We start from the raw sequence: 60,236 nt of genomic DNA, 5'->3' as shown, positions 1-60,236 counted from the left end.
TGAAATGAAGTTCAATGTATATGCTAAACGCTCAAATGATTCTTGTATCTAATTTACAGGCACGAGTGAAGGATGAAGGACATGATGACTTCACGGTATATACAGCCGCTGGTTGTGATGCGTGGTGTTTAATAATACCTGATGCATACAGGTTGATCCTATTTTCTATTTCAGTCAAGCAGTTGCACCTTTAATACTATCTTAAGTTTTCTTTGTACAAACGAACACCATGAGCTTTTTGGCAGTTACAATGTGACTAATAAACTGTCACAGTGTTGAGGTTTTTATTGGGCCCCTCTTTATCGGACCAGTATTTTCTCATTTATTGTCCCAGTATCATTTGGATCCAAGGTTGCTTTGTTAAGTATCCTACCAGCGAGTGGCTGCTCTTTCTTATGATCCCAGACCCATAGACTTTCTACATAAGCTCTGTATGTGCGATGTATACACTGTAGCACGCCATTTCTGCTGATACAGCACTAGGAGAGTGTGAATACATGGAATACAAAGCTGAATTCCTAGTCCCCAGTCCAGGAGTTTCTAGTAACCCTTAATCTTATGTTGCTGTGCATGCTCCACACATGCTGTTGCATTGAAAGATAATAACAATCATTTTGAAGAAAAAATCATGTGTGCATATTTTATTATTCTACAAGTATAAAGTTTATGTGTGTGTGTAAAAAGTAATTTATTTAGTACTACCAATTAGTTATAACAAGTAGTAATCAATACAAACAGAATACAAACCAATGGCATGCTTCGTGACTGTCACATTGTACACTGGTTATTATTATTTTTTATTTCTTAGCAGACGCCCTTATCCAGGGCAGCTTACAATTGTTACAAGATATCGTATTATTTTTACATACAATTACATTCTTTTTTACACATTATTTTTACATACAATTACCCATTTATACAGTTGGGTTTTTACTGGAGCAATCTAGGTAAAGTACCTTGCTCAAGGGTACAGCAGCAGTATCACCCACCAGGGATTGAACCCACAACCCTCCGGTCAAGAGTCCAGAGCCCTAACCACTACTCCACACTGCTGGTTACAGTGTTTTACAGTATGTCGGAACCTCTTTTGTGTAACCTTCAAGTTTAATCTTAAAGTTGTAACCATTCACTATTTCAGAAAACACCATTTTGTATACCAAGCTAATTTTGTAATAACAATACTTTTTATTATGAAAATACATTCATTGGGTCATACTATCTATTACAAATTATAAACAACACAGATCGTCACAGCATATCAGGCTCCAAGTAGAGCAGTCATTATCCCACAGATACAGTATGCCCTCTAATGCCCTCTTTTAAGCAATAAATTCAATTTCCAACATATATAACACACAATTAAAAAATGCTGTTGTACACAAAAACAAAACAAAAAAACATTTGTTTGATTTTTAAAAGCATTAACATCCTCAGCAGCGGTCGTTACTTGGAGATAATTACCACGATTTATTATCTAGCAGTTAAATGATATTAAGAAATTGAATCAGTCAGTTTTCTCATTGAGGGGGCTCTGTTGGAAATCCCCTGTGTTTTCTCAGACTGATGCAGATCGTGATGGGATTTCAAGGTAGAAATGTCCTGATGGTAGAGATCAATTCTGGAACAGATCTAGGAAAGGTCACTGTCCTTAGCAAAAGCTAAAACAGAACGGGGAAAAAGTTAATTGGGTCACCATGTTGAATCTCCTAAACATGGTGAAAACAGATGCATATACTTAGCTTACAAGACTGTATTTGGGCCATTTAATTTTAGCATCGGGGCCCCGGAGAAGTCTGTATATTCAACATATACAGATGTCCAAAAGGGCCTTATTGCATTTATAATCCAGATAAAACAGTGGATTTGAAGAAAAAAAAAAGCATAAATCATGTTTACAGCAACATTTATTTTTATTTTTTATTAAATATTCGTATGCCAAATAAAGTAGTCCTATGTATAATTTTGAATGAGTAAATTAATTCAATTAAACATGTAAAAGAAAGCGCTTTTTTATATAGTGTGCACATTGCCATTGGAGTTGAGACAGCACTGAGTTATTTTTCTTTCTTCCTGTCAGTGCAGACACACTGAGCAGAACAGACGTGAGGAATAAAAATAAATTCAACGGCATCTCAGATTTCAGTAATTTGTTCAAAATCTGTGTCAGAGAGATGTGGATAATGTGCACAAGTGTCTTTTTGTGTTTTTCTGTAGCGTTTACAAACCGCTAAAGATACATTATTTGAAGTGACAAAGTCAGGGTGAGTGAGCATATTTTTATTTATTTATTTTTGGTATTTTTTTCTGTTTTGCTATCTTCCAGTTCATTTAATTGTTCTTCATCCAAATCGGCATGTCTACTTACTACTTTGCAGGTATTTGGTCACTCAGTTTCATAGTTACAGCTGTACATCTGTAAGTGAGTGTAAGCAAGATGGCTACCGATACTTAGTTTAAATTCTGTGAGGCAGCGCAGTGATTTAGAATATGTGACAAGGCTCCAGCTGTCCGTATCCATCCAATATACGGACAGCTGGAACCTTGGTCGACCAATCACATTGCTTGTTTCACGTTCCATTACAAGCCCTGGATTACATGATATATATATATATATATATATATATATATATATATATATATATATATATATATATATATATATATGTTCTGTTAGCATGGCAACAGACCCCTAAACTGAAAAAAATCAATCCTGGTATCAGTTACGTTCATTTGTATGTACGTGGCTAATACCGTTTTTATCAGACTCCTACCTACTTCATCACAGCCTGCACGGCTTACTGTCAACAGACGCCTTATTTGCTACTGAGATATGTTTATGTTGACATCTTGTACTGTTAACATCCCGAACGGAGAAGAAACAGATTGCCATTTTTATAAGTAGATTCTAAACATTCAGTCAGATAGCTTTTCTAACTTTGTGAAGTTGCACAAAAAAATATCCCACTCTGGCTATACACATTTAATGCCTTTTTGTGGTAAACTCAATACAAGGCCTCAAAACAATATACTGCCCTCTACTGTTCAACTTGCTATTAACAAATCTACATGTAGCAAGTTTCAGTGGTACAGTCAGCACTCACATATCTGACCCTTTAAAATTTTGACCCGGTACATTTAAATCTGGTACGTATTGTAGCATTATGTAAAATTCCCCATTAACGACACAACAGCAAAACGAAATTAAAATGTTACCCATGCACAGAACTGCTTAAAACGTAAAAGGCAATGCAATTTAGCAAAAGATTTTAAAATAACAACACCAGTTTCCAGAATTAAAACAGTATCCAAAGTCAGTCTTCAAAATTGCAGAATATAGTGCTCGATAAGGCCCTAATGTCACAGTTCACTTACAAATGAAAATGCACAAAAGCAACTAAAGATCACAGATTTTTTTTTTAAATGCATCATAGTATCTAAAACTGTTTAGTGATTAACATTTACATTAGCGTGCCTTGTCTTGTTCGCTTTGTTTTTGGTAGAAGCGCTGTGTAATTGCAGTGCGCAATAAAGACAGACTGATTTGCCATGCCAGAAAAAAAAAAACGGCTAAACAAGTCAATGGTAACATTGAAGAGATGGGCTTTGTTGTTACAAGATATCACATTATACAGATATCACATTATTTTTTACATACAATTACCCATTTATACAATTGGGTTTTTACTGGAGCAATCTAGGTAAAGTACCTTGCTCAAGGGTACAGCATCAGTGTCCCCCACCTGGGATTGAACCCACGACCCTCCGGTCAAGAGTCCAGAGCCCTAACCACTACTCCACACTGCTGCGATTGACGTGTGTCTGAGTGACTGTACTTTATTCCATTAAATAAACTGGCAACCCCCAAAGTACTATTCTAGAAAACATGTTACGATCATAATACAGTTCTAACTAGGTCTGGGTATTCTTGGTGCTCAGAAAACCATTAAGCTATTGTTTTGTCCTGTATTTGTAACCTGTATTTAAAAAGCTAGTCAATTACTGCTTAGCTCAGCTGTGGTTAACATATGAATATGTGTAGTAGGTCCTGTGGAGGAAATCAAGTAGCAGGATTTTTATGATTTTCATTAAAGCTCTGCACAGAGAATATATTCAAATCAAACTATCTGACACAACAGCAGAACTTTTACAACAGGAACACTTTAAACAGCAAAACTTTTACAACAGCAGTCAAGTGATGTTAAAAAAAATGATCTGCATAACACTGATGAAAAAAATGTACTATTACTGTACTGTACTAAGAAACTTTCATGTTAATGTTTAGTTTTTAATAATTACGTTATTTTGAGAATAATTATTGCACCTACAATACAAAAAAATGAAAAGTTACTGTACTTTTTTTTTAAGATCAGAAATATCCACCAAGAAGACTTAGGCTGGGACCAAATAAAAATTTTGACAACCCGCTAATCGCACTTAACAAAACTGTATTTAATAGCGTTTTCTTTTTATGAGTAGAAGAAATAAGTTACTTACAAAAAAAGAAAACGTTATTAAATACAGTTTTGTTAAGTGCGACTAGCGGGTTGTCAAAGTTTTGATTTGGTCCCAGCCTTGGTCTCTGTACATTCTTCTGTTCTTCCTTAGTCAGCATGGCCTTCTCCTCGGCCAGACGACTGCGTAATGAGGCCCCATGCATCTCAACTGATGTCTTTGCATGTTCAAGCGTGGAAATCTGCTCAAACAAGATCAGCACAGGCAATAACTCTTGATTATCAAAATCCTAGGTCATACAAGCCAAAATGAAAATGTAACTGCCTTATCATTTTCATTTTCAAATAAAAATATACATTTTTATTCTTATACAAATTTTAAGTTTACAAAAATATTGCAGTAGATTACTCATGTTTACCTCTGTTCTTTTAAAAAACAAGAACCTAGAGTGAGTATAATATAAGTTAATTATAAACTAAATTGATAAGCAACACGTTTTTGTTGTTGTTCCTGTTTTTTTTAACACTGTTGTTACCCTGTCCATAGATTCTTTGAATGTAGTCTTCTCTTGCCCCAGGATTTCCTTCTGCATTTTGACATCATGCTGTAGTTGCTTCATTGCAAAAAGCTGAACAATGCTGCTGGAATTCTGGGAGCTGCTCTCCTCCTTTAGAACTCATCCCTAAAACAGAAATGTGACGTAACAAAGCAGGTAATCCAATTATCCTGTAGAGTGTAAAACAACATTGTTGACTGGTAATGAAACGACAATGTACCGTCAGTTTATAACAAGAGTTATGTTATAGTTTTCATGATAATTGGCCCTAATCCAGAGGACATATGAGGGGAGGGAAGCTTCTGAACAACAGGTTCAAATTAAAGTGTTATTGCCACATTAGAAGAGGTGTAGATCATACAGCCTTACTTAGCAGAAATATATTTCACATTTATAAATTCCTTTTAACTAATAATATCCCTATTACGACAAAAAAAAAACGTTAGTCTGCCGATTTGATATCTCACAGTAACCCTCACTTTAACAAACCTGTTGGGGTCCAAGCCTTTTGCTCGTTATATCGAGGGGTTCATTACAGCGAAAGGACAATCAAAATGAGCGATAAACTGTTGTAAATTAATTAGATGAGATTGTGAATAAAAGTAGCATTACACGTACAGTATACGTTCGTCTCATGTATGCAGTATTCTGCCTTTGCTCATATCCTATTCGTTAACGAATTAAAACGCAGTACAGAAAGCACAACTCCCGAATTGAAGCTGAACTTTTATTTAAAATTGTAATGCAATACACTAATAGTTAACATAAAGAGCACAAAGAGCATAAATAGCACAAAAGACACAACAAAAATCAATCTGTCTTGAATCAAAGTGCACCAAATCTCAATCCAACATGCAAGAATCCCAAACTGAGTTTTTATTCCAAATCAACCCAACATGAAAAGTTCGTCTGATCCTCAAGTTTTGTTGTTGTTACGCTTTTTATTAAACAAAAGCGCTGACTTCACTGTGGAGGTGGCATCCCGTGCGTACAGACCGGGATGTTGACAGTGTGTGTTTATATTATTTCTAATTATGTCTAATGTTTATCAACTATGTAATTTATGGAGGACACTGACGTGGATTTTTGCCTTCAAATTCATCTGCAGCAATGGTCGTTTGAATATTCCGATATTTTTTGCCGCACTAAACAAAATAATATTACACCATGCATCTGTTTCACGTCCCACTGCTAAAGTATTCTCTAGCTGATAAACCAATGAGCATGGACACTAAAATGAGAGGAAATTTGTGACTCATGCTAAAATGAAATCTGATCAGAATGAAAGCTCAGCCAATCAACATGCAGTTATTATACTGACAGTAATGCTGTCCAATAGCAGCTAACAGAAACAGAAGCAGTATGAGGAATATGAATGTGAGCAGCATGGGCTGGGCTGAATTAAATCTGGATAGCGGGCAGCGCCGATTAAGATAAAGGTTAAAGAGGGTAGTTGATGGGGGAGGGGGGCTGCTTTGGCTACACAAAATCCTGCTGGTGCCACATTTGAGAAACGTGGATGAAATGCATGTGCATTGAATGAAAAGCAGATCAAATAAGCTCTGGTACCCAGTACCGGCGCCAGTAAAATAAGTCCCGGTACTGCATACCGGTGAGTGCCGGCAGAATTTCACCCCTGACTGGAACAGATGCAAATTGTTAATAGACTATGCTGATTCAGTATACATGGGTGCACCCCATACAGTTCTGACAAAAGTTGGTTCCCATCTATAATATTGTGGAAAGATTTAAACTGAGTGCAGATTACAACCAGCACCACTATACTCTCTTTGAAACTTCAGGATGGCTCAGTCTGGAGAATAGAAGCCTTTGTCATTGTGTGTGTTTAGTTTATAAGGTGCACACTGGAAATGCTCCAAGTTACCTTACATCTCTGTTAGAGACATGTAACTCTACCTAATACACTAACATCAAATGATGTGCCTACTTTTAAAATCCCCAAATCATAATCTACCATCTGAAAAAGAATGAAAAAAGTTACACCTCCAGAAGACAATTACAAAAAAGCCACGAAGAAAAGTATTTGGAAGCCGTGCAACATACTTTATATTTGGAAAAGCTATCTGTTCTTTAGCCCTAGGGCAATCCCTGTTAGAAGTACTTGACTCTGTTGCTTTAGTTCATATGACCAGATTTGCACCTGACCCTTTTCTGGCAACACTAATTTATCCAGTACATCTTTGCCAGTTAAGAGCATGTGCTGAAGTTGGAAGTTGCACCATTGACCCCCTGCATTATATTTCCGTATCTCATACAGCAAACATGAAACAGCATATAAAACGAGACGCGTCTCTTCTCACCCTTTCTGACTGTTTGTTCAGCTCCATGTGCTGGGAGCAGGGCTGCACAGTCATCTGACATTTTGCTTCTCAGAAGTTTGTACTGCTCTGCCTTTAGATCTCTCTGTCACAGCTGCTGGTGGAGCAGACAAATCTCATCTCTGTTTATTAAAGAAAAAGAAAGAAATCCATACTTAGAGCTCTATTTTGAAGTGAAAAAGGGATATACTGTAGTTATATAACAAAGGACAATACGGCCCTAATCACAAAACTGAAACCATAAATTAGAACATTATTTCAAAATCGTTTTTTTTTTTATATATTTGATATTCTTGAAACTGTTTTTCAAAGTTTTTCTTCAAAGTTTTAAAATTATAAACATCAGTTAATCCCATTGAATATGTAATTATTCATACGGTCAGAATAACAACAAAAGAAAAAAGTGCAAATTGTGTTTTGGTGTAAATACCTTTATTAATAAAGCACAATCTGTTTTGCCAATACCGTAGATCCTTCGTGATGTAGTCTTGCATAGCAGCTGTGTTTGAGTAATATTTCTCCTCTGTTTCACGCAGGGCTGAGTGCACCCTCAGCCAGCCCATTCACTTTCCTGTGAGATGCATCTCCACTATTTTGTGTTGCTCTTATCTCTGCTGGAGCAGGGAATATAACAACACTTCAAATTATTGATGCACTGTGGTGGTGTTAATGGACACATTGAAATGTATTCAGAAAATCTGAGAAATCTCATCAGGAAAAATGTAGTATTCCCTTCGTCTGCCCTTGTGAACAGTGAAAACAGTGTCAAGTACAGCTCCAGTACCAGAGATGAGATGAAATACTAAAACTTAGCAGTCCATTGTCATACCCAGTACAATTAGCACGTCATAAACTGCTGTATTAAAATAAGGTGTAATTGATGAAGTTATACAATATGCATAGACACAGCTATTACCTGGACTTTTGTAAATGTATAGCTCTTGCATAATAGTTACTTCCAAATAGTATTGATTAGAATGCAGTTTCTTTAAGTGTTGCCATTGATGGACAGAAAAGTGCAAAATGTCAAAGGTGTATTTGCTAAACACGTTTAACCTGGTACAGTCCCTCTGGCTGTAGTGGTGTGATTTTGTGCTCGTTGTTTTTCAGGTTCATTAGCTGTCGCCCCAGCTCCAGCCTGGTCTGCACTATTTCTATTTCCTTATTCGAGACCTGCCTGTCTGTCTCTGTGCTCCTTCAGTTTCTTCAGCTTCTGAATTAAAGAGTGTTTCTCCTCAGAACGAGAGGCTGAGGAAATCCAAAAGAGAACTAGAATAACAAACCTGGATAGCAAGGTAATAAGTATTTAAGCAATGTGCTCCATCTACTTCTTGTATTATCACATTTTATTTATCAGGAAAAAAATGATCCAAAAAAATCCTACATAACTGCAACTGGTCCAGTCATTTTCAAGTACAAGGAACCATCTGAATAGGTCTGCAATTAAAAAAATAAAAAAAAAACTGATAATTGGCTTGTGTGGTGGACTTTGTGGGAGGAGTGAATGTGACCTGAAAGTAATGACAAAGGAAAACCGGAAGTGAGGTTGTAATCCAAATGACCATGGTACCATTAATGGTATCCGGGTCAGGGTCTTATTTCACTATAACACAATAAACAGTCCCGTACTGTACATAACGAAACCAAAAGAACCACCAGGGATATCAGAAATGGTAATCGTGGTTTGAAAATAAAGTGAATAAATCCAATGTTAAAAATACAGTTAATAAACAAAGTAAAGCAGACGTGTCGATCGTCCGCGATCCAGCAGCGGGTATCGTCCCGGCTGGCTACCTCGACTCCCTCCCGAGGCGGTTTAAAGTTGCAGTCCTATACTCCTGGACAAACAGCAGATTGTCCGGGATTTGTCAAACGCCACTCTGGTTCACTCAGGTTCTGCTGCAAAACACAAGGGGTGAAAACACAAAACAACAAACAGATACGCAGCACGTCTCAGTTAGGACAAGATTGGGAACCCGAAGGTTGGAACTGCGCAGCCTAAATACTGCCAACAGCTTGTGACTTAAGCTCCTTCATAATTATTTTAAAAAATTATTTTAAAAAAAAATGCACTCTCATTGTTTCAAAGTGTTTTGTGAAAAAGGAGGTGTTTCATATAACATTTAAACAAAAACTTCAGAAACATGAAAAATTGGAATATGATTAAAAATGTACAGTATGTACTGCAGTATACTTTAGGAAACATAAGTGTTTTTGGACAGCACTATAGTATTTTTTATAGGAGTCTGACAATTATATTGCACTTTTTGGGAATGAAATCTCTCATCAAATGATGATTGCTTTGTAAGGTTAGGGGTAACGGTTGTATTTTTCATCTTACATACAGAAATTTGTTACTCAAGCTTTATAACTACACACCAAAAAAAAAAAAGGTTATGCTTCAACACGAATGAAGGCTTGAAAAGCCTTCAACAGTACTTTGGTGTTCAATTTGATAAATGAAACACAATTTCAGAGAGACATCTTTTGAGACAGGAGCAAAAAAAAGTATTTTTCTGCATCATTTGCTCTGCTTAAGATGTCATCTGAGGCTGCAGTTGTGTGGCTTTTCTAGTCTGCTCTCGAGTAAAAAAAAAAACAGCAGGATTAAGGTCGATTGCTTAAATATTGAAAATGGTTTTGAATTTCTTTAAGCATCAGTGCATCTTGTAAAGTTCCTACGTCAGCAGAAGTTACTAAAATAGAAAGAATACAATTTTGAAAGACATACTGTAATTGAACAACTGACCTTTACTTTAGGTCCACTTCATTTATGTCAAAAAGCTGTACACACATCACTATGACTAAGATTTTTAAGTAAACGTCTAGATTCTAAACTGTTCCAGAACTAAAAATTATTGGTAAATAGTGTACTTAAACAGATGAACTGATTAGATAAATAGTATTGAGGCCGTGCAGTGATACCATAACCTGCTCACTGACTTGCCTTATAGCTGTTATTGATCATTTAGTTTACAATAAATGTTACTATTTGGTATGGCGTCCTCTGAACCTTCAGAACACACGCCTGTCTTAGGTGACCGCTTAGTTCAGACATGGGCTTTAGTGTTTTACTTTAACATGTATAGTGCAAAAATAATGTTAAAGGATATAGGAAATTCGCTTCAAGTTCAAGGTAGTAGACCTGCTTTATGTACTCCGCCTTCATGCCCAAAGTAGTGCTGGTATGCTGTCTGCAAAGGGGGGAATTGCATATTATATTAATAACATTCTTCAGCTGTTATTCATCAATAAAAAAAAATGGTTGTTTAAAAAACTATATTTATACTGCACCTTAACTGTTTTCTGGTTTTACTCATTTGCATGTTCATCCTGTTCGCCTACTGTGTCCACACCAAAACTAATAGTAGAAATTATGAATTGATTGAAAATTTAAATGAGAACAGATGCTAATTGAATCTGAAGCTTTGATGTGACTGTGACTGATTTGTTTGCTATGGCTTTTTAAGTTTACCATAATAATTGTACTGTAGCAAACATTGATCTAAACACACATGCAGTATACACACATAAACACATGATCCAAACAAATTGCTGAACTACGGAAAATTAAACACGTCACATTGCATACATTGCTGACCACAAACCATACCTGGTAATTTATTACCAACAATAACTTGCTTACAGGCATAACATGCATCAAATAATGGTCGCGTTTTGTGTAGTGCTGATTTGCACAGTTCTGCACAGAATGGGGGAGACGCGCGTTCTTCGAGGGCTGCTGTGTGACGTCACTCAACTCCACCTGCAGAAATCTGTACAGATTCTGCACAGCGCAACGCAGATTTGAAAAGTCGCTGCGGGAGACTGGCTGCGTCTGTGAACAAAGAGACGAGAGATCACGAGTGACCTGGTAATCGTAATGTAAATAACCACTAAAACCAGTGCTGCCCCCTTGTTAGCGGAGGCGAACGACATTTTATCATTATACAATGAAGCCTAATGTCAACCCTAGTACCTAATGCACTAAATCCGTGGTAAGTGGTGTATAATGTTAAAATAAAGTTCATGTTAATCAATTACATCAAACTGACTATATAGGTACATAACCCAGACAAATGTAAATATAGGACGGCAAGGTTTGGAGAAGGCGTTCTCGAGAAGTTGCGTGTGACGTCAGCCAGTGTAGCAAGCTCTGGGATAAGAGAACGCAACCAATACGATTGCTAGCCACACTTACCATTTTTTCTTTTGTAGTTACGCCGCATTGTTGAATGCTGTGAGACGTTTTTCTGTTGCAAATAGTTACATAAACTTCCTTGCAAGGTTTACCCGGAAATGTTACTTACGCAAGCTATTGAAAGTCACGTAGAAAACAATGTGTAAACAGATGTGCCATTATAAGTTATAAAAGTATCTAGTCAAAGTATTTGAATGCAGCAATATGTCTTCAGAATACCTCAACGTTCTAAACCGTGTTTCATCTGCAGAAGAGGTGGCGGTTTCATTGCAAAAACTTATGAACAAGTAAGTTTCATGGTTCTCTAACACTGTAGATAGTTATTACTTACTGTAATAAAAATGTATTTATGCCTGAAACTAAACATGTAAATATACAGTGCATTTATATATATATATATATATATATATATATATATATATATATATATATATATAACATACATACATACACACACTGAGCATCAAAAGAAACGTATCACGTATATTTGGATAAAATTCACCAGATGTGATCGAAAAATGAGAAACTCTGTTTTAGAGCAGGTGCAGTTACTTTTTATTGTGGCCTAGTCCAGCCTCCAACATGCCGGTTGCACAAAGGTGCTGCTCTCTTGACAGACGTGACTTATTGTTTTTTTTTCTTCTTTTTTTTCTGTGATTTTCTTTATTGCTTGCAATTCAACAGCTGAAATCACTCCATAGCCAGTGTCCAAACAACTGTCTCACTAATTAGGTGATTAAGTGCATATGCTTCAGTCATAGTCACTAAAGTGTGTCATGGTCAAGGATGAATGATGGAGTGATTAAAAAGAAACCAAAAACATTTAGTCAATGTCCGTCGTTTATGTTGATTGTCCTTGTGATGTTTTCCTAAGAGTGGCTTTTTCCTTGGCCTGCGACCACTGATACCTTCACCATGCAATACTTGGACCCTATGGTTGAAATGGAAACCCCAGTCCCACTTGCAGCCACTTTGAATATCTTTGGCAGTCAATCTCGGATTGTTATTAACCTTCCTCACAATTCTTCTACTTGTTCTTGGTGAAAGAATCTTCTTTCTTCCAGACCGAGGGAGCATTGTGACAGTACCAAGAGTCTTGTACTTCTTGATAATATAAACAATAGTTAAAATTGGGATACTCAAATGCTTGGAAATCTTCATGTATCGTTCTCCAGCTTTATGACAAATCATTTTTTGCCTAAGGTCTTCAGATATTGACATTGGTTATGACAGCAAACATCCTATGCCTAAACCATTTATACTCTCTAAGAATGTTCACCTACAATCCAGCATTTTCTAGACTTTTCTAGAATTAAGTTCTGCATTATCATATTGACATTTCTAGCACCTTGCAGACAATACTATCATGGCATCAAAGGATATGAATACTTTTGAATTAGCATTTTTGGAGTTTTGCAAAATAATTGCTGAAATAAATAACTGTAGAATCTATCTATCTCTATATCTATATCTATATATATATATATATATATATATATATATATATATATATATATATATATATAAATAAATGCTTTACAATGCAATCGCTAGTCGCTCTTCCAGGCTCAGGTTCAGTACACTGATATCAGTGACAACTGAATAAATCTACATGTTCTTGAACAAATATATACTACTGTTGATTTCTAAAATTTGTAAAACATTATGCTATTAAAAATGATATGACTGCCATTACAGTACAGTGCCGTATGCGTTGTGTACCTTTTACAGTACAGTCAGCGAGCAACAATGTGGATTTTATCACATTTACCTGCAAACTGTGGTTGTAATTGGTTACGTAGATGATACATTATCATATCCCAAATTAAAGTTAAATTAAAGTCATTATTGTCTGTTTTATTAAATATTCTGAACAACATAAGAGGTATTTTATATTAACCTAAACGCAACTCTCTTAAATTCCCCTTTAACCACCAACAGAGGTCAGCCCAAGTCCCATAAAATAGGGGTGTGCTTTTTGGACTCAGAGTTTTTTTGGTCCCTGTAGATCTACAGTATACTTGAAAGTCACCCCTGGCTGAGCAGCATATAAAGTTACACAGTCCCATGATTGTGTTGGAGGACAGGTATGTCACAAACTGGTACCCCCCCCCTACTGTTTGATTGGCATCCTGGCAGGGGGACCTTCCTTGTCATAAAATAAAAGATAAATATCTACATATGCATAAAAAAAGCAACAGTTTTTAAGAATATCAGCATTAAAAAAAGAACACCACAGTAATTATATGTAATTATAATATAGGCTTTTAATTGCATTTTATTTTTTTAGCAGCTGTCGGAATAGGAGATAAAAATAAATATGATTCAGCTTAACATCTAAACCACATAGACTAGTTAATACAGTACCATGTTCTTTCTGCTTAAAAACATAATTATGTCTTGAAATACATACGTAGTGCCTTCAGATTAGGTAATGACTGCCATTGTAAAAGTCTTTGAGATGCTTAAAAAACGGGCCCTAGATAAATATATGTATTGATATTAACATCCCCAATTGATTGAATTATGTCTGCTCTGCTACTGTGGATTCTATCTAGGCCTAAAATTGAGCACACTGCAATCCCTCGACAGCTTGACTTCCATAACATAGCTGTTAATGCCTTATCGCTTTCAATAAAATGTAATTCCAATAGCACTCTATTGGATCATGTATGCAAGCATCCCAGATATATGAATCATACAGTGCGTCTGAGACTGGCCGCTGATTGATTACTCTGTGCCTGCAGGTTAAAAGGAGAGTACATAACAGAAGCTGGGCAAGCAATCAACTACACAGCTCTGCGGGAGAGTGACTTATTCCAGAGGTACCTTCTGGTAACACAGCAGCTCAGGGAAGTAAACCTTGCCTCCCTCAGCGAAGAAGAAAACAAGGCTTTTTTCATCAGTATCTTTTTTTAACTGACGTTCTGTCCAGGATGTTTCCCCTTTTTCTGTATTGCAGAGTGGCACATGGATGTACAGTAGAATCTGATTTATCTGGGATTGAAGGTAATAAATACAGTACATCTTTTTGCCCTACCTGCCAGGCCTTATAAGCATACATACTTTTAGCTGCTAGGGGCTTTGCTTTTTAAATCCACATGTGCTGTAAGTTTTACCCCCCTACCAATCTCTACAAAATGAAACCTTGTTCTGAGGTGCCCTCTGTAGACTGCCACACTCCATCTTCAATCACATTATCCTGGAGAGCACACCTTTTTGCATTTTACATGCTACACTTTATAGGCATCATATTGTACAACATTGTGTTTCTCACATGTGGCTGGTAGTGTATGTTTGTAGCCTTTACATGTTGTTTTCTAAATCTTTAAACTTTTCCTGATGTATTTCATTTGAAGCAAGCACATTCTTTTGTATGAAGTATGGCAGTGTGTGTGTGATACAATTAAGTGGTTGCTGGTCTTTTAGAAAGGCAAGTACTGGACATGCACAGAAGGGGTCAGCTTCCCTTTACTGTGTGCTTGATAATTTTGCAGTTCATCATGATTATCCAATACTCAGTGTAGTCATTTCCAGTACCATGCAGTACTATGTTTTTTTTTTATAATGTCTTGGCATACTTTTCTGGGCTTCTATGCTTTTACTAGTTCCTGTTGTAACATTTTATATGAGTTGCTTCACTATCTTGAGGTTAGAGGTCCTAAGATTCAGCTGAATATTACTTTGGCAGGCGCTTTCAAGAAACACAAATAGTACTGTTTTAGAAACTGATAGATGTTATATGCATGGCACCATTCCATGTTCAATAAAATCATCCATCAAGGATAGCTCTAAGTGGCATTATACCTTCATAAAGTGGAACTCGGTTTAGTCACTGAATAACGTCTCCTCCTAGGCTACACAGTTATTGATTTACTATATGAATACTTCCTGCGATTCATTTTTAAACATACAAAAGAAAATGTCCTTAACAACCTTTATTACAAATGTTTACAATGCACTTACTATTCATGGTATAGCAGCTTCTGATACTATACCCCAGTCAGTGTTGGAAATTGACAAGTTCTGGGAGACTACAGCATACAACGTCGGAGGTTTTAACCTGTCTTTGGATGACATTGAGCATGGCATACTGAGAGGTAAATTTCTTTCATTAATGAATGTCAGGGTTCATTTGACTTTTGGCACTGTTCCTTATGAAACTTGTTTTGCAGCCTTGGCTATTGACCCCAGCACTCTGACTTGAATAAATTACTAATATATATTATTTTTTATTCAAAGGTAATGCACCACACCCATCTAGGTCTCAGCCACAGTTTGACTCCAAAGATCCTCGACTCCAGTTTTCTCTCAGGAACCGTGACCCAAGGATTCACTTTGCACTTGTGTGTGGTGCTAAGGTACTTCTGATGCATTCCCAGTACTTAAAACCATTCCATTGAGGAGACGGTTTGTCCATTGTGCTGTGTTTAAAATTAAAAACACATTCATGTTTAATGTTATAAAAATAAAACTTGTGTCGTTTCTTCCTCAGTCCTGTCCTGCGGTTAGCGTCTATACCACTGAGAATTTAGAAAGGGCATTGAGCACAGCTGCTGAAAGCTTCTGTCAGCAGGAAGTACAGGTGGATATATCCAAAAAACAGGTACACAGTAGTTTTCAATTTAAAGCAAATGGATAGCACAGATCTCATTGTAACATTTGATAGGAACTGTTTCAAAGATGGGCTGTCAAACTAATATTGTTTCAATTAGCTAGATAGCTAACAAAAACACAAATTCTGAAAATGCATGTTTAAATCGAGTTACTTGTTGTTTTATATTCTGCCGTTATCCCTGGGACCACCATGTAAGCAAGACTTGTTTTAGGGAGTAATTATCCTTGATAAAAACTTATTAAAAAATAATGACTAAATAATTTGCTGGTTAATTTCTGAAATTGAGCACTATTCTCTTTCCCTTTTTCAGGTCACAATGTCTAAAATCTTTCAGTGGTACATGACAGACTTTGCACCGTCACCAAAGGAGCTAGTGAGGTGAGTTATATAGCTAAATCTCTGGTTCCCCCAAAAGTCAAACTGTGACAGGCCTGTACTAAAAAAAAAATAATTAAAGAGGTGCTTAATTTAAAGAGCCGAGTTACGTTACCTCTTTAGCACAAATGTAAATGGTCAGTTTCTGATACCTCTGATTTATTATGTTACAAAAATGGCTTGGACATCACCACCACATTGGTAAGGTTGCATGATCTCATTTCCCTTTCTTAGTCACCTCACTGTGCAGTAAAACTTTCAAGACTGTACATCCCTTTGTGTAATATACACTTATACATGTATTAGGTGTGTTGAAGACACTCGAGGTATGGTATGTTGTACAATGACTGCACACCCTGGTCAGTGTTTTTGCTTACATATTTTATTGTTAGGACATACCACATAGTGTCAAAAATGGCTAAAGAGTCTATGTTAAGACGTATTTGCAAGAGAGACACTTTTCTCTGTGTGTGTGTGTGTGTGTGTGTGTACGTGAATATAAAGGCCCTTAACTAATTCTCATGTTAGTGTTGTATTCTGCTTTACTACTCTAGGTGGGTTCTTCAGTATCTTAACCATGACCAAGTGGAAGCTGCATCTCTGCTTCTCAGTGACCCTGATCTGCAGGTCAACTTTTCAAGCTATAACTGGCAGCTGAACAAACTCTAGACTGGTCACATGCCGTTACTGTGCAATTGTTTTAATAGTAAAAGCTATTTTCTTTCATGCACATTATTTCAGCATATTCATAAAAAAGGAAAGCTGTGGAAAAACATTGTATTTACTTGTCTTCTGCTGCATTACTTTATTATGATGGTTTAGCCTAATGGTCATTTACTTCGAGGAAGAATATGATATGTTGAGATCACTGCACATTTTTAAAGAAGAATAAAACTGTTGTATAATAGTGTAGGTTTTGAAATTACTCTGAGCAACAATTTTACTCCTCTTTCATCTATGTCATAAAGCTTTTTCTTTTCCCAAAAACATAGCTTTGGGGGAGAAAAAAATATGCTTCATGACACATCAAAAGCACAAATGTGTATCTGCTATGTTTTAGGGTAAAAATGTGCTTTATGAAATATGAAAAGCACAAAATGTGTATCTGCTATTCCTTTTGAATTCTGGGGTGCTGAAGGGGTGCCATTTCTGGCCTGACTTCTGGCCTGTTGGGGGATATCGAACTCAAAAACTAATTACCCTGTGTCACTGTCATTGCATGTATAGTCTGTTGTTTTTAGATAACCTGGAGAAACTACAGTGAAGGCAATAACAAGTTCTCACAACAAAAGAATTTGAGACGGGGAGGTGGGGAACACATGTTCATTCGATGTGGAATGACCCCATAGTAAATAAAGGTACAGATATCTGTCTTAGTTGAAGTTTAGGAGGTTCATTTTGGACAGAGACAACCTTGTTTTGATTTTGCTACACCTCAGTTGAGGAGGAGTAGCAGTTGGAGCTGAAGAGGACAGAATAGAGAATAAAAAGTGGGGCTGAAAAGGACAGAGATATGTTATATAGTTTAATTTTGTGTTCATCTTCACAAGTCTTTACTTTTTTTTGATGATCCAGTCCAACCCTATATAGTAGTACTCAGATCTTGTGACCAACGCCTCTGGGGCCATGAATTGGATTTTGTAAAAAATTTCGAAGGGAGCTACATTTTATTATTTATTTTTTTACCTTTGCTGTTTATTACTTTTCACTATTTATATATTTTGTGGCATTTTATAAGAACGATGATGCACATTTTCTATCTTAATAATTTACACGGGTGCTGGTTAATGGACACAAAACCTTTAGAGAAATTAGGGTAATCATTTTAAAATCAATAAAAAAATTTTTATGGTGCACACATATATAGTAACACTCAGTTTATCCAAAAAGTTCACAGATGAGAGCAGTTCAATGGAGTGTGGCCATTAGTTTCTGACATGCTGAGTTCAGAAATGATAGCCTTTTTTTTTTTTTTGAATGTCCCCTTCGACCTGTGAAAAGGTCAACCTAAAGTGAGCAAGGGATCTTGACCAGAAAAATCACCCTGGGTGCAATTTAGATGCTACCATCATGTGTAGCACCTCGTTCTACTCACACTGAATAGGGCTTTTCAGAAAAAAATACTAGGAACTCACTTCTGGCAAATTGCCAGACGAGGGGTAACTGACGAGTTTTATTCAAACTTCAGCCTAACCCTTTACCTTGTAGGGGATGTGGGTCCTAAAATGTAAGTATTGCTTTAAGACCCTTCGGTACCAGTCTTCCAAAGTCCCACCACTGGTCATTAAACCCCCTTGAAATTTGAATTTTTGCTATTTGTACCAAGTTTAGGTCGTAATAACTTATGTGGTGGGGACTCACCCAAGATATGTTTGTATAGATGTTGATGAGATCTACAAGCATCAAGCAAAATATGTTGGTATCCAGGGATCAATAAAGCACTAAAACTGATTTAAACATCATACGCAAAAGAGCTGTAACAGTTCTTCAATGGCACAGTTTTACGGAGCCTTCTTGGTATAGACAGAATGTGATTGCTAAAAACTGATAGGGTGCAATGTAAAAGTGTTGACGCTACAGTAACACTTCAGCTATTTTAAAACCCACACCCACACAGTCCTGATGTCAATAAACACTAAAATGGAAAGAAGGGTAGATGTTAGCTGTAAGTATAGTAAATGCATACAGTGTATCTGTATATGAAGAGCATGTCAGTTACTGCCACTTACATATAGGCACAACTAAACATCAACTTACTTGAAAAAAAAGATGTTATGCAAATGAATGTTACTTTGGTTTTGTCTGCTTGAACCTGCAAGAAAAATGTGATCTATGTAGACAGGTCGTCTTTCAAGCGTGGGTGATTTTAATAAACCCTTTTAAAATGTTTATTTAATAGTGAGAGTTTTAGAGAGTAGTTCATTATTCACTTGTTATATCACATTGTTTTTCTAAGGTCTCTATTCAAACTAGGTTATTCTACTTCGAGAACAAATTACAGTTAAAATGATGCTTTCCCCCAAATAAAAGTGCACTGGATCATAATCCACATAAATTAACTAACTCAAATACTAAATATGTGAAACAGACTTATGTATGTACAATTTTAGTGTTGATTCTTGTGCACTGCTGCAGAAGACAAGATACTCTTTGGTTCTGATGGTTACCACTGTGTTACGTGTTTCCATTGCTATTGTTTGCTTCAGTGGGAGAGAGGGTTCTTGCGTGAGTAATAGGGGAAGAGTCCTTAACAGTTGGTACAGTTGTACTTACATATTTTTATCGATTAATATTTGCAACTTTATTTGAGCAGGACTCTTCAGTCCTGGTTATCCCCACACTTCCTTGCAAGTCTACTAAAGTCCAATTTGGCTGAATCGGGTGAAAGGATATTCAGTCTCCAAGCATATTAAGTTTTTACAAGATCAGCAGTGTGGTGCTTTGGACTTTGAAACTTGTTTAATTTAACACAAAATAAGTATTTTAAGTTGCCTATAAAGTTGAATAAAAAGCGTGTTCTGTGACTGTGTTCTCAGTGAATCTAGAGGCCTTAATCACTTCTTTGCACACTATTTTGACTACCTGTTACAAATAACTCAGACAAATATTTTAGAAATGTTTTTGTGACATGGGGATAGCTGTGTTTGTGTAGGTAATCATAATAATATGTATCAAGTCACTTGGAAGCATTTGGGATTAGGATATAAAAGGGACTTGAAGTTGTTGTTTGTTTTCTCTCCAGACCAACAAAGAGAAATTTTAGACTTTTCAACCACAAGCCAATAAAAGGTCCATAATATTGATAACTACTAAAGGATTTTTGTCAGGCAGGAATGGAAGGCACAAGAAGTGACTGGCAGCCGTAAAGTACTGTATTGTTTTTCACACACAACATCTTACAGAGACTGTACAGCAGCTGTAAATCTTTTTATGCACTGCAACCGAGCAGTATGCAGCCATTATACACAGTTACATTTGTATTTTGAAAATGTGGGTCAACCAAACTAAAACATGAATAGTTTACAGAGTGAAAACTACAGGTTTTATTTATATCGCAAATGGATGTGAGTACACAATGGGATACTAATTAAAGGCATAGCACTACAGTATATAGTAGGTCAAACACATGCAATAAAAGTGACTGGGGAAATGAGCTTAACCTCTTATGCCTATTTAACCTGTAATAGTTACAACAATTGGGCATTTTGGAGACAACAATAATCCTAGTCTACTTCTTACACAGCCTTTACAGTGTTAATGTATAGCGTATCCTCCTTACAGTATTTCTTGATAGTTTGATAGTGGGTTGAAAATTGACTATTTGCATTAGAAGCTATGTTGTGTTTCTAAAACGAGAATCCACCCACTAATCACATACATAATCAAACTGTTGCTTTAAATAACCCTCTCGTCTACAGCTCCTTGTCGTTTCTTTGTTTGGTGTTCCTTACCTGGCAGTTCCCGCATCTCCGTTGTCGGCAGTCCTATGTCTTCAGCTCCGGGACCTAGCAAGCGGACTTCTACTGGGCTCGCATCTTGCCAGAAATCATCCTTCAAAAACTATCAAGCTTGGACAATGCCACGCCTCCTGAAAGTTTTATTCATCAGAAACATTTCTTACAGCACCGATGCTTCCTGAGAGGATTTCCCACAGGTGTGGTAACCCACCCTCACCCCCCCATGTGTGTCATTCTTTTCCAGTAATCTAAAATCTGCTTTAAATGTCAATCTGCTACTGCATAAAGAAATAAAAAAAGGTTTCATGATCGGCCCATTCTCTGAACGCCCTTTTTCACTGTACCGCATTAGTCCACTAGTGGTCACCATTCGCAAACATTCCAGCAAGAAAAAGCTCATTACTGATTTATCCTATCTGCATTCCAGTTTCATCCCCAGTATCAACAATTTAATTTCCCCTGACACATTTTTCCAACACTATGCCAGAATCATAAAAACAGCAGGTCAAGGGCTGTGGTTTTCTATGGCCGATATAGCTGATGCTTTTAAAATCATGCCCATTCAGCCCTCTCAGTGGCACATTTTCGGGGTCCAATGGGAAAAACTATTTTATTTTGCAGTACGCCTCACTTTCAGATGCAGGAGTAGTCCCCACATGTTTAACTCCCTGTCTGAGGCCCTATGATGGATTATTTTAAATGAACAGACTTCCATTTGTACTTCACCTACTAGACGACTTTTTATTAGTGGACTCCAGTGACCAGCCCCCTGCTCGTTCCATAAGGGTTTTAAAATCTCTTTTTCGACCTTGGAGTTCCCTTATCGGAGGATAAAACTCTAAGACCCACTACTAGTCTGGAATTTCTCAAGACTGAATTAGATTCTGAAAAAAATGGAAAATCAGCTCCCTCAAGATAAACTACTTTGCATCAAAGACTTTAACATTTTTTAGCTCTCGAAAGTGTTGTACTAAAACGCAAACTTCTTTCTCTACTTGGCCATCTCAATTTCACTATAAGAATGATTCCTCAAGGTCGGTCATTTATTTGTTTCCTTTTAAAATTATCCTTCGGCATCTGAATTGCATCAGCACATCAATCTCAATGCTGGATGCCGAGCAGATATCACTCTAAGGTTCTACCTTCTTTCAAGCTGGAACAGTATCTTATTCTTCTTTGATGACATTATCTCATCCCCCCGACTCCCTCAACCTGTATACCGATGCTGCCCCCTCGTAAGGTTTCGTGGCATTTTAGGAACTAAATGGTTCTACGGAAACTGTCCCTCAGAGATCCTGCATCTACCCGTAAAGGAACACATTTCAGCTTTATTTGAAATGTACCCTATAGTGATTGCTGCTGTAATCTGGGGTCATCTATGGTTAAATAAAGTGATAGCATTTAATTGCGACAAATTATCTACAGTACCAATCATTAACAAAGGCACATCCTCTTCCCCTGCTATTATGAAATTCATGCTGAAACTCACCTGGGTTTCCGTGCTGGGTAATTTTGAAATTAAAGCCATTCACGTTCCAGGCTATCTCGTTTTAATTTTCAGAAATTCCAAGCACTGTTTCCAGAAGAGGACCTTCTGCCAGAACCATGCCCAATCTTCAAGGATCTCATCCTGTATTAAACCAGTGTCCTTCCTCAAATTCCCTTATTTCCGAATCAGCCCTCAAATCTAATGGCTAACTTGGTTTCTCAAAGTACCCGAGCAACCTATAACTCAGGCTGGCAATTGTTTCTCAGATTCTGTTCTCTATAAAATTTGCGTGTTTCCTTGCTCTCCGAATACTCCATTCGGGAAATTTACCACTTTCTGTTCCACCAAAAGAAACTTGTCCCTCCCTACCATACAGCGCTACTTATCAGGATTACAATTTCAATTTAGGTTAATTGGAGTTCTTTTTCCCCTCCTAACCTTCTTCCCACGGATTCAAAGGCTACTACGAGGTATCCATTAATCTGCTCCCAGTCGTCCATTCCCCAAACTGCCTGTTACCAAAGAAGTCCTGGAATCTCTCGTCAACATTCTTCGCTTCGGCTGCTTCAACCCATACAAAGACGCCCTCCTGGAAGCAATGCTCATCTCTGCATGCTGCAGATTCCTCCGGTGCAGCAAAATCACCTCCCGGACCCAGGCTTTCGATCCCTCTTCTGACCTCTGCATTGGAGATCTCCATCTTGATCCTCAGGCATTCCTTACATTTAAAACATTGCAAGACTGACCGGGAAAGAAAAGGGGTGCACATATATTTATTTAAAACAAATTATGTCATCTGTCCTCATCTGAACCCCTTTGTCTCACCCCAGAAGGATCAGTCGTTTCAAGAAATTGGTTCTGCAACCATCTATGCGCATCTCTCCTACGCACTGGATTTCCTCCAGATAATTACTCCGAACTTTACAGCCACAAAAATGACTAGGACATTTTAGCAGCACACATGTCACTAAATAAATAAAAGTAAAAAAAAAATTGTGTGTTCTGAACCCGGAGGAAGGGTAACCCTGGGCCATGGATTCCCTAAGGTTTCCTCCTGTCGCCTTTTCAGTGAGTACCTGAGCGCTGGGCAGTTTAATTCTGCAAGGTGAAGGAAGTTGAGGTGGGCATGTCCCTGGGAGTAGGGAGGGAGGGGGGGGCAAGATGTTTTCATTTTTAGTTCCAGGCCTTTTCTCTTTATTAGGTAGTTCGGCCAGCGTAAGAGGTGACCTTGTCCTTTTGGGGGAAGGTGGGCCAGAGTGCCACTTGTCCTCAATCAATATACATTACGTCATAGTTTGGCCAGCATATAGAGCAGCTATCAAGCTCCAATGGACAAGGCAATGGGCCAAATTATATTACTTTTCATTATGGTCATGGTCATTTGTCAATGCAGTAAAAAATTGTTCATTTCAAATCTTGTCACCTTTCTGAATTGGGGAATTCTGCCAATGAACATCTGTCAATATGTACAAGTCAGTTTTGCACTCTTACATTGTTTATAGGATTTTCATTACTGCTGAGACTAAATAAACAACACAGAGGCTTAATAATAAAAGTATTTCAACTTTTGAAAACTAGACAAACACATTTCTTAAGTTTTCCTCAGTGCTACAAGGTACACTTTTGATAGTTATAACTATACATGAACATGGAATATATATTTTTTCCCCCATGGCAATTCTCTCTCTTTAGAGATAGATACTTGGGTGACTTCAAAAAAACAGGTAAAGGCAATGGCTTCTTCTCAAGATAAGCGTTCTAAGGACCATAGGTTGACCATTTGTATAACTTTTTCAAAAGGACATGATGATCTTACTGAAGTAAACATTAGAAAAGGGGGGGCTGAAATCCACTCCTGCTGCGTTAAAATAGTATGCCCTTTAATTCCCACATTATAACCTGTATTTCGGGATCAACAACTAATCAATGCCACATACAGTACATAATGCATCAGGTGTGCCGAACAATGACACACTCACACTTATTAAAATACCAGTTTTTCTACACCAGTGGCGGAAAAACAACTTTTAAAACATTTCTGATTGTTTACTCAATGTGTGGAAAAGTACAGTTTAACTTTTAGAAAAAAAAAGTCTTTGTCAGCAGCTGTCACCAAATACTTTCTTTTTTTTTTTTTTTTTTTTAATTAGCATTTTCCTCTCAGACTTATTTATAGTACACCCATATACTGCAAAACTGAAACTGGATAGGGAATATAGGTATGCACTGATGATCGGATCAGAATCTGTGGCGATTAATAATAAAATACCATAATCTCATTTTAGTTTTATTGTCATCATTATTATTATTATTATTATTATTATACATGGTGAATGATACTTTTCCTATAAACTTCGGTGTTTATTATACATGGAGGTGGTGCAAGACCTGTGTATAATAAGATTAGGTGGTGGTGTGAGATTGCCTGTGTATATATGGTTCATAATAAAACTGCTAACCTTAATTTTTAAAAACAAACAAGTGAATTTTCTACTCCGGTTCTTAATAATAATTCATATAATTTTCCTGCACACCACCCTGCGCTCCTCCCAACAAATGTTAATAAAAAAAAAAATACTGAAGTTTAAAATGAATTGTTAAAAAATTATAATAAATCAGTTTCCCAAGGTTATTCTCAACACTTCTTCAATCGTTAAAAATAAACACTGCCGGTTCTAAAATTTCTGTCTGTTACGTCACCATGTTAGAACTAATATAAGCCAAAACTGTGCATATAATTCTATCTCAGGTTTCTGGTGGCATTGATCAATCACAATTATATTATTAATATGGGGGGGGGGGGGGGGGGGAGTATCTGAAATCGGTGCATCCCTACGGAAACGTCCTAGTGCCAAGTAAAAAAAAATAAAATAAAAAATAAAAAAAATTAGGACTTTAGCTCCGACGTAGCAGATACTGTGGTTTTTTTTTAATTTTTTTTTTTTTACTTGGCACCAGGATGCTTCCGTACATCTGTAATGGAAAACTTTTTTTTTTGTGACAGTAAGCTAAACTGGAAATGAAATGTACAGCTCTTTTTAAGACTAGTGTACTTAAAATGTATAAACTCATCAAGTCCTTCTCATTAAAACTTTCAATTCGTGTATATTCCTATCTTGTCATGAAGTAAAAGTCAACAACAAACATGTTCGCATTTGTCTCAAGAGGAGGAATAAATACAATTAAAAAAATAAAATAAAACAACTTTGCAAAATATCAGCATCATTCATATAATAAAAGTACAGTTGACAATGCCTCTGACAATAATTTTATTTGTTACTGTTTCATATAGACTGAGTGAACCTGACAAAGAACTCAAAAGGAAGACAGTGCATGTAGTGACCTGCTGGTCACAGAGCACTGAAATTTGGTAGGTGGAGTTGCTACATGCTACACTTCCATTGTCACCCAAACATTATGAGGCAACACCTCCTACCAGATTTCAGTGCTGTGTGACCAATAACTTTTCTCCATCATTGCTGTTTAGTCAATAAGTAATATTTTATATATACACCCTGTACTGTATATAAAATACACACCTTGGGCAAAGCCCTGGGGCCCGCAACCCTCTTGTAACCACCAGCATCAGCAGTATTAAAAATGTTGAAGTAGATTCTCTGAATATGACGATTGGTAAAATCAGAGAGTTGTGGATTCTTGGTATCCAGGTATGGAAGACTGGAAATTTGTCCAAAAAAAAACTGTTTATTGGGAGGTGTGGAAATTGAAGGGACTGGCTGTATCCATTTACACACAGTGAAATAATAAATTTAACAAAGACATGTCAAAAAGAAGCCATATGGCCTTTGTCTAGTAAACACCTCGGAGTACAGAAGAAGAATTGGTGCTACACTCCACTACGGTGCACTCTTGAGACCACAACTGACAAGAGTTGATTTCAAAGGTGCTGGGTGGGTATTTGGTACATACTATTGCTCTCTGTTCTACAGGTTCATTGTGTCCTTATAAGGCCTGTTTCCCTCAGCAGAACCATCTCCCGCTACCCTGGGACCTTTTCCGGTGTCTTTTACAAAGGTAGTAGATAGGAAAGACAATTAAACCTGTCAAAAGACAAAAACAGAAAGTTAATTATATGTAACGTTGTAAAATGTAAAAAAAACAAAACAAAAACAAAACATGAATGTTATATATTAAAGTTTTGCTTAAAATATTTCTTCCGAGCCTGTACAGTTAACAACAAAGTATTGCAGACTATTTTTATCAAGTGAAATATAACAAAAGAAACACTGACCATTGCTCATTAGATCTCAAATCATTAGGCAGAGTCACGATAACACTGAATAATACAATACAGTAGTAGATTACAATGCAGTGCAATTACAGTCCACACTGATGGCACAAAACAAGTCTTTTAAACAATACATACAGGGTAACCTGAAAAGAGTTAGTTCTTCCAATAGTCAGGCGCTGCTTTCACCTGACAAAAACTGGCCCATTTGTACTGGTGACTGCAATAAGCAAGCTATTCCATTATTATTATTATTATTATTATTATTATTATTTATTTCTTAGCAGACGCCCTTATCCAGGGCGACTTACAATTGTTACAAGATATCACATTATTCTTTACATACAATTACCCATTTATACAGTTGGGTTTTTACTGGAGCAATTTATACAGTTGGGTTTTTACTGGAGCAATCAATTTACTGGAGCAACCTTGCTCAAGGGTACAGCAGCAGTGTCCCCTACCAGGGATTGAACCCACGACCCTCCGGTCAAGAGTCCAGAGCCCTAACCACTACTCCACACTGCTGCCCAGTGTTATTCCATTAACAAGGACGTTCACTGCTGCAGAAAAAAAGGTTTCTACTCTTGAGCTGCTCCTCTCATTTAAAATAAAACCATGTGCTGTAACACACCGATTGACTGAAACCATGTAATATTCTTTTTTAACAGATTAGTCGTGAAAAGGTAAGTTCCATTTATTTTAACTGCCAGACGAATACAGTGTTCCAAATCTCGAAAGCAGATTCACAAACCAACCTGTGGACCAGAGTGCAACAAATAAAGAACTTTGCACAAAGCATTCAGCTTTTGGTTCAAGGTTCAAAACGTACAAAATTGGGGATTACACCAGACACATTTGTAGAGCTTTATGGTACAGAGGTGGCAGTCTTTAATCTGGTCTGTTCTGAGTTATCTGATTCCACTGTGCAATGAACTGAATTGTCTTGCTCTATTTATTACTGCCTTCAAAAAAAAACTTTTTGATAAGTCACTTGATTATCATTTTTCTTTATATTTTGTTTGAAGCATGAAAAAAAACAAAAAAAACATTGATCAGTGTGATAGAAACCAGTGCTACTACTAATGAGAAGTGAAAAAAAATAAAGATTATTCACATGACTGGGTAAAAGGAAACAAATCCCACTGAAGTCAAACAAATAGCCTTTGTATGCGAGTTGAGGGATCAAAATGCTTACGGCCTACTTTCAGTTGAAAAATGAAGAACAATCATCCTCACATTTCTGCTTCACTACCTCTAAAATGTAGATATGTATTAAGAAGTTTAACTGGTTAAAAAGTGTGACATATGTGTATGTTAGAAGACAGTAAGTAAGCCTTAAATGATAGTAAGCTATTAAAATGTCCACTATATACAAATATATACAGCACCTTTCTTCTCCTGTAACATCATATACATTTGCCTGTGAGCTCTACAAATTCTGTGATCTCCAGCTAATTCTTACATTTAGAGTCAGGCCCAGCTGTTTGACCTTACTGTTGTATTTGTGCAGACACAGTTTGGGGATTCGCCTACTGTAAACAGAACCTTCAATACTTACGCAAAACAATTTTTTTTGTTGTCTTTTACAATTAAAATGTAATAACGGATGAAAATCCATCCTGCAGCTGTTTACTATAGACATCCACGTTTCAGTTACTGCGAGTATTGAATGTTTTTTTTCTGCATTTATTATCTCTCTTTTCCAACCACACTTACAATCATATTGTAAATAGATACAGCGGACCAGTTGGAACTAGACCCTGTTCAGATAACCGATTTGTTCTTATTGATCATATTCCGTACCAAACTAAAATGCCTTGTCTGGTCTTTGTTTCATAATTTACAGTGTGGTTCTACTGTACCTCCCCCCGTTTTATACTTGATTATTTGAGCTATGAAGACAAATAACTTAGGAACCTCTTGTCTGATTTTAATGAACCTGTGCATTGTCATTTGTTATGAGACTGCATATGCGCTGGGGACCGACATTTCATGGTACAGTGTCCCTTAAGTGTTATACTTCTTATATCCTTATATAAAGGAACAGCTACACCTTGATTCTTTTAGACTGTAGTTCCAACTACTGGACATCATTTACTTTTTAGTTTTCTTTCCAAGGAATGTGGGAGGCACATTAAAGTCAGCATTTATTGTTCAGCAGCATAAGACCCCCTATGCCAAAGCCTTCTATGGTCAGATTTAATATTTCATGTGTTAGACACATTCTTCAAGTATTAATTGACAGTACTCTTTGAAATAAAAGGCATCTTAGGAGTCAGTGTGGTCCAGTGGTTAAAGTCCAAGGCTTGTAACCAGAAGGCCACTGGTTCAAATCCCACCAAAGCCACTGACTGACTCACTGGGTGACCCTGCGCAAGTCACTTAACCTTGTGCTCCATCCTACGGATGAGATGTTAAATCAATGTCCTATTTTAAGTGACTCTGCATATAATGCACAGTTCACAGCCTACCTCTGTAAAGCGCTGTGTGATGGTGGTCCACTATGAAAGGCGCTATATAAAAACAAAGATATTATCTTATGTGCTAACTGTGTATGGACCTCATACATACAAACGCAGTGCCTGAATTATTAAACTATTGGTACAAATCTTCCATCCATTATCTGTAACCACTTTTCCTATAGAGGGCTGCAGTGAGCCGGAGCCTAAGCCAGCAGACACAGGGCGCAAGGCGAGGCTACACCCAGGATGGGACGCCAGTCCATCGCAGGGAAACTAAGGGGCAATTTAAAGAGTCCAATCCGTCTAGCGAGCATGTCTTTGGACTGTGGGAGGAAACCGGAGTACCCAGAGAAAACCCACGCGAACAAGAGAGAACATATAAACTCCATACAGACAGACCCCTGAGGCCAGAATCAAACCCAGGACCCTGGAGCTGTGAGGCAGCAGTGCTAACCACCATGCCACCGTGCCGCCCTGGTGCAAATCTTATGCTTAGTAAATCTGGGTCAACATGTTTGCCAAATTGAGAATAAGGAATACTCAAGTGTGTCCCAGAAGTGGTTATGCAGACATTAAGTGAATCAGATGCTTCAGCATTATAAACTTTTTCAACACTGCAAACCCCTAAAGACATCAAGAAAAAAAATATCACTTTTTGTTCACTTAAGAACATATGAAACGTTACAAACGAGAGGCCATTGGACCTATCAATGCTCGTCCAGTTCCTAGTAGTTAACACCTATAGGAACACAATGACTCAGTAGGTACACCATTCCACAGACTACAGACATTATCATAACCCTCTTATAGAGCTTTCTTGATTTTTTCTAAACTGGAATATGCTAATAATTAGGTAGAAATTATTTGTTGGAGTAAACTTAACTATGACGGTTAATTTACTCTACAGTAATGGAATTTACTTGTTTTTAAGTGTAGTGAACTCTGAGACAAACATTTCAAATTATATATATATATTTTTTAACAATTGAACTAGAAATAGGTGTTTCAGTGAACTACAATAAAGCATATTGCAAGGGGAATGGCAATATATATGCCTGCTGAAGTAGCACATCATGTAAGTTTTCTGATGCACAAATAATATTTTAGTCTAGATCGATTTCGCTTTCATATTGTTAGGTGTGTCTTGCTCAAGTAAAAAAAAAACAGCTGGCATTCTGCTTACCTATTACAAGAGCTACAGCTCCGAACACCAGCACCAGCACTAGAACAAGAGGAGCGATAAGGATTTTGCTTGCTGGAAAAGAAATACCAAAATAAGAAATGATTAGTACAAATTGTCATTGGATTTTAAAGCACGGTAGCTACATGATGTATTGGCTTTAGTGCTACTGTGTTACCATTCTGCAGTGGGCTTAGGGCTCAGACACGATTGGAGGCTTAGCTTCTTAAACCTCTAGAGAATTGTACAAAGAGATCCTGGTCTGAACCAAAGCTCCATCAGTGACCCTGGGCTCAACACTCAGCCCTGGGTTTCATTCTATCCAGGTGCAGTGTGCAGACATTTAGGAGGACTGATTTGACGTTCCCTTAAATAACAGCATTGTCATTTTCTTCAAGAACAACCAAACAAAAACATGCAAAAACAGAATTCTAATTAAACAACTAATTATGGCTAACAAAATAGCTCCATAATTTTTTTCTGACATTCATATTCATTTTTTTTTTTACATAGGTCTCAAATGTGCAATTTTGGAAGAAACACTTGTTTTAGCAAAAATATATTTTCATTTTAAATATGATACACCGTACTACACTAGGTTAAATACATCTGTTTGCAAGCCATGGTTTTAGAGCTTGTCTTCACCCCTTCAGTGGTTTCTTTCCTGTCAATAACCATGTCAGTCAATAGGGTCTGCTCCCCTATTGGCTTACATGCTTTCAGCCAGTAACATGATTTGACCCATAAGACACTGCTGGGGTGAAATGACCAAGGTAAAACAGTAAGGCAAGGTAAGCAAACAAGGAGCTTAGTGTAGTAACACAGGTCTCTTTTAAAATGAAAATCCATGTTTGCTATACTGTAACATAGGTTTTTAAAAAACAAAACAAAACAAAACAACAACAACGAACAAAAAAATAACCACACATCTGAGACATATGCAGCTAAATGAGAAAATGGATTGTGACAGGATAGCCGCAGAGTAAAACTAAACAAAAAAAAACTGCACTTCCGCTCCAAGTCTCCAGGGTAGCCACAGAGGGAAGACTCAGAGTCAGGAAAATGCAGTTTAAGCGCTAGTGCGCACTTTTAATAAACACAAAATAATAAGTTTGTATAAACAAAGAAACACTACTGCTCACAGAGCGAAAATAAAAGGTTAAACAAAACAGGTCTCGCACACAATAAACAGGAACAAAATAACCGGCCCAAGGGCCAAAAGAAAAGGTTTAAACAAAATCAAAAAAATGTAGGCTGGGCATTAGCCTTCACTACAAAGTTTTCTAAATAATAACAGCAACACAGCACAGCACAGCACAGCACAAGCACTCCCAAAAACTCCTCTCCAAACAAAGGATTTTTCTGTCCTTAAATACCATGTGGCTGGAGCCTAATTATCATTAATTATTAAATTATGCTCCAGCCACATTCTGACATGTATTTTGGCAGGCATAGAAAATTAACCCCATCCATGCCAACCACCACACAACAATATTATTTACAGGCAGGGCCTGCCTTGCCACACGGATATTCAAGTTTTAACTAGAGAACACTTTCCTAGCGTCAGCAGCTTGGTAATGCACATAATCCCCGAGGGTGTTCAATAGCATAACAAATGTTGTTTAGTTGTACCCTATTAAAACCTGAATATCTTATTTTTTCTTTGTTCTTTAATGAAGGTTTAAACACACTTTACAGTACAGTACATGCACTTACAGACAATGGCAATACTGCAGTGTTTAGGTGTTGTCATAGTAATGCATACCAACTGTAGGCGATATTTTAATTGACAAGTGCAGGAAAAGTACAGTATAGGCGCTTCATTATATCAATGTTTGAAGGAAACCACAAGTACCAGGCCATCTGCTCTGTTGGGAAACCGAAAAGACTGAATCAGGAGACACCTTACAAGAAGGTTTTGCTTAAATGGCCTCTAACCTGAAATTATGCACTTCAGTTTAGAGTTAGCACTGAATAGTCGACTAGTAAAGGGCCAGTCGACCTCAGAAACTGGTAGTCGACAAATTGCATGTCACGTGATTGAGAAGTAATTGTAAACCATGTGCTTTCAGTTGGAGCGTGCAGTTGCAATCCATTAGCATATAAATGACATTTTAGAATAATAAACCAGCAAAACGTTACAAAACAGTGCATTCACAAATAGAGCACCTGACATTATTTTATTTTTCTTTCTATTTGACTATTTTAACCTCAGTCCAATTATCTGGATCTGGATGAAAACTGGAATTAGTGGAAAGGTTATTGTTTATGCTCTTGTGATCCCTTCGAAGCTGTCTTTGACAGTTGACAGTGTTATTAAATACAATGAATACTGTCCTCTTTCTTGTAGAAACACAAGACAAACACTTTCAACGTCTGTCAAACAAAATCACAAAAACAGAAAAAAAAAATTGACAAAAACACACAGCTTAGAGATTTACAGAACATGTGCACTCGGAGGTTTGCGTAATGGTAAACAATTGTACACTATTCTAGTCAATAGTTTACTCATGAAAGTTTGGGTTACAGTTCATATTAACTGACCAGATAGAGGCCTATTCTATTAAAATGTCTCACCATGTTAAAAAAAAGTATTAGGCTAAACACCAAACAAATAAATAACCAAAAGAATGTAAAAAAACATTCCGTTCTTTGTTAAATTACCTAAAAATGGTGCTAAAAAATATAAAAAAAATATCTTTTACATGGGAATACAGACCAGTTTGACAGGAACTAACAAAAGTGCTCTGTATATTGAGTATCTATGACATACAACACTGTCTAAATACCTGTTATGTCAATGAGTCACATGGCATCGACAGTTCTGCGGTTAGGTTGACCTTTCATGTTTTTCTCTATGAAATTTACAATCATCTAAATCATTCAATAGTATTCACATTCAGGAGAAATAAAACTGGTGAAGCAAACAGAGCAAGGATCTCCAGCAAAATGCACCACCCGAACAAGCATGTGCCAACCTGTAATTAAAAACCCTGCTCCTTTTACTGTGTTAACCACTGATGTAGAACATGCCATGCACCAATGCATAGGGAAGTGAACTGTTTAAATATTTAAGATATGACTGGTGCTTAATTACAGCACATCAAATAACCTTGAGAGGGAGCACAAACACGACTATTGTTCTGCACATACAGCTACTACAGTATAGTGTGAAAGGGAAATGTCCAGGCTAAACTTTTAAGGTCTCAGTACTCCATTGATACAATTAACAATCCATGCAATCTGAAGTTGCTCAGTAACCTACTTGACATTTTTAAAGAGTCTCCACTGGTCAGCAATATACAGTACTGTGCAAAAGTTTTAGGCAGGTGTGAAAAAATGCTGTAAAGTAAGAATGCTTTCAAAAATAGATTATATTTATCAATTAACTAAATGCAAAGTGAGTGAACAGAAGAAAAATCTAAATCAAATCCATATTTGGTGTGACCACCCTTTGCCTTCAAAACAGCATCAATTCTTCTAGGTACACTTGCACAAAGTCAGGGATTTTGTAGGCATATAGTCAGGTGTATGATTAAACAATTATACCAAACAGGTGCTAATGATCACCAATTCAATATGTAGGTTGAAACACAATCATTAACTGAAACAGAAACAGCTGTGTAGGAGGAATAAAACTGGGTGAGGAACAGCCAAACTCAGCTAACAAGGTGAGGTTGCTGAAGACAGTTTACTGTCAAAAGTCATACACCATGGCAAGACTGAGCACAGCAACAAGACACAAGGTAGTTATACTGCATCAGCAAGGTCTCTCCCAGGCAGAAATTTCAAGGCAGACAGGGGTTTCCAGATGTGCTGTCCAAGCTCTTTTGAAGAAGCACAAAGAAACGGGCAAGGCTGAGGACCGTAGACGCAGTGGTCGGCCAAGGAAACTTACTGCAGCAGATGAAAGACACATCATGCTTACTTCCCTTCGCAATCGGAAGATGTCCAGCAGTGCCATCAGCTCACAATTGGCAGAAAACAGTGGGACCCTGGTACACCCATCTACTGTCCGGAGAAGTCTGGTCAGAAGTGGCCTTCATGGAAGACTTGCGGCCAAAAAGCCATACCTCCGACGTGGAAACAAGGCCAAGCGACTCAACTATGCACGAAAACACAGGAACTGGGGTGCAGAAAAATGGCAGCAGGTGCTCTGGACTGATGAGTCAAAATTTGAAATATTTGGCTGTAGCAGAAGGCAGTTTGTTCGCCGAAGGGCTGGAGAGCGGTACACGAATGAGTGTCTGCAGGCAACAGTGAAGCATGGTGGAGGTTCCTTGCAAGTTTGGGGCTGCATTTCTGCAAATGGAGTTGGGGATTTGGTCAGAATTAATGGTCTCCTCAATGCTGAGAAGTACAGGCAGATACTTATCCATCATGCAATACCATCAGGGAGGCATCTGATTGGCCCCAAATTTATTCTGCAACATTACAACGACCCCAAACATACAGCGAAAGTCATTAAGAACTATCTTCAGCGTAAAGAAGAACAAGGAGTCCTGGAAGTGATGGTATGGCCCCCACAGAGCCCTGATCTTAACATCATCGAGTCTGTCTGGGATTACATGAAGAGAGAGAAGCAACTGAGGCTGCCTAAATCCACAGAAGAACTGTGGTTAGTTCTCCAAGATGTTTGGGCCAACCTACCTGCCGAGTTCCTTCAAAAACTGTGTGCAAGTGTACCTAGAAGAATTGATGCTGTTTTGAAGGCAAAGGGTGGTCACACCAAATATTGATTTGATGTAGATTTTTCTTTTGTTCACTCACTTTGCATTTTGTTAATTGAGAAATATAAACTATTAACATGTCTATTTTTGAAAGCATTCTTACTTTACAGCATTTTTTCACACCTGCCTAAAACTTTTGCACAGTACTGTACATGCAGCCATGTAGCAATGCTAAGGTTTGGGATTTTTTTGATGTGCGTTTGCTGAGGGGGTTGGTCAGAACAGGACGGTACAAACTTCAGTGTGAAGTGCAGTGGAAAGCATGCCTACTTACCACACACAGAACCACGCACTAATCTGCGCAGATGAGGTTTCTCTGGGAGGTAGCGGAATTTACAGCCGAAAATACTGAGGTTTGAGGTATGATCACCAAAGAAGCGAAGTTGGCGGTATCTCTCTCCACAGCGGTAACAGAAGTTAGTGTTACATTGGGAACAGGTCATGTGATCACAGCCTTCCGTCCTCTGGATATGGATCTGAGGAGCACATTGCAGAAGATTACAAACTTAAATTTTAATAGAATAGGCTATCGGAAAGGTGTCAGCTTTGAATAATTGATTATCTCGATGATTAAGCAAGGTAAAATTCCATGAAAAAAAATCGGTAAATAAAAATTCAAATGAAGTTATTAGGGATTTTCCTAATTCGCGATTTTGCGGAAATCGGGACATTGAGGTGTCACCGCGAAATTCACCTCTTTAAACCCAATTTAAATGAACTACTGCACACCACAAGCTACGTATATTAATTCTGTAGATAGGCTTTTTTTTATCCCTTCACCGCCCTGTGTGCATTGCACATAGACAAATAAAAAAACGGTTAACTTACTTTACTGTTCACGACAACAATGTTTAAATCAGCTTATCAGTGCATCTGTACTGGCTTGCGTTGCACTGTTCTTTTGATTTTTCTTGCTAAAATCAAGTTTTCAACATTGGCGGTAAAATACCAAAAATGGATTACAAAGCAAAAAAAGCAAAGTATATTTTGGCTGAGGATTGTGTCAAGAATTTCCCAAAGAAACTTTACATGCAGATGGAGGCAAATTGTTTTGCATATCTTGTAATGTGACTTTGGAGAAAATACGCTATTTAGCTTCAGAATCACACATTAAAAAGGAAAGGCTATTACAGAGGCAGCTAAACAGAACGTAAAACAAACAGCTTTCAAAAAACAAACTTGAAAGTCAGCGCAGACAAAAAGTATTCCTGTCAGTTGTACCCGAGTTAAATCAATTCTACAGGTACGATCTAGCACAGCCATCTCGCTTCTAACAACCTGCTGCTTACTTTTTAAATGGAGTTAGAATTTTAGATCCGAATAGGCACGTTTTCTTTCTGTTGACCCGATACTAATAAAATTAATTCCTGGATGGGACAAACAACATGACAATGAACGTGCTGCATATATGGCCTTTATTAAAGAATGCCAGATACCCTTAAGTAACCAAGTTTTGGGACTGTTTCTAAGCGATTTCCACATCTGTATAACTTGGCAAAGCTTCCAACCATTTCAGTGGATTCAGAACATGCAGTCTCAATGTATGGGCAAGTCTTCACACCACAGACACAGAGAATGTCGGCAGCAACTGCTGGGGGATGTTGAATGCTTGCCTTTACAAATGACAGCACTCCACTTTAGTAAGGAAGCAAGTACCACTATTTTTAGGCTTTTATAATGCTCTGAAATATTACCTACTAAGATTTATTTAATGTTTAAACAAGTCTGCGAAATGTCAGTGAAATCCTAATTTTATTCCATAACCTACCCGGGTAAAATATGTAAATTCTCAGCGATTTAAGTAGACCCCTACCTGTTATGATTGTAAATGATTGTTTATGTGGGTTGCATTCTTAATCATTTCTGTAACTATAGCGTTAAACTATTTAAATGAAATGAAAACAAAAATTCAAGTAAAAGTAAGTTTAATTAATGCGATAGAACCGTTTCTAGCTTTTCAGATTAATTGATTATGGAAAAATGACTCAATTAATGTAAGGTTTGTGACCATTCAACATTGCAGAACCTTTAGAAACAGTTCAGTCTTTCTGCATATTTATACCAATATATATCACATTGTAAGACAAATTTTATTCTCCTTCTTTAATTGCCTCTATGTACAATTCTTCAGTTCATGTAGAATATAAATGCCACACTATAATCATGACCAGCGATATACCCAATTCAAATAACATGGTGTATCTCATGTCAAACAAGAGTAGCTGGAACTAACTGAGTTTGTTGATTATGAAAGGCATTTTTGAAATACCACATTGAAAGGTGTGCTCTTCCAGTCATAAAGCAGCCTTGTTGGTAAAACTGCATCATAATATGTTCGCAATATGCTGGAAATGACGTTTGTTGGGAAACGTATGACTTATACAATTGTTTTTTGTTATTGAGGCACCACTGTATGGAATTTAAATCAGGTCTTGAAAGGATAAGATCAATAAGATCAACTACCCTGATGCTTACAATCAGCATTTAACCCAGATTCCCAAACTACATAAATAACAAAACATCCATTCTGGAACTGGACCGTCAATAAACACTACATCCTTTTCAAGAAAGCACAAAACAGTGTTATTTTTAGCACTCTGTTGATTTATCTGCATAGATTCATTCATACTACTTGACTTGTATACAACTCCATTGTGGTTTTATGTTTCCGGGAGGTATATCAAGTGGCAAAAAAAAAATGTATCCATGCACATAGACATGGAAGGCATAAACTACAGAATGATCACAAGCAGGGAACATTAATTCAAACGTCAATTTTAATTGTCTCATCTATGATTTATTTTCTTTGCTACCCACCTTGCACCTAGGACATTTCTGGGCATTCCTCTGTCCATGTTCAATTTCACTGGCCCAGTGGCGCAGCAACTTGTCTCCCTTCTTGTAGTCTCTACAGTTCAGGCCTTCATGCCAAGGCGAGTGACATTTAAAACACCATACAAGTTGGCACACTTCACACAGGATCTAAAACAGAAGGATGCATTTTCAATTAGAAACACAAACCTAGATTGTACTAAGAATGCATTTGCAAAATATAGATACAGCTGTTAACTATAAAAAAAATTGATTCATTAGAGAAATATATTATACAGTATGCCCACATTTCGATTAAAACATCACTCATCCTCAAGATGTTTAGGACAATTTCAGTACAGCGAAGTTGAAACACTTGTCTTTTTAGGAGTTTCTTTCAAATATTGCTAACGGTTTTTGTCAAAGGATCTTACTGGTTTTTTTTGTTTTGTTTTTTTTACATATTTTTAAAAAAATGAAAATTAATATTTTCAAATGTTCTTTCAAATCTGCGTTTGATTGAATATTCATCCCAGCACAAGTAGGTTGTATTTCATACACAGTATACTTCACAGTCCATATTACCGTGACAGAAACACATTACGGTCACTTTAAAGTGTGCAAAATGTATTTAAATCTATTTTTTCCCTGTTTTTTTCTCTTATTCTTTTAGGCAGCAGCAAGGCCATTTCAAAACCATAAATGTAACCAACTGGTGAGAGCTGTGACCTGGCTGGAATGAGTGAAATGAGTGAAAAAATATTTTTACCTTATTAAATCACAAGTTCAATTCACAATCTGTTCTGACGTATTGCTTAATTAGTCCACTACAGTAGACATAAGTCAACATGCTCCCCACCCCATGTTATTACTATTATAATACAAATATTAGTCTCCTCTGTTAAACAAGATTAAGAAATGAATCACCATTAAATGGATTCTTTGAAGGAACTAGCTACAAATCAAACATACAGCCCTGCCAGTTTCTAGACAGCCCTCTTAGTTCAGTGATGATACACTGTCCATATGGCCCTGTAAATTTTTATTAAACTATATACGGCCCTGTCAACTTTCTTTATGGGTGACGGTATGAAAGAAAAAAAAAAGAAAAAAGTAATGTACATTAATAGACACAAACAGTGGGAAATGCCAAAGGGTCTACAGTTGGACCAAATCTTTAGAATTTCCTTTGAAAAAAGAGCTAGCAGCTCATAGAACTACATGTACAGTACTGTTAGAGGAAACGTGCTTACCTTGTACTTGTTTTCAGCTTTGCTAGGGCTCTCAACATTGCCTGTCTTCTTGATGGTGGTGAAGTGCTTGCACTGTGGACAGGGCTTGGTGCTGGAGCCCACCCTGCTCAGCTCCAGGAAGTACTTGTACTTAACCACCTCCTCATTAGGCAGGTGAGCCACCACCATGCTCTCCTCCAGGTGTGCACTGCACTCTGGGATGGGACACTTCACATCCGCCTGCCCAAGCTGCACCTGCAGATGACAAAATAAACTTTCAATCATGTGTTTCATCCTGGGGTATCTAAACATCGTACAGCAAACTTATGGATGTTTTGTTGGATCATAAGATTATAAAGTCTGTTTTTTTTTTTTTTAAGAGTGTTTTAAAATATACTGTAACAAGTTGACATTTGTGAGTAAAATCGCTATGAAATAATATATTTACCACACAAACAATAGTGTACTCCCTTGAAAGGAGAGGTAACCAATGACTTAAGTTGTTACTGAACAGACTGTAGGGTTTGAAACAAAACACATTACTTTCCTCCCATACAATGGCAATAATTAAACAAATCAATCAATTATTTTGGTGTGTTAGGGTGGAATAAAAAACAGTAATAAAACCTTAAGCGAGAACTCTACATGCTAAGCAACACAACATCGTTTCGACAGACAGCAGATTTCACTGCCTATTTTATAAAGTGTTCTGTGTGACAATGTCTGATGCACATTTTGAGTACAAACATAACTATTCATATGGTTGGAGATACGCCCCCTGTACATCTTGCATCTTCGCTTAAACTGGGCGGGGGTCTGTAAAGCAGATGCTGTGATTATACAGGGCTTGTCATGCATATTCATAAACCTGTTCCTGCCCTTCTGAACCTGTGCCAGAGCAAGCAGGTAGGACGGATAAACCAATCAAAATGCTGAACTTTGGGAGGGGAGTCAAGAACCAATGAAATGTTTCTAAATGAACAGGCTGGATTCGCGCTTCCGATGTGAAGACCTGATGCATCACACAGTAAGCGGTGTCAAAACTGATTCATGACCAGATATATTAATAAAAACAAAACAATAAGAATTATGTTGAAAAAGACATTGCAGGAACACGTACAACAAAGCACAAAGGAAAGTAATGTGTAACGTTTTAAACCATACAGCCTGTTTAGTAACACTTTAAGTCATTGGTTACCTCTCCTTTTAAGGCAGTAAACTATTTTGATATTAACATATGAGCAGTTTCAAAAGTCCCCTCCAAGTTTTTTTTTGTTCGTCATTTATTTCTTTATTTAAGTGATCAGGTTCCAGCTCCCAGTGTTACAGGTAAATGGTAGCATACCTGAGCTCCACTCCCACGTTTTATGCTTCACCCACACTCTAAGCCATTATGAAATGGATGGTTCATACAGGGTGGGCTTAAGCTACACTCCTGGGCAATAAATCTGGCTAGTAACACTTACTGCAAGTCAGTGTATTTTAAAGAACATCTGCAGTGTTTAAAAGGCATGGTTATACTTTACTACAGTAGCAAAATTACATGTTTTGGAAAAGATCCCACTTCGACAGGAATATCCAACAATGCTTTTTAAGAAATGATTTAATAAACTTTAAAATGTCCTAGATTTTGAACGATGTTGGTGCTAGTTAGTTACTGTAGTTAACTGTAAATTGAGTAGAAGCAAAAGAGTATCAGAATTTGAAGAGGCATGTGCAAATGTGATGTCTGTAATTCAAGATAGTCTTGTTTACGGGACCCACGTTGAGTGGTGGAGATAGCAAAATGTGTTGGGTGTACTTCCCCAGTTAATATGAATGCAGTAGCCATGGAGGACCAAAACATACATTGATTAAGGCTAATTTTGTTCAAGACAGTTAAAAAGTGTCACTCCCATAATTTGACAACTTGGTATTAGTATCATGAAAATGTAGATTGACATCTATACACCATCAAGCAAAATCATACCAACATGTTAAAGTGTACTGTAATCATAATGTTTTCCCCACCAACACAAAATACATCTTAAATAATATCCTACAGTACAGCTATGACCAAAGGTTTTGCATCACTCTATAAAATTACCTACTTTTTGTCTTTCATAGTCGAATGAAACCTGCTTAATAATGTTACATTAACATATTGAATTAAATATACTTCACAAAAAGTGACAAATTGAAAAATGTGACATTTTGAAATCTAACATGAAATATTGTACTACTATATGGCTCCCAGTAGACTTCTGCAATATAATTTTGTAGTTTCTTGGATTACATGATGTTAAATAAAAGAGCTAAATTTATATCGTGTTTTTTTTTTTTTTTTTTCAATCCTAAAATTCTAGGTGATGCGAAACTTTTGGCCACAGCTGTACAGATAAGCATTTGGTTTTGAGATGGTCACATTTCAGCGTTTGCAGAATGACAATTGCTGATGGAGGAGATGCTGGAAAGGTCACTCCGACGATGGCTCCTAGCAACCAACATCAAAGGAAAACAGGGTCTGTATTTCCAAGGATCCAGACATCCAATTCATGCAATACAGTTTAAAGCAACATAAAAATGCCTTCAAACAAAGGAAAGATGCAGAGATCCAGCCAGGATCAATACAGTCTGAAGTCAGAATACTATGCGATTGCCACTAAACAAGGGCAGCTAATTACACCACTGTAATTAATCACTGTAACAATGGTGCTGATCATTCAGGTTATTCTGCGTTTTGCTTTATTGTAAACCACCTTTTGTAACCCAGTGGTGTATCCACAATGTTATCAGAAAAGAAAGGTCTCAGAGCATTTTAGTTGGTGGCTTTGTAATGTTTTATTATTTCTACAGTATATTTGACCTTCTCATAGCTATCAAGTTGTTTGTTTCTTTTTTTTTCTTTAGCTGAACTAACCTGGAATGTTCTCCCTTTTAAAACTATGAGTTGATTCAAGACTGGAGTAACACTGAAAACAAGCCTACGGTGGTTATCAATCCTCATTACTGTACATATATCCTGTGTATAGGCCAGTAAAAAGAATTTTTGAAGATTTGCAAAAGTCCTTTTTAGGAGAATTCCTCCGAAGCTTGAATTCAATACAAGCATTGCCAACTAGTTCTAATACAAAAGGATGAAGGAATACATCTTAGACTAGTTTCTCTGAGCAAAGGTACACTACACTAGTTTTAGAAAAGTCTATGTTAGTCAATCAGAATCATTTGTTTATTTAGCAGACACCTTTATCCAAGGTGACTTACAGAGACTAGGGTGTGTGAACTATGCATCAGCTGCAGAGTCACTTACAACTACGTCTCACCCGAAAGACTGAGCACAAGGAGGTTAAGTGACTTGCTCAGAGTCACACAATGAGTCAGTGGCTGAGGTGGGATTTGAACCGGGGACCTCCTGGTTACAAGCCCATTTCTTTAACCACTAGACCACACAGCGTCCTATTTACACTGTAAAGATGTTGCAGTTTCTGTAAATCCTGAATCATTCTGAAAGTGTACCAACTTGCATGGATCTGCCTGCCAAATAACTTTAGGGTTGTCATAATACATTCCAGAATGTATCAATTTGAAAATCAAAAAGCCTGGTCACGCGGGCAACTTTTGTCGACGGCAACTAGAGGAACACATTTGTTGCCTGCGTGTTGCCTTGCAGTTTGAGGTGGTCACACGAGAGACAAGCCTGCTGTCTACAAGCTGGCAACACACAGGAAACAACGTAATGCAAACCAATCAAAATGCAAGTTTGTGTCACGAGATGTAAACATGCTGCGAAGGAAGACTACGATATAAAAATGTACTAATTACATTATAACAAACAAAATAAAGAAATACATAAATAAATGAAATAAATAAACGAAATAATGAAATAAATAAATAAATAATCGAAATAAATTACATCTATTATTTATGTATTTATATTTAAATTTTGGCACAAATTATCACAAATTGGCATACACGTCAAATGAATTTAAAATGGGAGACATGTCGCTGGCGTGTCGCCCAGGGTGTATGCTGATTACAGTAGCTTGTTTATAGAATCACCTGCTTGTAAAAAAACAAAAAACAAACAAAAAAAAAAAAACACTACGGTACCTTTCTTTACAGTACACAGGTCCACAGTACACAGGTAAGTATAGGCAGAAAGTCATAGAAAAGTGATTTAGCTGGAATACACAGGGTACTGTTTTAGTAATCACAGGTGATTGTGAATACATGTTTGACTCTATTTTGATTTTCCAGACACCATACTGTTAAAAACAGTTTGTATAAAAGGATGAAATTGACTGAATATACTGAAGCCAAAACAAACTTTTCAACTTCAGTATGAAAGCTACTGTTATTAAAAAACTGAAGCAATAAAACTAAAATCTCTAAAAGGTTACTGTAAGGGAAAGGAAATAAAAAAAATAAATAAAAAAAACCATTAAGAAACCACTGTTTTCTATACTGTCACACACTACTGTGAAACTCTGCACTCAGCCAGGTTTCATACATACTGTACCATGTTTTACAAGTACATTGTTAAAATGGCCTGGTGCTTGATCAATCATCAACTTGTTTAATACTGTCCCCCCCACCCCCCAAATAGAGTAGATGCCTAAAAAACTCTTAATAGGTTATCAATTACTATAATCATCTACAGATGTGTGTCTGACTACTGTAACTATTTGATACTGTAGTACTGTATGACCAGTTTAGCATATATTATGCTGGGGTCTAACTTCCAGGCACATGGCCATTAAACAATATACTGTACATACTGTAAATGAAGTACACATCTTAGTCGTGGGTGTAGGGATGGTGCTGGTGTATGTTAACAGTGCAGTACCATATAAAATAGGTCTTAAAGTAGGATATATATATATATATATATATATATATATATATATATATATATATATATATATATAGTAATTTTTTTACCACTGTGTACAGCCAGCCTTCAAATGTTGCTGCACAGTTAAAATATCTGATTGTTTATTTCTTCAATCTGAACTGCAGCAAACTGGCTGAACTCCATCCATTCTACAGGACTGATTTTAAAGAGGCAAAGTATTTAATAGCTAAAAGGAAAAGCACAAGTCACTGCACTCTATCGGCTCAGCTCATTCAGTTGAAGAAAAAAGGATTACGTGGCTATTGCACTTAATGTTACTGCAGAGTGGTGTGAGCAGGCAGGTCTTGTTGTCCTTGTGGCTAGATTGTAAACACATTTGCAAGCTTTCCTACAGCGTCAGTTCCACTAACAGCCTGCTCCTGGAAAAATAGTCAGTGTATGCTTCAAGTGTTATGGAACACAATGATTTTACTGTATATGGCACCAGAAATCACCTCTATTGCAAATAATTTTATGTTGAATTCTTCTGCACAGGACTTCAAGGCAGTGTACAGTTCAGAAAAACATTCAGTGCAGCCTGACAGAAATTCTCATTGAGCTTTGTAATCTGTATGTCAGTTTCTTAAATGCGATGATTTTTTATTTTTTTTAAGCAACACACCAACAATTACAGTAACAGACAAAAACTGATTACCCAGTATTGTCAGACAGCAAACATACAGCACTTAGGGTTAGATAGAATATTAGTTACAGAAAACAGCATGCCTTAATGAAACTGTATGCTCTGACTCTGGTGAGGGTGTCAGCGCTTACTTAGAGCCCACTAGTTAACTGGTTATGTGTGGTATACTTAGCATGGACTTTGTCCAGTTTTTTTAGGATATGTAAGGACATAACCCCCCATAACCCAAGTAACTCAGGGAAACTCTGAGCTACTGTACAGAGAGATTTGATGTTGATCTTCCAAAATGTTAATGAACACTGGCACTCTAAATGTACCTAATAATAATAATAATAATAATAATAATAATAATAATAATAATAATAATAATAATAATAATAATAATAATTTGAATTAGAATTTCTCAACTTTAACGGCATTAAAATGGCTGGATTATGTGGTTTGTCCTTCTTCAGTGTTCTGTAGCAACAGGAGCTTTGCTGTAACTAACTTGGGAGTTATTATTATTATTATTATTATTATTATTTATTATTATAATAAATAACAATAATTAGTGCTGGGACAAATATCCGAATATTCAAACGAACATTTTTTGACATGTATTCGGATACAAAAATCAGATGTTTGTATTCGCTACAAATGACAAAAATGCCTTGCACTTATTTACTGTCTCACCAGAATTTGCTAGACAGTTTAAAAAAAAATGGCAAAGGAAAAAGAGCTCTGTGAGATATGTGAGATTAATATATATAAAAAAACACAGGATCAACACAGCAGCTGTTGAGCCTCTATTTAAAAGTTTTAGGCAGCAAAAATTAAACAAACCAGATTATGCTCACACACGCATATTGATCTCTATGGAAAGCCACCTGGGACAAAAATGTGTTGTGCTGCTTTAGAGCGAGTCAGAAAGTTTTTTTCCCTCTCACTTTACAATGCCATTTCCACGTTTCTTTTATTTGAAGTGTTTAAAGTTTAAATTTCAGTTTTCGTTTGCTTGTTCAGCTACAAAAAGGCACAAGTAAACCTCATGTTATTACTTTATGAAAACGTGGCAATGGCCGCTGTTTACTGTGAAGAAACGGGAATGGCAAGGAATGAAAAAAAAAAACTTTCTGTATTATTTATTTCAGGAATAAACAAAACAACGTTTAACTTGAACTGCTATTTGGCATCCTTTGTTTTGGGGTAAAGTAAGTCGTACACAACTTATTCTTTACTCTTGCAATATTTTTCTATTTTAACATGTTACATATTGTAAGGTCTTGCTGTAAATATCGAATATCTGAACATGAAAATCCTGTGTTTGTCCCAGCACTAAATAATATTATTATTATTATTTAAATCAATTAATTTTATTTAAACTTAAATAAAATGAATGGATTACAGTACAACTGTGGCCAAAATGGGGTAGTAAAGGAGAAGTTTAAATAAAATTAATGGATTTAAATATAACAACAACAACAATAATAATAATAATAATAATAATAATAATAATAATAATAATAATAATAACAACCTACAGTATATTACCATAAACCGTTTAGGATTAGTTTAGTAAAAACAGTTCCCTGTAAAAATCCAGAATCTTAGACCACATGTTATTGCAAGGTTATAAAACCAGACCATTATCCACATTCTTAGCAAAAGAACATTGTATTGAGTATTATACAATACAGCAGAATTAGCCGCTACTTTATTTAGAGGTTAAATACACATACGGTAGCATTGTACTGCAGATCATTTAGCTGGCATGTGAAATTCATGGCACATGAATAAACACTTTACCTGTACAATAGTTACCACAAACTTTTTGCCTTAAACTTTCTTTTCTCAGTTCCTAGTGATAAACTGATTCAATACTGTAGGTGCTCTAGAGCAAAGCAAAAACAAATACATGGATTTAAAGATTAGACTGGATTACTTGTTACAACACTGGTACACAGATCAAAATAACTGTGAGTCTGGCTTTTTAAGGCTACCAAGAGGATTTCTATATTCAAATGGTGGCCTCCTACAGTACATTATTCATACAGGTCTTTGAGCAAATACCAATAATTCAAAGGATACAGCAGCAGTCCAATAATAACCCATAAAGAATATACCCAAGAAAATATTGATAAAGAGTGGTTGGCACTCATGTCAGCTGCTGGTCTGTGACAATGTATTCAGATACTGGGCATTTTAGACAACTTTATGTACTGTACAGTACTGTGGTCTAAAATACCCAGGATTTTAATAAATTGTCACAAATCAGCAAATAATCAGAATACTTTTTCTGCTATTACCCCCCACACCCTTGCCATTTTTCATTGAAGTATGCTCAGACCAGATTCCATTAACAGACCATCGAGAAGTTTTACAGTACGGTCAGGCATGCTTTTGAACCTTGCCTGTATTTTTTTTTTTAATAGTACCTTTTCCATTATACTGTATACAGTACTAGTTGAATACAAATGAGTTATCTTGGTTAAATTTACCAATCAGCTAACTTATATTTTACTTAAGCCTAGAACTCCCTTCATTTTGAAGAGGAAAACATCCATTACTAATACAGAAATGTGTACAAATAAAAAAAGGAAAGAAGGGAAAAAAAGAAATGTTGTAGCGTGACAACACAGCCTGTTTTTTTTTTAAATGAATGACTGACTGTGACGGGGTACTGCCCCGTCTTTATGATCATGGTTGGGACTGGCAGGGAGGGGGTTAAAATTCCTCCCTGCCAGGAAAACATGTGAGAATGTGGCTGGAGCCCTAATTGACTAATCAGTAATTATTGAATAATTGGGCTCCAGCCACAGGGGATAAAAGCCAGGGGAGAGGCCCTGGCTGAGGGAGAGAGTTGGAGAGTGGTAGAGAGAGTTCTGGAAGGAGTGTGTTTTGTTTGTGCTGTGTTTTTCTGTTCCAGTGAAGGCAACGCCCAGCCTGGAAATCTTTATTTTTGTAAGTTTTGTTTTTTGCTTTGTGTTTGTTTTATGTTTAAACCTTTTTGTTTGGCCCTTGTGCTGGTTTATTTTGTATTTTTGTTTATTAAAAACTTTATTTTTGAACTTTCAACTGTCTCTGAGTCTCAAACCTCGGTCCATCCTGTCACATTTGGTGTCAGAAACGGGAGAGCGCCACCTGGAGGCTCAGAGCAGTAATTTTTTTTTTTTCTTGAATTTTGGGAGTTTTTTTTTTTTTTTTTTTTTTGATAAATGGGGAAGAAGAGCAGACAGCGGCAAAGGCAGGAGAAGCAGCAGCCGAAGAAATGTAGGCTGCTGCAACAACAGCCACCCCAGCTGGAGGACCCAGCCAGTCTTTTCCCCTGGTGCTCCTGGTGCGGGAAGGAGGATCATCAGTGGAGGTCCTGTCCAGATGGGCTACCAGCTGACTGGTGTGGGTACTGTGAGGTGGATGGCCACAACTGGGCAGGATGCCCCCACAATCGGGACCAGGAGCAGCTGCAAACCCCGTCCTCGGCAGCCACCCCACCACTTCCTACATCACCGCCTTCACCACCATCCCAGGAAATATGGGACTGGTTGATGCACCCTGAGGCAGACCTCTCCCACGACCTCCCCATAGTTGTCAACACGCTGTGGCGTCGAGATGGGGGGAGGTGGGAAAAGTGGGAGGAACAGCATCACCCGGCGTCCTTCGCAGAGCTGGCCCTGATGGTCATTAATTACCTGGCGGTAGATATGGGAGACGCCCCAATCATTCCAATAAAGAAGGTGGAGCTGTCGTCCCGAGAGCCAGAGAGGGGTGAGCCATCGTCCCGAGAGCCAGAGAGGGGTGAGCCATCGTCCCGAGAGCCAGAGAGGGGTGAGCCATCGTCCCGAGAGCCAGAGAGGGGTGAGCCTTTGTCCCGAGAGCCAGAGAGGGGTGAGCCGCTGTCCCGAGAGCCAGAAGGGGAGGAGCCGCTGTCCCGAGAGCCAGAAGGGGAGGAGCCGCTGTCCCGAGAGCCAGAAGGGGAAGAGCCGCTGTCCCGAGAGCCAGAAGGGATGGAGCCGCTGTCCCGAGAGCCAGAAGGGATGGAGCCGTCGTCCCGAGAGCCAGAGAGGGGTGAGCCGCCGTCCCGAGAGCCAGAAGGGGAGGAGCTGCCGTCCCGAGAGCCAGAAGGAGAGGAGCTGCCGTCCCGAGAGCCAGAAGGGGAGGAGCTGCCGTCCCAAGAGCCAGAGAGGGGTGAGCCGCCGTCCCGAGAGCCAGAAGGGGAGGAGCCGCCGTCCCGAGAGCCAGAAGGGGAGGAGCTGCCGTCCCGAGAGCCAGAATGGGGGCCGCTGCCTTCGCCCAGAGAGGGGGAGCCCGAACGTCCACAGCCCGAGAGGGAGGAGCCCGAACGTCCACAGCCCGAGAGGGAGGAGCCCGAGCGGGAGGAGTCGGTGCGTCCACGGCCCGAGAGGGAGGAGTCGGTGCGTCCACGGCCCGAGAGGGAGGAGTCGGTGCGTCCACGGCCCGAGAAGGGGAAGCCCACAGGCCTAGGGCTGAAGGGACCTGTAGAGGGAGACGAGCTGCCGTTCCCGCCTCCGCCAGCAGAGGGAGACGAGCTGCTGTTCCTGCCTCCGCCAGCAGAGGGAGACGAGTTGCTGTTTCCGCCTCCGCCACTAGAGGGAGAGGGGCCGCCGTTCCCGCTTCCGCCAGCAGAGGGAGACGAGCCGCCGTTCCCGCCTCCGCCAGCAGAGGGAGACGAGTTGCCGTTCCCGCCTCCGCCAGCAGAGGGAGCCGGGCCGCCGTTCCCGCCTCCGCCAGCAGAGGGAGCCGGGCCGCCGTTCCCGCCTCCGCCAGCAGAGGGAGCCGGGCCGCCATTCCCGCCTCCGCCAGCAGAGGGAGACGGGCCGCCGTTCCCGCCTCCGCCACCAGAGGGAGCCGGGCCGCCGTTCCCGCCTCCGCCACCAGAGGGAGCCGGGCCGCCTTTCCCGCCTCCGCCACCAGAGGGAGCCGGGCCGCCGTTCCCGCCTCCGCCACCAGAGGGAGCCGGGCCGCCGTTCCTGCCTCCGCCACCAGAGGGAGCCGGGCCGCCGTTCCCGTCTCCGCCTCCCGAGGGTCCGCTGCTGCTGCCGTCGCCTCCCGAGGGTCTGCTGCTGCTGCCGTCGCCTCCCGAGGGTCCGTTGCTGCTGCCGTCGCCTCCCGAGGGTCTGCTGCTGCTGCCGTCGCCTCCCGAGGGTCCGCTGCTGCTGCCGTCGCTTGGGGTCTTCGGGGATCCTGCTTCGCCTGGGGTCGCTACACTATGGCCGGAGCCCCACGGAGGGGAGTTGCTGGCCATGAAGAGGGGGAGGGAGGTCAGGAGACCAGCTCCCCCAGCGGCACTTTCGCGGCAAGATGGTGTGTGGCCGGAGCCCCGGAAGAGGGAGCTGCTGGCCACGAAGAATTGGGTGGTGCCGAACGTCCCACCATGGCCACCCCCATGGACACTGTGCTTCCCCCTCTTCCGGGACTGAGACTGAGGGGGGAGGTGGCCATTTAGGCCATGTTGTGCTTGGCACAAGGGGGGGGATATGTGACGGGGTACTGCCCCGTCTTTATGATCATGGTTGGGACTGGCAGGGAGGGGGTTAAAATTCCTCCCTGCCAGGAAAACATGTGAGAATGTGGCTGGAGCCCTAATTGACTAATCAGTAATTATTGAATAATTGGGCTCCAGCCACAGGGGATAAAAGCCAGGGGAGAGGCCCTGGCTGAGGGAGAGAGTTGGAGAGTGGTAGAGAGAGTTCTGGAAGGAGTGTGTTTTGTTTGTGCTGTGTTTTTCTGTTCCAGTGAAGGCAACGCCCAGCCTGGAAATCTTTATTTTTGTAAGTTTTGTTTTTTGCTTTGTGTTTGTTTTATGTTTAAACCTTTTTGTTTGGCCCTTGTGCTGGTTTATTTTGTATTTTTGTTTATTAAAAACTTTATTTTTGAACTTTCAACTGTCTCTGAGTCTCAAACCTCGGTCCATCCTGTCACACTGACATACTACTGTAAATGGAGATATTTCCTGGACTGCTGGAAACTCCCTGTGAGAGCTTGCTTCCAGACAATGGCGAGTTAGTTGCCCATGCACATGAGTGTCAATTACTCTCCTCAGATACGTCTTATAGAGTTCTTCTGGGGTCGCCCCAGATTCCAGCAAGCAAAAACAACAATCTAGAACTGCAAATGAATCGAATGTCCATTTGTTTTTGTTTTTTTATAATGAAGTCAAGGGCAGGCAATCCAGGTGGCTGCATACAGAAACCCACTGTTCAGCTAATGAAGAGCCTATATTGTGTGCAGCCATTTGAACTCCAAAGATATTTTTAATCACAGTCATTACTTACAATTACTGTGACTGACAAGAGTCCCTTTCTACAGACTGTGTTTGTATAACATCAGAATTAAAACTCTACCCTCCCTTTGAGCACTGAAGACAAGTGGCAATTCATTTAAAAATAGCAGACAAATTCATTACATTCCAACATTTGAACATGTTGATCTGCATGCACCAGGTCGATTTTAAATACTGCCCCTTTACTGTAAGAATGAGGAAATTATACCCAGCACAGACCAATTTTAGTGAAGGATCAGAACTGAAGACATTGTAGGTTTAATGGGGTACTTTTGCTGTGAAAAAGCCTTTTACTATTATTCTGCTCGTTATGAATACGGCCTTTCCACTTATGGAGAGGTCCAGGGAAGGAAATTAAGACTCTGTTGCACAGGGGGTTAAGTCATTCAAGTTTTATTTCATTAGACTAACTTTTCCTTCCTATGACTTGTAATTTTATAATTGCCCAGTAAAACCTATAATATTCCCATCCTTGAACAGGGTTCTCCGCAGGAATTCTGTACAGCCGGGTGGTAGAACATTATAGCCGGGAGCACTTTTAACAGAAAAATAAACTTGCCCTACCTTAAATATATAATACGACAAAACATTTGAATAAATGTTGTCTTTCTTTATCTGGTTGCTCTTTTTTATTACTGTTTTTTATTATGATAAATTACCGTGCTTATTTAGGCACTCTACAATTTGACTGGAGAAAGATAACGTAGGGTTATTGAAGTTTACAAAAAAAAAGGTAACCTTTTCACTTCCTTTTTAGATTAATTACTGAGCTTATTGCTTCATTGAAATTGTTTTCTTTATGTTAAGTTTTCAGGGCATTTTGTTAATGTTCGTCTATTTTTGTTTTTCGCTGTTTTACATTTTTTGAATGCAACTGTTCATTTTTACCATTTTTTTAACCAACTGTACTCACACACGTTTGGTCACCATCATAACTGTTGCATGAAACCAGAGTGTAATAATCCAGCACCTCAGCATTTGTATATCAGATGACAAGTGTTCAGCTGATATCCCATCATGCCTTTCTTCTTAAAGGCGTATAGCCTCTATACATGAAGCCCAAATATCTCTCACAAGCACCTGCGTACATATTTTTACGATATCACAACACAAGGAATACGCTTTTTTTTTTGGTGCATATGTATAGCTATTATGTACTATGATGGGAATGGGGGTGATGGGGGGTTGTTTAAATGGTCATGAAAATCTGATGATCCAATCGCACTTTACATAACAGACTACACTTGCACCAATTAACTAATACATCTCAGAAAAAAAACACTTACAACGCTACAATGTCTGATCGCCATTTAATAATAAATGTGCATGTACAAAATACAAATCATAATCATGGTTCTCTAGGCAACTGCAGTGTTTAGCCCAGTAAGTCAGGGGAGACAGGCACCTTAAGGATATATAGAAATTACAGGAGAGGAGTAATTATTTGGAGAGGTTAAATAACAAGTTACACTGTATAATAGTATTCACTGTTAGGTTATGGAATGTACTGATGCAAATGAGAATGAACGTGCATACGAGTGTGTGAATAAATGTTTATTGATTGAGGGTAGTTTACATACAGAGTGAGTTGTAAACAAGGAAGGAAGTGAAGGATTATTATTAGGGGTCTATATATGTATTTTTCGCGGGTAGGTTATGGAATAAAATTAGGATTTTGCAGACCTGTTTAAACATTAAATAAACCTAAGTAGACAATATTTCAGAGCACTATAAAAGCCAAAAAATAGTGGTACTTGCTTCCTTACTAAAACAGAGTGCTGTCATTTGTTAAAGGCAAGCATGCAACATCCCCCAGCAGTTGCTGCCGACATTCTCTGTCTGGTGTGGACTTGCCCATACATTGAGACTGCACGTCTGCATCCACTGAATTGGTTGGAAATGTAAGGCAAAGCTTTGCCAAGTTATACAGATGTGAAAATTAGTCACAGTCCCAAAACTCGGTTACCCAAGGGCATCTGGCATACTTTAATAAAGGCAACATATGCAGTACATTCGTTGTCATGTTATTTGTCCCATCTGATAATTTATTTTATTAGTACCGAGTCAAAACAAAGAAAATGTGCCAATTGGGGTCTAAAATTCCAACTGCGTTTAAAAAGTAAGCAGCAGGTTGTTTGAAGTGAGGTGGCTGTGCTAGATCATACCTGTAGTATTGATTTAACTTGGCTACAACTGACAGGAATACTTTTTGTCTGCGCTGCCTTAACAGTTTGGTTTCTGAAAGCTGTTTATTTTACGTTCCGTTCAGCAGCGTCTGTAATAGCCTTTCATTTAATGTGCGATTCTGAAGCTAAATAGCAATCGATCGTATTTTCTCCAAAGACACATTACAAGATGTGCAAAACAATTACCTCCATCTGCATGTACAGTTGCTTTGGGAAATATCTTGACACGATCATCAGCCGAAATACACTTTGCTTTTTTTTACTTTGTCTTCCATTTCTGGTATTTTACCTCCAATGCTGAAAACTAGATTTTAGCAACCTAAATTAAAACAATGCAACACTGACTTTGTCCCACCCCCTACTGTACAGTACGGGTCACAGAAAAGCCAGTACAGAAGCATGGATAGGCTGATTAAAACATCGTTGTCATTTGAACAGTAATGGAGTATTTTTTTGTAAATGTTATTTGTCTAAGGGCGTAATTTTTTATTTTTTTTGCCTAAGTGCAATGCACACAGGACAGTGAAGGGAAAAAAAGCCTATCTACAGACGGAAGATACGTAGTTTGCATCGCTTGCTTTGTGCAGTAGTTAATTTAAACAAGGTCTCTTTTTTTCTTTCCGTATTTGTCCGGTATGCATTGGTGAATTTCGCAGTGACTCCTCGATTTCCTGATTTCTGCGAAATCGGGATTTAGGTAGACTCCCAATCATTACCAGATGAAGTGCAGTGATCATTTGTTCCTGTATTATGAACACAAATGCCTTGTAGATAGCAGCGACCTTTCAATCTTGCATATCTGTAATTTCAGCCTTTGTAATGAAGGACAGCTGACAATCAACCGGCCAAACGGAAGGCTCTTGTGGGCCGAATTGGGCATGCAGGCTGCCAATTGAAGAACACTGTTGTAGATACAAGCCTACCAATTCTGTCTACAATCTATAAAATGCCTCTTAAAGTCATGTTGGCAGTATTAAGTCACGCAACCACTTCTGATTTTCATATTCTAGTTTAATAGAAGACCATGCTGTACCAAACTGAATCAATAAACCTTTAGGCTCCTTTGGAGCCCCAGTATTAATGCCTTATAATCTCAGTCTGAACCGGAAAACAGAAAACAAACCTTTTCAAAATGTCTGTGTGATAGGTCAGCTTCATCCCCACCACATCTGCTGTATTGTGGTTCAGTCAGGCTGCAGATGAGGTGGAGCACAGCAATTATGACAAAGTAAAAGAAACCAGATGTATTTAGACAATCAGGCAGCCCTCTTCAAGTCACAACTCACAGTGTCATAATACCCAAATCAAGGTCTTTGATCTGACCCGTACTGTTTTTGTGTGGTCTTAGATAGTAGTTTTTTAAAGCTTTTGTGTGAAGACAGCAGACAATTCTGCACAAGTACTGTAGGTCAAAAGAATATGTGAACTCCGCAAAATATCCAGTGATACAGTATACAGGTTACAATATAACACAGGTTATCTACAGTAGCACCTCAGTTTAACTTAAGTTTTTCTTAGCTGTCCAGTCCTTTACCGTTCATTTTTGAATTTTAAAGACTTGCCTGTGCAGTATTATATTCTGTTAAAGAATTTGAATACAGATCCACTAAAAGTCAAATCACATCTACAGTATTCACAAGTAAATGTCTCTACTTACTGTACCATTGATACTGTTTAACAAAGGTTCCAAACCAAACTTTCCCTTAGCGAGCTGCTCAAGATGTTAACACTGACAGAACATGGAAAGAGATACAGTGTGTTCTACTGTACCATACAGCATTTTTCCTAGTGTATGTACATATGTCTTGTACTGCAGATGAGAGCACTACAGTAAGACTGTGTCAAATGAGGGTATTGGCATAAACACACAGGCTTTCAAAAGAATATTAAGAGCATTACTATTCAAATCAGATTGTGTGCTTACAACACACCACAAGCAAGGGTTTTGACTCTTCTCTTAGAAGCTGGCATCTCATATTGTAATGATGTTTATGTGTCAGTATTTACAATACAGAGTTTGCATATAAAAACAATAATTGATAAAACAGTGCATGCAGTGCTCCAGATAAGGTTTTGGGTCTGGGAGAATTTTAACACTGAGAGAAAAATGTACTTTCAGGGGGTAAAATGCAACATTACCTTGAAGTTATCATGGGTAATTTCGATAAATACTGTACAAACTTTAATGGTAATGGGGTAGACATTAAAATAAAAGAGCCTTCCATTTTAACTGCAATGTTACTTTGAACTACTGTACAACCACGTGTGTGTTCTACAAGGTTCTTTATCGGCTCAGCACATTGTTTTTCCAGGTATCACACTGACTCTACAAATTAATTACGTTACTTATATTTTAACATTAAATTCTTAAACTTAGTGAACACATTACAACTTCAATGTGAAGCCATACATATAAAATAAAATAAGTAAATGCATTAATAAGTTCTAAAACAGTTTGATTAATATTATAGGCACCTTATTTTAGCGGTTGCCTGTGACGGTGGGTCCAGTTGGATTTGTAGCTGGACTGGGGTGTTTACACTTCAACCTGTATAGCTTTGAATTTTTCTTATTCTTACTGTGATTTGCTGCAAAGACAACCGGGCTGGGTTGATTTTTTCTTGTGTACAGTTTCCTAGTAACTGAAGACATTGTATTCTGGGAGATGTGGTTGTTAGTGGAAGTTTTAGGGGAGTCAGCACAATTGCTATGCATATTTTTAGGCATTAAATTTAGTGCGTATTTCTGAATTTTTAATGTGCAAAAACGGCTGGTACAAAGCTTATGCATGCATTGAAATAAATAGTCACACAGTCACCATTTTAAACCTATTTTGTGATTTGTAAAAAATGTAAAAAAAAAAAAATAGTTCAAGTGTCAAATGTTTGGTAAAAGCTAGGCATTGCCAGGTCCCTTTGTGTAAGCAAAATACATCAAAGCCCAGAACAGCAATAACACTGAATGCACAGAGCTCCCAAAACACGGAAAACAACTGTAATAGAAGTTCCTACCGTTCTGTATGTATGTACTGTAAGCAAATAGACCTAAAAGGTATTACATCTGCTTCCAAACAACCTGCACCATTGATGAGGATTCTGTTTCAGTTTTAATTCATAACAAACCATGACTAAAGTACGAATGAAATGCTGTCTAGAAAACCTCTGTTGTTCTGCCTTTTACTGAAGTCAAGCCATCGCTTTCTCCACGTCTCAATGCACCTCTAACATTCAAAATGTAACAAAAGGTAAGATGAAATATTATTCAGGTTGGCTATTTTCTGTTCCACTGTTTACGCTCTGTGTATCTGCTTCAGCCACCTTGGTTAGATTCAGCGAAAGTAGCCTCAGCTGGAGGCACACAAGTTTACTCCCAGAAGCCCTGAGTTTTGACACACTGGGGACAATTCAACTGCTCTCAATACTGTATCACTAAATAGAGGTTTGATTTTAATAAACTTGGATCTCAAATTGTAATTATCAGTGGCATTATTTAGATACACCATTGTTTAGATCAATAGAACCGACCCCACTATTCTCGCTATTATCACGGAAGGAGGTTGTGAGTGTCATCTGTAAACACTGCTTTATCTCAGGGAAACAAAACAAAAAACATAGGCACATTAAGGCTGTCTTGCTAGGTTACCCTAGAAAAGGTATTCTGATAACATAATTGACTCCATAGACACTGCTTAGTAAACCTGATAAACAGAAACTCAATAACAGTTCCACATCTTTGGATCCTGCACTGTTAAAGTGCAAAACTAGCAGGTTTCTCATCTGTGAAATATTGCATGCATACACCTACAGTATAAACATTACCCAAGGGGAGCGAGCATGGACATTTCACAGTGCCTCATAAAAAGGTCACAGGTCTAATATGCAGCAAAACACATTAGAAAAATGATTTAATTTAAACTACTGTACATATGTTGATCTACATATAGTCATGTTAGTAGCCATGCAACCAACTGGGAATACCTCTGTTACAGGCTGATGAAGGCATACATGACAAGGGTGTAAAGCAACCCAGGGCAGTTCAGGAGAACACTGATATCAAGTGTCACTTGTATATGCTTCAGTACCCCAGTGATGATTCTATTTTGATTACAGGGTACAATGTGCAATTTCAGGTACTTATTAAATCACGATCAATTAAAAAAAGTAATATAGGACCCACACATACAGGTAGGGCACAACAGTCAGGGTGAATTTGATTTATTAAACTAGGTTTGGTTTCACAAAACCAGTTCCATATGGAGTTTGAAAACTAAATCGGTTTGTTATTTTTTTTTTTAAGAAATCAAATCCCATTTCATTTTGTCTGTCCATAACAAACATTGACAAACAGGAGTAAGACTGCACATGTATTATAATTTATTGGATCGAAGCCAACAGATTTGTTATTAATTGTAGAGTGGATTCAAGTTTGACCTCCGGTATGGCATAGTTTTAAGGTACAATATTCTGGAAAAAAAATAAATAAATAGGTTGCAAGTAGCACTATTTATCCACAGCATGTAGAACCCAGTAGCATATGTAATATTTCACCAAAACACACAACCAACCAATATAAAACGTTCAATACTTCAGCCAATCAGGCGTCAAACAGTTTGGCTGTAAAATAGTTAATCTGGACTTCTGTGTATATTCAGATGGAAACGTTTGTTGAGTTTCCTCAACCATTCAGACACCAGTAGTATTCAAAGTAAGGAAATGCTGGGACCATTCACAAAGTTTTAACTTGTGAACTGGTGATCAGTGTGAGCTGGTGGTCCAAAGTTGCACAGTTTAACACTAAAGGAAGGGTATCCTTCACCTGCATAATAAACTCATATAATCTACACTAAGAGGGTGAATTATAAAAATGTGAGTAACGTGCATTAACAATCCCCATACACCACCTTGCATCACACCAAATGCACAAGCGTCATTCAAATCGTGATTACCTGTGAGCTCAGGTACCTTTTCAGACACTCCTCACACACTGCCTTCTTACAACAATGAAGCGGTTTGATATGCTTGTCTTCCAGACAAACGCGACAAGTCAGCACAATAAATGGCTTGTAGTCCCCAGAGTAAAGGTTCCCCAAAGAATTTGAATCAATCAGACTGGATATGTTGAAAGGCTCATTGTAATAAAGATCTGGATCTGTCTCTGTTTGCACATGTGTGTTGTTGTTCACCGGTGATGATAATGTTATTTGGCTTTCCACACTGTTTTGTTCTCGCAAACTGTCTAATAATGGCGATCTCCTGTAATTGTAATTTTTCATACAGTGCACACTGCAGTAAATATGTGCCTTCGACTGGAAGGTTTCCTCGTTGCCTTTTGATTGAATGGTACTAGTCGTATAGGTAACGTAGTCAGTCTCAGATTCAGTGCAAGTAAATTTCACTTCATTATCAGAAGTCAGTGCGACATTTTCTACGTTCTCCTGATCTATACACAGCTCGTTTTTGATTCCACTTTCTCTATAGTTTCCTTGTTGGTCTGTTCCCTTTTTAAGAATCACATCCACAGAGACATCCCGACTTTCTTTTTGATCGTCCTCATTAACATTATCAATAGTATTACTTGTTACAGGTTTCGATGTTCCGAAGCCTTTCTTTAAAATGTCAACAGCTGTCGGTTTCCTTACAATTTCCTGATCGCTTAGTTCATCCTGATCAACACAAATGTCTAACCTGTGTGTATGCACGTCCAGAACAACATCGGGTTGTATAACTTTAATTTGCTGGCCGTTGTTTACAAAGTCTGCATTTTCTATCCCAACGTCGACAGATTCTTCTTCTGAATTCCTGGAATTCTCCAGGTCCAAATCTTTAGAGTCAATACTCGGCATTTCTTTCTCAACATCATTTACAGAGATTTGCTCATCTTCCATTCCTAATGTGTAACTTCCCATGTATGCTCTGCCTGTGTTGTACTCCAGCTGAGTATAAACACACAGAACAAGAACCCAATAATATAAATAGCAACGCTGCTTCTGCTTCCGGGTCCCTGTTCTGTTATGACAAATTCAATCCACGACAAGCTTTTTTGTTTTGTTTTCTTTTCTTTTACTCGAAAGAAAACCCTGCTTTTAAGTTACGATAAGTACATTTTCCAAAATCAACATAGGCCTCTGGGCACTTCAAAAAAAGTTTACAAGATAAAGTGGAGAAGTTTTACATAGTATTCTGCAATCACGGGAGTTTCCTGAGACACTGCCATCCTACGTTCATACTTTCGTATTGACCAGTATACAGCAAGGTAATTCTGTGTTCTGCTGTTCCGTTTGCTGGTCGTATTATCTGTAATATAAGCGCTCACAATAAGAATGCAGTATAGTATTTAATTGCTATATATTATTTTTATTATTAGGCTTCCAGGCCATATGATGGGACGCCTATTGTTATTGCTGTTTATTATTATTATTATTATTATTATTATTATTATTATTATTATTATTATTATTCTTTCTGCCAAAACTTGCTCGAAAACTCACCAGATTCGGTATGTTGGTATATGCTTATGAGAAGATGGAAAATGCTAATGAACTTATGTTGTAAGTCACATGGTTTGGCCTTGTAGAGTGCAGATAGGGCCATGGTTACTATGGAACACATACAGTAATACATGCACGCTCTATAAAAAAAATGTCATTGCCCGTGACCTCTGACCTTTCCTAAAAGTCAAATGTAAACTGGCTTATAACTCCTGAGAGTGTGCACATAGGGTCATGGTTACTATATAAAAATGGCATCCTGCACTATTTGCAAAAGTGTTTGGTACTGGTAGTGTATTCTGCACTATTTGCAAAAGTGTTTGGTACTGGTACTGCATTCTGCACTATTTACTAGAGTGTTTGGTACTGGTACTGCATTCTGCACTATTTACTAAAGTGTTTGGTACTGGTACTGGCATTTTGTACTATTTGCTAAAGTGTTTAGTACTGGTACTGGCATTCTACACTATTTGCTAAAGTGTTTGGTACTGGTACTGTTGCTGGTACTGGTACTGTAAGCCGTAAAGTTGCTGGCAACTCTAGTTGTTATTATTATTATTATTATTATTATTATTATTATTATTATTATTATTATTATTATTAATGTTAT

The 60,236-nt window shown here is 38.1% G+C and overlaps 2 protein-coding genes and 1 long non-coding RNA gene across 8 annotated transcripts; 1 reads left to right on the top strand and 2 right to left on the bottom strand.

Moving 5' to 3' along the window:
• Positions 1-565: 565 nt before the first annotated feature.
• LOC117411003 (uncharacterized) lies at positions 566-11,634 on the bottom strand. Its single transcript, XR_009328850.1, has 6 exons — positions 11,549-11,634; positions 7,778-11,185; positions 7,330-7,469; positions 4,988-5,134; positions 4,495-4,693; positions 566-1,658 (listed from the first exon to the last, which is right to left on the bottom strand). It is a non-coding gene; the product is annotated as an uncharacterized LOC117411003 (long non-coding RNA).
• Positions 11,635-11,700: 66 nt separating this feature from the next.
• Positions 11,701-23,620, top strand: LOC117411002 (uncharacterized). Of its 5 annotated transcripts, none has more exons than XM_059025114.1 (7): positions 11,701-11,835; positions 14,296-14,453; positions 15,496-15,648; positions 15,791-15,909; positions 16,044-16,154; positions 16,477-16,544; positions 21,000-23,614. In XM_059025114.1, the coding sequence occupies exons 1-7, from the start codon at positions 11,753-11,755 to the stop codon at positions 21,178-21,180; spliced, it is 873 nt and encodes a 290-aa protein (XP_058881097.1). In that variant the 5' UTR covers positions 11,701-11,752; the 3' UTR covers positions 21,181-23,614. The 5 variants fall into 5 exon arrangements, with proteins under 5 accessions (XP_058881097.1, XP_058881099.1, XP_058881098.1 ...); XM_059025116.1 differs by having other exon boundaries at positions 20,960-21,177; XM_059025115.1 differs by lacking the exon at positions 21,000-23,614 and adding an exon at positions 17,096-17,448.
• A 432-nt stretch (positions 23,621-24,052) lies between these two features.
• LOC117411001 (E3 ubiquitin-protein ligase RNF217-like) lies at positions 24,053-59,390 on the bottom strand. 2 transcript variants are annotated; one of them, XM_034017999.3, is made up of 6 exons: positions 58,085-59,389; positions 39,176-39,409; positions 37,929-38,093; positions 35,386-35,587; positions 30,385-30,456; positions 24,053-26,548 (listed from the first exon to the last, which is right to left on the bottom strand). In XM_034017999.3, exons 1-6 carry the CDS (start codon positions 59,042-59,044, stop codon positions 26,469-26,471), a joined length of 1,713 nt encoding a protein of 570 aa, XP_033873890.1. In that variant the 5' UTR covers positions 59,045-59,389; the 3' UTR covers positions 24,053-26,468. The 2 variants fall into 2 exon arrangements, with proteins under 2 accessions (XP_033873890.1, XP_033873891.1); XM_034018000.3 differs by lacking the exon at positions 35,386-35,587 and having other exon boundaries at positions 58,085-59,390.
• Between the last annotated feature and the right edge of the window lie 846 nt (positions 59,391-60,236).

This window comes from Acipenser ruthenus, chromosome 6 (assembly GCF_902713425.1).
Source record: "Acipenser ruthenus chromosome 6, fAciRut3.2 maternal haplotype, whole genome shotgun sequence".
NCBI classification, from domain to species: Eukaryota; Metazoa; Chordata; class Actinopteri; order Acipenseriformes; family Acipenseridae; genus Acipenser; species Acipenser ruthenus.
Note: the sequence above shows the minus strand (reverse complement) of the source record. Positions and strands in the feature narration are given on the sequence as shown.

What these genes read in the sequence shown, in the direction of transcription:
- LOC117411001 (XM_034017999.3), bottom strand. Translation starts at nt 59,044, where the DNA reads ATGGGAAGTTACACATTAGGAATGGAAGATGAGCAAATCTCTGTAAAT. An exon ending in AGAAATGTCCTAGGTGCAAG is followed by an intron (nt 35,588 to 37,928) that starts GTGGGTAGCAAA and finishes TGTGCTCCTCAG; the next exon opens with ATCCATATCCAGAGGACGGA. An exon ending in AGTGCGTGGTTCTGTGTGTG is followed by an intron (nt 30,457 to 35,385) that starts GTAAGTAGGCAT and finishes TTTCTTTTCCAG; the next exon opens with CAAGCAAAATCCTTATCGCT.
- LOC117411002 (XM_059025114.1), top strand. Translation starts at nt 11,753, where the DNA reads ATGTCTTCAGAATACCTCAACGTTCTAAACCGTGTTTCATCTGCAGAA. An exon ending in AAACAAGGCTTTTTTCATCA is followed by an intron (nt 14,454 to 15,495) that starts GTATCTTTTTTT and finishes CCTTTATTACAA; the next exon opens with ATGTTTACAATGCACTTACT. An exon ending in TGGATATATCCAAAAAACAG is followed by an intron (nt 16,155 to 16,476) that starts GTACACAGTAGT and finishes TCCCTTTTTCAG; the next exon opens with GTCACAATGTCTAAAATCTT.